This window comes from Anguilla rostrata, chromosome 15 (genome assembly GCF_018555375.3).
Source record: "Anguilla rostrata isolate EN2019 chromosome 15, ASM1855537v3, whole genome shotgun sequence".
NCBI lineage: Eukaryota > Metazoa > Chordata > Actinopteri > Anguilliformes > Anguillidae > Anguilla > Anguilla rostrata.
Genome location: NC_057947.1, coordinates 18,830,576 through 18,891,523, shown reverse-complemented (window position 1 = coordinate 18,891,523; position 60,948 = coordinate 18,830,576). Strand labels below are relative to the sequence as shown.

At 43.7% G+C, this 60,948-nt stretch overlaps 1 protein-coding gene across 1 annotated transcript; it reads right to left on the bottom strand.

Moving 5' to 3' along the window:
- Positions 1-1,851: 1,851 nt before the first annotated feature.
- Positions 1,852-53,550, bottom strand: prkx (protein kinase X-linked). Its single transcript, XM_064310063.1, has 9 exons — positions 52,753-53,550; positions 26,832-27,000; positions 25,161-25,424; positions 22,396-22,515; positions 13,692-13,787; positions 9,781-9,838; positions 5,371-5,448; positions 3,948-4,098; positions 1,852-3,328 (listed from the first exon to the last, which is right to left on the bottom strand). Exons 1-8 carry the CDS (start codon positions 52,925-52,927, stop codon positions 3,973-3,975), a joined length of 1,086 nt encoding a protein of 361 aa, XP_064166133.1. The 5' UTR covers positions 52,928-53,550; the 3' UTR covers positions 1,852-3,328; positions 3,948-3,972.
- Positions 53,551-60,948: the final 7,398 nt, after the last annotated feature.

The following is a 60,948-nucleotide window of genomic DNA, read 5'->3' as shown; positions in this document are numbered from 1 at the left end:
ATTAAACCAGAACATGCTATTTTAGACTTCTGTGAAATTCTGTGATTAAAATTTCAGGACATCTCTTCTCAGACGGATCATAAACCAACTTTTGTTTGAAGAAACAACCGCAAAGCCACAAAACCACTCACTTAAATCCACTCCTCAATGTCAAAGAAAAAACCAAATGGCATTAAGATACAATCTAGGTTTAGTCAACACTGAGACACAGATTAGGGATTAGAGATTAGCAATTTATCTGATGGATTTCCAGGGTATGACAGACATTGTGTACTTATCATTGTAACAAAAATAGCATTGAAAAGCATGCTTGAATTAACCATCTTGCTGGTGATTTTTTGCACATATTGCTGAAATAATCAATGGAAAATGCTAAATAAACACATCATGGTTTAAAGAGATAAACACACCTGCATAAAACAGTTTCATAAAACATAACTGGGGTCTTTAGTATTGGGAGGGAGCTGGGGTTAGACCTCCTCTGGAGGAGCCCATTTCCTTTTTACTACACTCTGAGGGGGGGAAATTGGACTACAGCCAGCTCTTATGGGAGCATAGTAATTAAGGCATGTTCATGCAGAGAGTCGAGACTCACCAGCTTCTGGATACAGCTTCTGCTTATATATACAGAATTTTTATGCTACTTTCATACTACTCATTTGTACTAATGAAAACATGCAACGCAAACAGGCAGGCACACACACACACACACACACACACACACTAAAGCATTTCATGTTAGGAACCCTGCTGGAAGATACAATGGTACATTGCATGGTCAAAAGTATGTGGACACCTTACATCAAACATCGCATCCAAAATCAATCCACATTTTGCTGCTACAACAACCTCTACTTTTCTGGGAAGGCTTTACACTAGATGTTGGAGCATTGCTGCAGGGATTTACTTCCATTCAGTCTGAAGAAAATTAATTGAGGTCGGGTACTGACTGGCCGATTAGGCTTGGCGTGCAGTTGGCTTTCCAACTGATTCCAAAGGTGTTGGACGGGGTTGAGGTCGGGGCACTGTGCAGGCCGGTCAAGTTATTCCACACTGATCTCGACAAAATCATTTCTATGTGGACCTCACTGTATGCCCGGGGACACTGTCATGCTGAAACAGGAAAGGACCTTCCCCAAACTGTTTCCACAAAGTTGTAAGCACATAATTGTCTAGAATGTCACTGCATTAAGATTTGCCTTCACTGGAACTAAGGGGCCCAGGCCAAACCATGAAAAACAGCCTCAGACCAAGGGGTGTCCAAATACTTTAGGTCATACAGTGTAGCTTCACCATTGCACTTCCATCTGTAACTTGAAAGTGTGTAAAAAGGGTGTAGGGCATGGGACTGTGGCAGATTACTCTGTTATGATTAATTTCTTATGACAAAAAGGACAGAGTGTGAACATGGCCACAAACTCCAGTTTGACAGAAAGGCATCTGTGTAGGAAATGATGGCTGCATCTCAGGGCCTTTAAAAAAATATTGCATTGCGCAATTAACAGAAGTAAATCGGGAAATCAAGATTGGTGAGTCAATACAATACTATGGGTATAAAGGCCCAACATGGATTTCATGTTTTATCAATTATTAAAATTCTGCACAGCGCTAATTATTAAACATACAACATGATTTACAACTACTGGGACAAGAAAACCTAAAGCCTTAAGTAATACATATTAAAATGCACAAATGTGCTGTTACAAGTAATACAATGTATAGGGCTGAATATAAGCAGAAACTCCTTTTAGTGTGATCCCCGCTTTTACAAAGCTGCTGTATTTTCTATTTTGTTCTTTTTGTGGCAAGAACAACAACTCAAAAACAGGAGACCAGGAATGGCAACACGCCTTCAGAGGATATGTCTTTAATGCTATTGTCAGGCCATTTTCCTAACAGTCATACGTGATCAATACTGAATGCTTCACACAACATAATTCAACAAGAATTAAAAACAATGAAAACGATAATAAAATAACTAAAAATAAGGCATTGGTAAAAGTGGATACAAAAAAATGTCCCCATGGTTCATAACAACAAAGAATTCAGTACAAAGAATGTTTTTTCTTTTCTTTTTTTTAAATTAAACATAAATAAAAGAACTTTGCTTTACAGAATAGTCAAGGTTGAATAAAAGAAAATGGGAGCACCAGAATAAATGTGCTTATAATTTCATCAAAATATATCACAAACAAAAAAAATATATATTAAAAAAAAAAAAAAAAAAATCTGTGGCGTAAATGATTTGACCTAAGGATAAAGCCAGCCTGTTCGGGAGGGAAATTGTGCTTGTCCTGATGTGTGTCTCCTCTGAAAGACGAGGCTTTAAAGCCTCTTTACTGGGTACTGAGATACGAGCAGCGGATGCATCTTCACCTTGATCCTGCGAAGGGTGCTTTGATGGCCTCTGCCCCGCAGCGGGCCCTTGTTCATAAATGAGTAACACCTGCTTAGCTGTTTATTGGACCTCATTGCCAACAATTAGCCAATGATAGCCTTATTAAACCTAAAGAACCGAAAGCCTAAAGAGACAATTCAGCTAAACGGTTACAGATACAGTAACACAGCACTGAACCGGAGATACTGCAGAGATAAGTGCAAGTCGAATAACAACAATAAATAAAAAAGGGAAGAACTGGATATCACATACTCCCAGAAAATGTTACTTTCTTTCATATCACTGTCCACATGTCACCTTATATATAGCCTTTATTAGCTGTGATATTGTCAAGTGTACCGTTCGACTATCCCCGTTTGCTTGTGTCCTCTTAGCGCACGTTCCCGTATGACGCGAGGCCACCTTTCGCTGTGAATCTGTGAAACTGGCTGGCTAAACGTGTGCGTGATGTAAACGCGTGCGGCCGGCGTGGCAATAATTTGACACCCTGTTTTCGCGTTGGCTCTGCCTTCAATTTAGCGCAAAGCACAAAGGCTCGTTGTGCTGGTAAACATTCCCCCTCCTGCAAAAGTTCAAGTACGAACAGTTAATAAGCCATCGTCTGGGTACCTACATACCACTCCACCGCCCCCAGTATATACACACCGTCGTAATGTTCAAAGCGATCTCAGAGGTAATGTTAATTTTTTTTTTTTTTTCCAACAGTGTGTGAAATTATCAGAAAAAGTCATTTAAGCTCTTTTTTTTTTTGTTCAACAAGGTAATAAAGAAATGACCTGATTATTGTGCTTTCACGCACACTGAAAGCAAAAAGGTCTTCAGTTTTTCCAGAGGGATCGTTGAAGAGGATGCTTGCATAATGAAAACAGGCTTGGAAGTATAAGACAGGCAGAGAACTCCTCACTCGCTCATCCGTAGGATGCTCTGTGACTGGAAATAAAGATACAAAATCAAAAACAGAAGTTAGAGCTCCTTTTAAAACCAGAATAAAATATTTATTTGATTTCTTTTTTCCACTACACGCCTTGCACAAACCCAAATGTACTCCAACAGGGGGTGACTAGTATTAAATCAAATCTGTCTAGCGTTTTAAATCAAACACATTTGAAAACTCAAGGACACAAAATTATTACTGGATCAGGCCTGATGTTCAGCCACAGTCTCGCTATAGAGACAAAACCACATGCATGGGCTATGATTCTAACCAGAAGTCTATTTGAAATGCATTTTCATGGATGGAAAAAAAACTTTCACAGATGACATTAAAGAAAACACACATCAACATAACTGCTATCTCAGTGCAAATTCAAGAAACTTCAGAGAAGGATTCTCCATGAAAAGGCCAGCACTAATTATTTGACATAGTTTACAGAGTGAGAGGTCCTGTACCAGCGATGAAGCCTGGCTGTGTGAGTGAGCCACAGAGTGGGAAAATGTATGGAAATTTACTTCTTGATGTCAGTGCCAAACTAACCTTCAATCAATTTCCACCTATCACACTCTTTATTTGGTCTGTCCCCTTACCAGCCAATCAGAGATTCAAACTTACCAGGGGCTTTGCTAACCAAGCCTCCTCAGAAATTCTTGAAGATCTCCAAGTCCTTAGCGGGCACAGGCGGCTCCTTCTTCCAGTCATCTTCGGGGTAAGCGTCAAAGTTGGACGTGTCCCCCTCGTGAGACACTTTGGGAACTATGGGAGGCTGGGGGTAACAGCCAAAAGAGGACAGGTAAAACAAAGAACGAGGAGACTCACAGTTATCAAACATCTCACTGTCCCATGCAGGGACATTCAAATCTGTCCCCTGATGGCAAATATTTTGTATCTGCTTCAGAATTTGCCACATTCTACCCATCAACAATGGGAAATAGCATCAGAGACAAAAAAACAAAGAACAAATAAAAATGTAACTTAAAAAGGTCGAGGTTGAGGTTGGGTCAACCTAGCATTGGTGCAGTCCTTACATTTGTTTCTTCCCCATTCCAACAGTCCAATCCAATATTAATTAAAATATGCATGTACAATTACAAGTTGCCAGTATCTTTTCCCCATATTGACTGAGACTAGGCGGGTGACAATATAAAATGTAGATTGTATGATTATCTTACAATCCAATATCATGATTTGGATCATGATATTTGATGATATTTCTGGTGTCATGATCATATTTCATATTTCAAAATCACAGTATACTCTCATACCAGTATACTAACACACCCCTACTTCAGATTGAGTTTAATAAATTACCTCTGCAAAACTCTTCAGCGTTTAGACACGAACCCATGTGATCACTTGCATTTAACTTTCAATGCCTGGTAAAACTGCTGCATTATTCTAAATCCTCTTGCCCGATTGGCTTCTCCACCAGGCACATTAAAAGCAGTGACTGAGAAAAAATACCCAGGGGACAAATGACCCAACTGAGACTTAACCCCACAGCCCAGGACTATGTGCGGATATAAATTTGTTTAACGGTCACCAGTAGCTTTAATTGGATGAGGTACTTATCTAGAGCGCGTACTCATTTAAATTTGTGAATGTAGCATTAACTTGATACAGTTTAAGGGGGGCACTGGGGACGATTAAAAGAAAATTTGATTCCCGACTACAGTATAAAGTATTATAATGAGGTGTACCATTAAGGGTGAAATAAAAGGCGCGAGCGCTTGCTTATCAAGCTGTTCTACTGCGAGTGCAGGAATAAAAGAACATGGTTAATGGCTCTGCACTGCCAAAAGTAACAAGGCCATGTTTCCAGTATACTGTGAGCCCGTGTTGAGCAACAGTAGCACAGATAAAATGAAAGAAAAGAAGGTCACGCAGAGAGCTCGTTTGTTTTTAAGGGCGGTGGGGAACACACGCCGGCCCGGGGCCAGGTGGCGGCCGGCGGTTAACAGCGAGAGCGCGGGGGGTAGCCGCAGGGCTCCGGGGGGGCGGATTCGCATCTGGGCGTGTGCGGTACGGCACCACTCACCTTCAGCTTCCTGAGAGGTACGCCGTCCCAGTCCACGGTCTTGAACCACCGGTGCTTTTTCACGTCGTCCGCTCCGTTCTGAAAGAGAACGGCGTCGCTGCTGGTGACTTTGGGCTCGTGCGCTCAGACGCCATTGCGTTTCCTGATGCTGCCCTGCTCGTCCGTGCCAGACGCCTCCTCAAAGCCCAACCATTCCCATCCGGCAGCACCCATCTATTTGAGGCCATCTCCTGCAAAGCTTGTCCTTTCACATTTTACCTTCAGTGCGGTTTGCACTATCTTATAACTTTTCATGCTGTAACATTTACCTCAAAAAAAATGCAGGAATTGGCTGGATTCCTGGTGTGAGGACATGACCGCAATATCGATAGCAGACTGTCCTCTGAAGGTCAGTCCAGCAGCCTCACAAAAGAGGCGCTGTTCCTCTCTCAGACCAAACCCTTTGTTCCCCTTATGCGACTCCTGAGGAAAGCTCAGAGGAAAGGGCCTGACCCAAACCATCGGAACTAGCCATCATCCCCCAGTGGTCCCTTTGCTTCAGCGCTTGATGGTCTGAAATCTTAGCCCCCGGCCCCGCCGGCCCCCCCAGCCCTGAGTACTGGGTACTAAGCTCCGGTCCGAGAAATTCATTTCAAAATTATGAATTTACAGAACCACTCAACACACTGCATTCTCAGTTAGAACAGGAGACTTATATATAAAGGACCATCTCCACGGAGAGTGGAGCCAATTGTTTAGGTAAGTTTGCACAGTAATACACAAGCGAAATAACCACAGTGACACATGGGTTAAACTATGCCCCACCATTACATTCTAAAGCACAGGTTGAACTGTCAACACACCATTTGAAATCTACTCAGTTTTGTTCTGTTTCTGCCTGAACAGGCACTGCTGAGGTCTACCCGTCTCCGCTGGAGGGGAAGTGGACGCAGAGCTGAATAAAACCGCCCGTTTGCCTGGCTGGCAGGGGCGGTCCTGCTCACTCCACAGCGCTCCTAAGAATTACGCTACGAGGGCTCCCCAAATTTCCACCTCTCCGAAAGTCTTGTCCGGACCGCGCCGGGGACCCGCAGAGCTTGGCGCAGCACCCTGACGCGGCGGCCTGCGGGCTATCTGGCCTGTCCGAATGAGCGATGCTGAATTAAAAGAGCCGGGCCCCTGATTAGCCAGCGCCGCGCTAGCTGTGCTGCAGAGCCTTGGCACGCTGACACCAAGGAGAAACCGCGCCGCTGGGATTACAAATTACACTCGTTATGAGAGCGGTAAAACACAGGGGTCTCGCTGCTCTTAACACAGAGGCACATTAATGTGGAAACAAAGCAGCCAGTCAGACCTGGGCTACTTACAAAACAAAGCCTTCCTGATGCAAGCAAATCCTGATTAAGAGTACACTGACTTTTTCCAGGCTGTGGCAGCTGTGGCTCTGGCCTGCCCTTCATGTTCGCCCATAACCCCGCACGCTAGGCGTGGATGCGGAGACACCCCGCGCGAGGATGGGGGAGGCTGAACAGGCTTGAGGGGGTGATCTGAAAGGCCGCACGAGTTCCGAAACTGGCGTGGGGACAGGACTGTCCAGAGTGTAGGCCCACCTTTGTGAAAGCCTCTTAATGTGGCTGCTAATTCAAAACAAATGCTCATGTCCTGAAGCCTGACACTGTCAGGAGGGTCCCAGCCAGGGACTGCAGTCCAGAGCAGACTCTCCGTACTAAAGAGTCCTTCTATACCATGGCTGCCCAACCCTGCTCCTGGAGATCTTCCATCCTGCAGGTCTTCAGTCCAACCCTAATAAAGCACAGCTCATTCAACGCCTACAGATCTCATTCAGCTGCTAATAAGTAGAATAAGGTGTGTTAAACTAGGGTGGGAATTAAAACCTACAGGACTGCAGATCTCCAGGAACAGGGCTGGGGCAGCCCTGCTGCTCTAAACAGAACAGACTGTCGCTCTCCTGGGCTCTCCGCACTGCTCTGTGACACGCTCTGTGACACGCTCTGTGACACGCTCTGTGACACGCGCGTTAAACACGCGGCTCTGCACCGCCGCCCCGGGCCCCAGAGCGGAGCAGCCCGCGCGGCGTCCGCCACGCTCCGCTAGCCTCCTGAAACACTGCGTCCTCCCAGAATCACAGACCGAGGCGTTCCGGCCGGGCCGGAAATCCAGACGGGTGAACCGAAGAGGGGCAGCGCACGGTTTACATGCCGAAAGTCATCATCTGAAGATCCGGTCCCACACGCCGTCGCCGTTGGGATGAATGGACGCTGCTTTAGATGAGCTCTGGCACATCTCTGCTAAACGGCACATGATGCCAAACTCATCACTCCATTGAACATTTTTCATTTTTAGAATGCTTCCAGGGAAAACTACCAAGATTTAAAACGTGCTAACGGCTACTGGAGTAAACAGGGAGACAGACCTGCTCAGCTAGCTGTGGACTGTACAATCCTTACCCTCCGATATTTTTAATCATTTGTGTATTATCTGCTCTGCCAGTTTTGGTGTGAACTGGGTGTAAGGTTGGGAGAAATCACTGGACTCAGCATTCTGTAGCCTTATCGAAGCTGAACAACACTGCAACTACACAAACTTTATAAAAACTGCACTGTATAACACTGCAACAACACAAACTTTATACAAACTGCACTGTATAACACTGCAACTACACAAACTTTACATAAACTGCACTGTATAACACTGCAACTACACAAAATTTACATAAACTGCACTATATAGGCTTAACACCATCTACACAAACTTTATAAAAACTGCACTGTATAACACTGCAACTGTATAAACCTCACAGAAACAGCACGGCACAAGAAACACTGCACACAGTTTTGACTCAAGGGGTGTAATTACACAAAACATTTATATATGAAAAATTTCTGGTTAATTTCAAAATGATATAAAACACTCAAAGCAAATAAATGTCCAATTTTTTTCCTGCAGAATCACTTGGCCAATAATCTGCATTGCAAAAAATCCATTTAGAAGGATAAAGAGCATTTAATGCGCACTGAATACAACTGGTGTACGAGTACTGGCGCAAGCACATAAAATACCCTGGCATTCATATTCAAAACATTCTCCAGGGAAAAAGCCCCACAAAAGGAAAAAAATAATAATTCTACAACACATTCATTTACTGTAAACCAATATCAATGTAATCTGCAATAAATTCATTAAAACTAGCCATGAAAAATGCTGCCTCGAGTCTGGAAATGGCATATTTCCACTTAGATGACGTACTGTTTCTTTTTAATACCACCCAAGGGCTGTTTGGAATGGCTGTCACTCAATTTGTAAGACCAAATGCTACATGGCAGGTTCTGTACAGCAGCCAAAATAATAGAGCTTACAAGAGCCACAAAGGCACAATAAGAGAATTGAATCAAAAGGATTTGAAGTGGAAACTGGCAGATAAAATATCTTCTGTACACTTTCATGCAATGTTTTTCACCGCAACTTAAAGAAAATAAAATATTTAAATGTATTATGTATGCATAATAAAACAGATACAACCAATGTAGCGCACATTTTTTTTGCAGAATTGCACCATTGCGTGTGAATGGGAAACACGCTTTTAAATGGCGCTAATGTCAAATAAGGAAGAATTAGACTGCTATATAATTTACACAAACACACACAGAACATTCCTATATGCTAGCCTGGTGTTTTTCCTCAAGTTGCCTTACAGACACTACCCTGTGACAGACGAGAATCCTGTGACCTCTGACCTCTGACCCAAGGTCACTGAAACAGCTTTCTAATGGGGCACTGTGCCCGAGGCCGCTTCTGGGAAGTGCTTACGGATGTAACACTCAGTTAAAAAAAAGAAAAAAAAAGAAAGGGCAGAATATTTTTGAAGTGGCTGTGCTTTAAGCCCGCTCAGAAGCCATGAACCACCTCCAGCGGTGAGTTTTGTGATCTCCCCTCTGTAAAAACACAGAGGACGCATGCTTCTCTGTAAAAGGTTATCTGCGCTCTGGAGCTCGTTAAGGGTCGCAGCAGAGAACACAAGACCTCCGGGCCTGCGGAGGCAGGCCTCAACTCATAAACTCAATAAAGCCTTCACAAAACAACAGCTTTGTACTGACACACAGCAGGTCTCACGCTTTTTTACTGAACTACTGGGGACACGTACACCACACCACCACGTTTGGTGTTGCAGAACTAGCAGTTTTGTGTCTTTTTAATGCACTGACCTTCAATGCAGACATTCTGAGCGTGGGCAGGACTGAAATGGATTAAGCCTTTTTGTGCTTGCGCAGAGAATGAGGCAGACCAAGACAACAACGTTAAGGAAAAGCACACAAAACGTGCCGTGGGAGGAAGGACTCTTCGTTTCGGGGCTGTCCATGCAAAACAACACAAGAAAATGTAATAAAAGCCCGCTCCCTCTTCTTCGCTCACCTTCATGTTCCCCAGCCTCCGTGCCCTGTCAATGACCAGGAACTTCTTGATGAGGTCCCTGGAGAAACAGAGTGGAAGGGTTCACATTCAGCCAAACGCCTCTTATTTTCTCAGCATTTACCCTGCAGTCCGCGGGTCAATAACAAACCGAGACGGCCTGTTCCTGTCCTTTTTCATGTTCCCATTTCACCCTATGGTTACATGACATGAATGCATAACACAGAGTCCAGGCTATTCAGGTTAAATATGTCCTTTCTTGAACATAAGGACACTTCATCATATGGGTTGCCCCATTATAAAAGGACATTTCATACAGCCATTTCATTTTCCGGAACATTTCCCATACATCACCAGTGTCATTATTATTATTATTATTGTTATTATTGTTGAAAGTGTTTTATCTATGAAAGCAAGAGCGATCCCAGCGGATGGCATTTTCAGACCCCAACATGTTATGTGGCCTCGTAATTTCACTGAGAAACCAGAAGTGCTGTTCAGAGCTCACCAAACACAGCTCAAAAGTTCACAAGTATTAATATCTCCTTCTTGAGCACACGCAGTACAAACGAGCATCATCATCATCATCCTCATCCTCTGCGGCAGGAGCTGTGCGACGCTCGTCGCTGATGACTCTCAGCCGTCCCGCGGGGCGGTGGAGCCTCCGTCACAGGTGCAGAGGTCCCAGGACGCACCCTGTAGACGTGAGCCGTGTCTCATCTCCATGGTGACGCAGCGAGCTGGCTGAGCGCGGGCCTCGGAGACGCAGCGGCAAACCCGAGAGCCCGCGCCAGACCGCTGTCGTCGCGCTGGGCTGACGGGCCCGGGGGCCGGGAGGATATGAAAGCTGCCGGCGTACATATTTACTCCGCGGTTATGACATCAGGCGCCTTCTTCAGGAATCTCCTTACACAGCGCGGCCCCCTCTCCAGATGTCTGTGAGAGCCTATACATTCTGCTCTCTGAACTTGGAGAGTCAGCATTCAGTAATACTGCTATGGCAGAGCCTACATTTACCCTCAGTTATAAGCGTTTCATTTAATATGGGGGAGGGGTTTATGGTGGCCTTGAAAGCAACAGAGTCAAATGAGATTTTAGCGACGATGCTGACTTTGCATTTATTGAAGATCACGGAATACGCTTCTCACAGATTAGTGCATTAAAGAGGCAGACTAGCGCAGCTGCTTTGCGCTAGGCTCCTCTCTCTGAATGTCAGTACAGGGCAGGGCTGGAAGCTGTGTCCCCCCCTGCCTGTTAGGCCTCGCACCACCACCCCCCCCCCCAGGCGTCCCAGGCCTGCCTGCAAACGGAGAGCTGCAAATGACTTTCCCTCCTTTTTCCCTCCTTCCCCTGCGTCGGCGCTGAGGGAAAAGCCGTGGTGCACTAACCTAAACCAAAACGGAGACTGTGGTGGACCAGCAGCGACCCGCCCGGCGGCAGACGCCGGGCTGCGATCGGGCCACCCGAGCAGCGGCAGGAGCGAGGCGCGGCCCTCGTACGGTTTCGTCCGGGACGCTGCCGAGCGCTGCGTGTATAAACACTGTGGAACAGGCTCTCTGTTAGGTCTCTACATGGAGCTAGGAAACAGAGTGCTGCTACAGGGGTGAGCCGTGCACACTGAGCCTGTCGGTACATTATACAGTACGTGACATCAGAGGCGCGATGCAGCCGCGGCAGCTGCAGGTCTGTACGCCGGGAGAAGCACTGCTGTCCCGCCGGTGAGAAAAGCCTCACCCTGACCCTGAACTTCTTCAGTAAATATCCACAGACTGCGATTCGCTGTGCGTAAATCTGGGCGGGTACAGGCATCTGCAAAGCACACAGGCTGCACATGGCCCCGACACCTACGAGGCGGAGGGAGAAATGAATTGGCTCGTCTCCATCTGACGACCTGGCATGAAAATCTAGCGTTGCACCCGGCGGGCCTGGCCGCGTAATCCCCGCCATCGCTCGGGCTGTCAGAGCGCTGGGGGTTATTTACGGCGGGGATTCCCCCGGAGCGCCGCGCGGGGGCCGTTTCGGCCGCGGGGCCCGGTCGCCGTAATCTCTCGCTGCCGTAATATACGAGCGCGCCCGCCTGCCCGTCCTCAGCGCCGCCGCCGCCGCCGCCTCCCCGGACCGGAGGGCGGCTCTGAAGTCTGAGACGTCTGCGCGTCTGGCTCGTAAACGCCATGGCTGCCGGCGTCTTAACCTCCGGGGCGCTCGCGCTGCCGTCGGCGACCGGGGCCTGTAATCTGTGCGCATTCCGCTCGTGCCTGGGACGCCCCCCTAACGCGCTCACGCTTACGCTGCTCCCTCCTGTAAAACAGCAGAGCTGCAGCAGGCTGGCCTGTCCCGCAGGAAACCGTAACAGGGAGTGTGTGTGTGTGCTACCATACCGGCAGAACAGCACACAGCAAAGTCACCTGCGTGCCTGTCAATCACATTTTCAGTTCAGTCAGTTCACAAAAATGAACTGGATAAAGAAATTAATTTCTGTGATAAAATAAGCAGGATTGTCTGATGATTAGATATCTGCACATTTTTTTTGTATGCTCCCATGCATAAAACAATCAATTTTTTCAAATAGCGAGTGTGCAAAAGCAGCACTGGAGAGGTTTGACTGATGGCTTAAAAAGGCACTCCATTAGTGATGCGTGTATGTGATTGGTTGAGTCTGAGAACATGTAGTTGCTGAGGCCGACCAATGGTTGCAGCAAGAGTTTCTTGACCGATCTAGCTTTGCGCATTTCATGCCCGAAGCTCATTATTGCAAGTTAACTGAAAGCTAATGTGGCAGTCAACAGACATGGGTTGTCTTTTTTCATTAATTGTACGCTTGGTGATTAGAACAGATTTTTCTAAATTTAATTTATCGTTTAATCTGCTTGACATGATGTGAAGAAAGAAGCTGTGTGTTTAACTGCCAAAAGCTTATTTGGATTGTTGGCACACTTGTTAATGAAGGAAATGAATGAAAACAGATAGAAACCAATCATGAGTTTAAAGGGAAGTTTTCCAGCTGGCCTATTTTCAGCTCACCAGCCACCACTGATTAAAAGTCATTTCAATGCTGTCTGCTACCAATTGTTTGGGTCACAGGCATAATTTAATTAGCTACGTTTTAAGTGTGACTAAAATTTCCAGATTCAGTGACCGGTATTTATTTGATAACTCATTATCAGCCTACAGCAGGCTACAAAGCCCAGCACCCCCTGCCCACGCCAGTGCACTTGACATCCCACACGCAGAGAAGCTGTTTGGATTGGCCGAATGAGAGATCACCAGTCCCGCACTTCAGCGTGAATATCGACCAATGCGCATCGGCAGCTGGTACATCCTTACATGAAATGAAAAATCCTCAATAGGATGTTAAACGTAATTTTACAATCAAATTTATTAATTTTGTGTACTGACTGGAAGTGGAACCGACCCCAAGCCCCGCCGTAAAGCTTGTCCGTTGAACCTGGCGCCGTAAATCAATATGAAAAAAATCAATGGACAACGGGACGAATTCTCAAGGTTTCGTGAATATTAAAGGGTTGGTATGAACGATGTGCAAAAGCAGAAAAATTCAATGGTGTCTTTGACGGCAAAGTCAAAGTGATATAGCGTAGGGTCAGGAATGTAGCATAAGGTTCTGAATGTCAGCCCCAAGCGCCCACAGACACACACTCTCTGTTCCTATGGGGTCATGATAAGGCAACGGATCACGTGGGTCCTTCGCATGGAAAAATCATCACAACAGAGTCAGATCAGGGCGCCGGTGATTCTGCCGCTCTGCAGACTCTGCTGAATAAAGCATGCAATCAGGTCTCCAGATACAATAATAATAACAGTAACTATAATCTGTACCCTAACAGGGTGCGCGTTCTGGACAAACCGCTTTCCCAAAACAAAGCCGCCTTAGTCTCAGGCGTTCCAGGTCTCCTTACTTGACATAGAAATCCAGATGGCGAGGGAAGTCAAGCTTTCCAGCGAGGATCTTCTGATAGATGCCAAATGGATTGTCATCAAAAAACGGAGGATACCTGGGAGGAGAAAAACAAAGGAAAAGATGAAAAAAAGAGCAAGTGATTCATCATTCCATCTGAGGAGAGAGATTATGAAGGCTTTGGCGCATTTTGAGTTGGGTTCTGTGAGAAGAGTCAAAACAATCGAGTTTCAGACGACGGCTCTCACATGAAGCGCTTTTTGAACGCTTTAACGAAACGCAATTTGGATCCCCGTCAGCTGGAAACGACGGCTTTTCAGAGGAATCCGCGAAGAGGGCTTAAAATAAAGTCCCCTTTCAAACAACCCTGAAGGAGAGAGAGCTTTATGAAAAGGTAATGCACGTTAAATAAGAGTGCACAGGATGCTGAGGCACCAAGGTACTATCCCCCCACCCCTGTGCCCTCATTCCAAACTCCCCCATCAGACCCCCCACGCACAGTCACCTTTTCTCCCGGTAACTCGCTCAGAAGAACACATCTGTACCCTGTCTGAAGGCAGGGACGCTGGCGCCGAGCGATTTCTCAGCGCCAACCAATTACCTTCAGGTTGCGTAACACGCCAAACTGCGGGGGTGATGCAAGTCTGCGGACGGCAGGCCGATAAAGCCAGGTGTCCTCTGGTCTGACCGCATTCAGCACAAAGGTCTCAGAAACCCTTCGGGTCTTAAAGTGCTGGACGTACCTCAATCCAGCTTTTTTCTTTTTTTTTAAGGCATAATTTAAAATAATTGTCAGAGATTTGCCTGCGGAACAAGCCAATGCGAAACTTGGAAAAAGGAAATGGGTTTTCTGGATGTTCTTAGTCTCTCCAAACTAAAACGTGGTGTTGAGAAATAATCTCATCTTTGGACAGATGAGAACTCTGCAAAAGTACGTATTACTCTTGGCAACAAAAAAAAAATCTACAAAACAAAAAAACACACATTTCTTGGGAGTTTCGTGTGTTGAAGCGATATAAATAAGTGACCAAAACAGACATTCCATACACTGTACTTTTTTCCTTGACGATTTTGCATGTTGAAACTGGCGGTCTGGAAAACTTACAGAAAATTGTCAAAATGTCACGACATTCTCCGGCCGTGTTGGGAACGTTGCCAGCGCTCAACGTTCCAAAGGTGTGTGAAAATCTCATTACAAGTTTTAGAGCAGCACTGAACAGAAAAAATAAATAATCGACAAAAGGCCAATGTGCGATTAGTGTCACAAGCTGAACGCATTAGAGGTAAGTGTTGCAGTGGGAAAAGCAGGACAGGCTAACTTGTGAACTTGAAAAAGCAAGGATCCCTCAAAGGAATCCCCTTCATTCCCGTTCATTCTATGTTGGGAGGTCACTATAGAAAGAGCAGAGGGGCAACGTGATTTAAAGTGGGGAAAGCATGGATATCGGTACTCCTGCTGTAAGTGCCGGGCCAGAAACGAGCGTGGCCATTAAATTATACTATAGGCGTTTAGCAGATGCTCGTATCCAGAGCAACTTACACACATTTTTTACATAGCATTTACACTGCATCCATTTACACAGCTGCATACTGAAGCAATGCAGGTTAAGTACCTTGCTCAAGGGTACAATGGTAGTGTTCAACCAGGGAATTGAACCTGTGACCTTTAGGTTACAAGACCAGCTCCTTACCCATAATACTACACTGCCGCCACCCTACCCGGCTGCTTAGTCCGGGCACCGCTGCTCTTGCCTGCTGGATGAAGACAGCGTGTGCAGAGGCGAGGTTGCCCTGGTAACTGCTAATGGGCGGCCGTGCGGCGACTCGTAACAGATGGGGTAACGGCGCTCTGGCATTACACAGCTGTGGCTCAGGGTTTATGTAACGCCTGAGGCACGGCCAAGATTCCACTCAGAGGAGCCAGGAGACAGGGAAATAACAGCTGCCTGCCCGGGGTCTCTACCATTGGGAGCAAAACGGGCTCGTGGGATCAAAGGCTCCCGAAAAGCTGAAGCCAATCTCTGTCACAGTCGCTAACTTCAGTCAAAGGAAACGGCGAGTGGTAACCAGTGCTTAAAGCATCGAGGAGGAACGTCTTACCTTTCACAATAAAATATGCAGCCGAGTTCATAAAATTTTCACTTGGCTCCATACATTAGCTAAAGGAGCTGAACCCGGGCTGCAGCTCCCAGGTTGCAGGGTTACGGGCAGGTGGAGCATTCCGGCAATGCCCAGCAGTCCTCTGAACCCGGGCTCTTTCAGGTCTTGCTGGTAACCTTGTGTGGAGCCCGTTGCGTAACTCGGGTGGGTTCGCGACCATCGCTGAGGATTCGTGTTGCTTCACAGACCTAAGGAGAGGTCTTTTTCGGAAGCCCTGGTTACATTTTTTTTTTCCCCCAAAGGAAAGCACGAGACCTTTGGCTAAACCAGCATGCAATCATAAAGCTGCAAAGGATGTCCAGACTCAAAGGAACATTTGCTTTGGCTCCTGAGCACTTCCCTCGCTGGTTGAGACCACAGGAACGGAGGACAGTCACTTTGGGGGTTTGACACTTCAAAGGACTCCAGATTTACAGGAGTGCATCTGAGGCGGCAGGATGCTGTAAATATCCTTATCTGGGGCTAAAGGGGGACGAGCCGCTGTATCTGGCCTCGGGCCGACAACCAGCCAGCCAGCCCCCATCGCGCCGCGCGGTGTCACTCACTCACGAGGATGACCAGGCCGTGCCAGACGAGGAAACAGGAGATAAGCGGCGGAGGAACAAAGCCAAACGGCGAACAGCGAAATCTTTCGAAGGAGGCTTTTCGTTGGGCGCCTCAAACAAGCCGAGGTGTACTTTCACACGAGTGCGTCCTCGGGGTTCATAGTTCTCACAGGGGTGCAGAAGCGGCCCCCTTCCCAGACGGGACGTCCTATTTGCTTGCGCCACAGAGCAAACCGTGGAAAGCCGAGCTTCCTTCCCGTTTCAGCGTTTGCCGAGCGGAAGGGCAGGCCAACCATAACACCCCCCACCCCCACCTCCCAACCCCCGCCTGCACTCATGGCCCGCGTTCGGGCGGAGAGGGGTCAGGGGGACCCTCAGGCCCTGTGAAAGGTACACACAGAAGCAGGGTAGGAAAGGGGACGTGACCCCAGTCCCAGCCATCCCGCTGGGACACAGGTCATCAGTGTGCTGCCGTGGGGAAGGGGGGCAGAGGGCCAGACCTCATGGGTAATGACTTCAAATCCCGAGGACGGGGTTGACACTGCTGCTGCATTCAAAGTCAAGGTGCCGGACTGCAATTGCCCCTGTCACTACGCCAACAGTGTCACGCTGCTGACAGAATCTGTACAGCTAGTCTTTAGCCCATCAGCTAGCTACCAGAGCTCAAATCCAACCTGCACAGAGAGGAAGGAAGGCTAAATGCTGCCAAAATAACATGCTTCCCAAAAGCGTTCTTGGCTGGTACAGAGGCAGTGACACTGAACATGTCGTCGCTCTGAGAGATATCGACTAAAAATATTTAGACAATCTGTAAGCCATCAACTTTCTCAGAAGGACAACCACTCTGCTGGACAAGTCAAAGGTAACAGATGGGTATATAGACACACTGTACTTCCTGGTTAAAATACCTCAGAGCCTGTGGCTCAGATCTCTCCAGACTGAAAAAAAAAAACATGATGGATGCGTTCCGGCGTTTAGCCGCAGGTAGGAAAGCAGAGCAGTTTGCGAATTTTCCTCCACAGCCTCAATTACCCCTTCACTGCTACCGCACAGACACACAAGCGCTTCAGACTGCACGGGTGGTTAAAGTGCAGCACTGCTAATTAAAAGCTGATTAACTGCGCCAGCATATTAACTACACAGCTGGACTTCTACATTCCAGGCTCTGACAATCAATCTCACCGCTGCTCAACACTGCCCCTGCTGGCCAGACTTTTACGCCTTCCAGAACATACAACCTTGGGGCACGTTTTAATCAAAAGGCAAACCTGCAATGGTTTCAGAGCCCTGGGCTTGCCAGTTCAAAGAGTGGATGGCAGGACAGGGGTAGCCTAACTTTGCTGTAATATGTTCAGCCATTTATGTCTTAAAGAATGTGCTCATTCTTTTTTTTTAATGATTGTAAACCAAAAGATAAAGATGTATACAGTTTTAAAATTTATGATAGCTTTTAAATTTCCTTTCGATTTAAAATTTATGTCACGCCAAAATGTAAGAACTGGATATTTCACTCAGTATGTTAGTTCTGCATGGATATTTAGTTCAAGGTGTTGCTTGATTGAACACACCTTTCACAGATTAAAATGTAAATGCCATGTTACTCACAAAGAACAAGAACAATATCAAATCCTTCTTGTGTAGTGAGCAGCATAAAAACTGCTCATTTCTGCTGCAATGATTGAAAATAACACCTTCGGGGATTTCAAGTGAATGCAATAGGCTTCATATCATGACATCTATTTTCAATGATTCTTTATGGATAGTACACGAGTATTAAAAATGTGATTGTGACTGTACAAGGTGTTTAACTGCCGGGCTTGTGTAAGGCTGCTGTCTGTCAGAGCCCGCAGGGGAAGGCTAAACGTGACTCTGTCTTTAGAGGAGCAGAGTGAGCCCAACACAGAGTTTCCCTGAGCAAGCACTCCTTTCCCAAAGCAATTACTGCCCGCGTCCCGACAAACGGCTTCATCTGAGCACCCCGCGTCCATTTGGAGAAAATAAAGATCATTTATTATACGCCCAAACTTTATTTTGGACTGAATTTATCCGGAGTATAGCCGCTTCTAACAATTATAGGGAAATACAATAACGCTACAATTCTTTTCACAATCACAGAGAGCGGTGCTGCGAGTAGACCCACAACTGGAGCGCGCGGAAGGTGCGGGTACACCTCTAACGGCCTGGTAATGGCGGTATCCGTCACGCGCTGGGCAGCGCTAGCACGCTCGCGGCCGTTTAGCGAATGTGGGACACACAGCACGGGGAATGGCACACTAACTCAGGCCTGATTTGCGGTACCACAAAACTGCCCTGCTGTAGACTTAGACTCCTCAAACCACTGGTGGGTCGCAATTACTGGAACCTCTACTGCTCCCTAGTGGTGATCAGGAACAGCTGCACCTCTCCCCCTGACCCCTCTCTGACCTCACTGCTGCTCATTCTGTGTGCCCACCACAGTGCCTGCTATTGTGTCCAAGTACAGTATTCAGCATTCACTGCATTTGATTGTTTTGGACAGATTACAACAATCACCTTGAAACCAAACACGCATGCAAGGATGTGCCGCACACACACACACACACACACATGCCTTAAATGTTTAGGTGCGCGACTTCTAAATGCTTAAAGGATGAATATTAAGACAAATGCTAAACAATTAGGAAAATCTCTAAATGATTAAAAAACTTTGTGCCAACATTATTAAAATAATTCATAATTTTTTTAAGTGTCCTGTTCTCGTTGTGATTGTCATAGGTTTGTGTCTGACAGTATTAGTGCCGAGCCGGTGTCGGTTTTGACAATTGGGAAATCTATTCCTTGATCAGCTCTGAAGTGATAACGTCGGCGTATGCTTTCACGCGTGGTGAAAATCAACTGGCATTCCTCGAAATGCTTCGCAAAGAATGGGGGAGAAAAGTGAGAAAGACATTTGGTCTCAATTTCAGCAGATTTCATTTTTTTTTTTTTTTTTAAAGTCAAAAGTAAACTTTGCGACACTGAGCTCACATACTCCCAACAGCACTGGAGCGATGAAAAATCACGTAAGACACAAACACTCGACAGTGACTGTGAGCATCGAGCCGCGTAGCAACCGCACTATCCTCTCAACACATTTGAAGCTGTCCGCTCTGTACTGCCCATCACATGACACTTTTCAGTGATTTGCGCTCTTATACAGGCACGTTAGTGTTACTTATTGGAATTCCGTCTGAGTGCAGCCTTAGATGTAATTGGTTCTATCAGGCGCCCAATCAAAAAAAAGGAGGAGGAGGGGTCATTATTCACTGTGCCTCGTATGCCAGTGGCAGCCTTAGCACTCTGCTGATTTAGTGCGGTTAGCGTGATACTCCCTCCTGCTGGAGCCTTCGCTTCCAGGCTCACCAGATCCTTTCCATTACTCTTAATTTCGCTGAGTTTAAAAAAATAATAAATTATACAGTAACCCACAAAGATCTTCATTTCTCTGTTAGTCATTTTTGATGACGATGATGATGGAGCTTTGCCACCCCTAACACACACACACACACACACACACACAAATCAAAAAAAATAAACAAATAATGAAATAAGCCGACTGCCTGAATGAGGCTGAACTCACTCGGTTCTGACGAACCCCGAACGTGCAAAGCCTCAGTATCTTAACAACCACGACAGCAATCATTCATTCTTCATACACCCCGCTCCGCTCGGGCCAGCGTAAAAACAGAGTGAGAGGCATGCGCTGCACACTGGAGAGCCCATCACGCACAGGCATTGAGCAGTGAGCAGAACATCCAGCGCCAGAGCATTCCCAGGGAAGTCCTCGCGCGGCTCTGGGATTTCAGCGGCCTGCCGGCTCGGCTCCGCCTCCAGCCCGCGGGTCGTGAGACGGGAGGAGCGCCACACGGTGGAGATGTTGTTCCAGCTTTCGGCGCGGTGGAGCAGCGAGAACAGAGGAGCTCGGACGCGTAGCTTTGGGGGAAACAGAGGGCCCGTGCGCTTCCGTCTGTTCCCCTGAGAGGAGGTTGGCTTCGCTAGACAAAAACAAGGCCAAACAAATATATGCTACCACTTCCCTAATATAAAAAAACGCTTTCAAGTGCTTATTGGGAATCAGTCCTCAAAGAGCCAGTGATATTGTGTAAGTTTTCTTATTTTTTTTAACTCTGTTGACTGGCTGGTTGGTTACGCTAGTCTCATTTGCAAGTGCATAATTTATTGCACCTTTGATCCAGACTGAGCACACAAAATTCTTTGTGCTCTACACTACCTTAGCTTCGGCCAACAAAGCTCATTTTGCTATAGTTAATGTGATCTTGAAGGATTATCACTCATTTTCCTACACATTTTTCCTGAGCGTGTCAATGTCAGCCGCACTTGTTTATTGGCCGGTGGTCGTGGCTGTCGAGGCCAGACGGCCGGTCCCGGCCCCGGCCTGGCGCGTCCTGGCGGCGAGGTCTGAGCGTGTGACGGGAACGCCCCGCGGGGACAGCTGCTAAACAGACCCCGTCAGCGCGGCCGTCCGCGTCGGGCCTGCTCGGAAGCGAGAGCGGACCGCTGAAGCAGCACACCCTCTCTGGCTCACCCACGCTCGCTGGAAACTTGGAAACCCACCGAGAGAAATTCCGCACTGCTGAAGGAAGGCAGGGGGATGGCTTATTTCAGAGTGAGGAAGGGGTGAAGCCAGGCTGCGCTCAGACTCACGCGGAGGCCGAGAGGCAGGGAGAGACAGAGCAAGGAGCGCAGAGGCACAGAGAGAGGAGAGGAGAGTCACAGAAAGAGGAGTGCGGAGCAGTAGAGGGAGAGAAGAGAACTGACAGAGAGAGAGAGCAGAGAGGATGAAGCACGCAGAGGTTCATCTCGGGGAAGGCTGCTGCAGCTTTGCTCCCAGACACATGGGAAGAACAAAACGCTCTCCTCAGACGCAAACATCAGAGGAGAGCATCCGAGAGCTCCACAGCAGGCACCCACATGCCGTCTCCAACGGCAACATCAGTCTCAGTTCTCTATGAGCTTCGCCGTTTCATCTGGAGGTACCTGTCTGATGGGGCAACCTGACACACCGTTCCACATCTAACTGTGCACTCTGTCTGTTCTTTAAAGCCCTGCTTGAATATGACCATGGCAATAAATAACATCAGAGTATGGATTTGTGGTGGAGTGTGACAAAGCTTTGTTCTACTCTTGGCAGGAGGTAATCCTTCTGGCCAAGTTAGGAGCGTCTGTGAGCACTCAGTCGAGTTAAGAGAGTCTGAGTGCTCAGTTGAGTTAGGAGAGTCTGTGAGCGCTCAGTGGAGTTAGGAGCGTCTGTGAGCGCTCAGTGGAGTTAGGAGCGTCTGTGAGCGCTCAGTGGAGTTAGGAGCGTCTGTGAGCGCTCAGTGGAGTTAGGAGTGTCTGTGAGCGCTCAGTCAAGTTAGGAGAGTCTGTGAGCGCTCAGTCGAATTCGGAGAGTCTGTGAGCGCTCAGTCGAATTCGGAGAGTTTGTGAGCGCTCAGTCGAGTTAGGAGAGTCTGTGAGGATTCAGGGTTCAGTAGTGTTAGGAGAGTCTGTGAGGATTCAGGGTTCAGTACTGTTAGGAGCGTCTGTGAGGATTCAGGGTTCAGTAGTGTTAGGAGCGTCTGTGAGGATTCAGGGTACAGTAGAGTCAGGAGTGTCTATGAGGGTTCAGGGTACAGTAGAGTCAGGAGTGTCTGTGAGGGTTCCGAATTCAGTAGAGTTAAGAGTGTCTATGAGGGTTCAGGGTTCAGTAGTGTTAGGAGCGTCTGTGAGGATTCAGGGTTCAGTAGTGTTAGGAGCGTCTGTGAGGATTCAGGGTACAGTAGAGTCAGGAGTGTCTGTGAGGGTTCCAAATTCAGTAGAGTTAGGAGTGTCTATGAGGGTTCAGGGTTCAGTAGTGTTAGGAGTGTCTGTGAGGGTTCAGGGTTCAGTAGTGTTAGGAGTGTCTGTGAGGGTTCAGGGTCACTGGTGTGCTGGGTACGTAAGATGCCTGAGAGAGGAGGGACAGGGGAAGAGGCAGCTTACCCAGCCAGCATCTCGAAGATCAGCACCCCCAGGGCCCACCAGTCCACGGCCCGGCCGTGCCCCTTGCTCTGGATCACCTCCGGGGCCAGGTACTCCGGGGTCCCGCACAGAGTCCAGGTCCTGCGCAGGGAACAGGGGAGCCGTCACCACCGTGCAGCGGGGGGACAGCCTAGTTACAACTAGCATCCGCCGTGCCACACGATACGGCGCGGTGTCGCGACGCGGAGCCCCGTCGCAGCGCGGGCATCTGTCACGACGGCTCCTCTTAACGACTACTTGTATCTTTATTATTTATTTCATAGATGCGTGTTGCCGTTCGTTGTTAGTGTAATCAGTTTACACCAGGGTCGGTGACTATGCGGTTGTTCCTGACTTGGACCGGACTTCTCTCAGGGGTTCGCATATTGTCTGGTTAGGTTATACACTTTGTGTACGTCGCTCTGGATAGAGCGTCTGCCAAATGCCTGTAATGTATGTAATGTAATGTAATGTAATGGAAGCGCGGTGACGCGAGGCCCCGCGTACAGAGCGGACGGAACGCGGCGTGGTGCGCGCGGAACTCTCAGCTCATTAAGCCGCACAGCCACCCCTGCCGACCCTAATTACTTCACTCTAATTACCATCGCGCGTCTTCAGCCGCCGATAACTCCGATAAGACTCCTCTCCCTGCAGACCCGCGCGCTGCCACCCGGCTGCCCGTCACGCCGGTCTCAGCTTAGCGTAGGCGCGCAGCGGGGCATGCTGGGACAGCCTCCGCAGGCCCGCCGCCGCCACGCTGGGCCCGGGGCGCTCCAGTAATTGGCGACAGTGTCGGTCGTGACCGTCACCATGGCAATGGCGGTTCCTCGCGCACGCCAGCAGTGGGAGGGATGGCGGGAGTATGCGCTACCAGGGCGGTTCTCGGCCAAGCGTCTCCTTTTCATCACAATTCACTCATGGCAAACATCGTGTTTCGCTTTGTTTACCTTTCGGTTCGCTACGCGGAGAAGCATCATGAGATTTAGGGTTGTGTGAAACAAACAAACTCAATCAAAGCTGTGATTCCATTTCCATACATTTAGGACTGAAAGAGCCTGGAATGTGCCGCACTGCCGGAGGGAGAGCAGTGTCTGTGCAGTGCCCTGCAGGGCTGCAGCTCACATTCACAGCAGATACCTGTAAAACCTGCATCGCGGCCACCAGCAGGGGGAGCCACAGCAGCTCAGTCTTTCGGAACGACCAGCTCCCTGGGGTGACTGGGCGGATCGACGCGCCGCTCGCTGCGGAAACGGGCCGCCCCCCCACCCCCGCGGGTCCCCGCCGTCGTCGCCCGCGGAGCCCCTTAACGAGCGAGCCGGGGGACGCGTTCGAGCTCCGCGCCCGCCCCTCCGCCCCCCCCTCCTCTCAGCGATCGCCTTCGATCACTCCCAGATCGTTAGCGCCGTTAGCATTCAGCTCAGAGAGCCGAGCCGTGCGAGCGTCGGCTGGACCTGCTGTTCGTGTTTCTCTGTGATGCTGTGGCTTTCTGTGGAGAAAACAGGCACCCCCCCTCCTTCCTCTTTCGCTTCCCTCTCCTTCTGCTTCCATCATTTATGAGGAACAACGGGCAGCTCTTTACTGCCGAATAAACCTCATGCCTCATGCAATTCTCAGAGCACTACAAGCCCTTCTCACTAACCCATTTTATGCCTTGTAAACGTCCTTCCTTTGCCCGTTTAATCTACACGTCCCTTGGAAATTCAGATGATAAGAGTTTGCCAATGCGATCCCTCCGAGTGATCTCGCTTGGGGGAACGGCGTCCCGGCAGAGCTTTAACCCCTTAACGCCCCGGATCAATACCGCTGTGCCTTAGGCTTCCTGCCAACGCAAACACTTTCGCCAGCAACACCCTGGTACTCGTAAACAACCTGCTCCCAAAAATTTTGATGAACACCTATGAACAGCTGAACGGTTAACAATCTGGCCACTAGATGGCACTGTGAATCCACAGCTGTAGATGGGAGTGGTTTTTTTTTTTCCTTCTTGAAACTGCAGCCAAAGGACCATTAAAGTCTGAGTTGTTGTCTTCCAACTGCATTTGATGCAATTTCCCCTCCTTCCATTTATATAAGTGGGTCACTTGCGCATCAGAGAGATATCTACAACAATTGTATTTTCCCTATGCAACGCAGGGGAACTATAAATGTGAGCCATTATGTTTACATTCCAGGGTGGTCAGACTGATTGCTTTCTGTGTTTAAAAAAAGTGTCTGCAGTACGCAGCACACAGATTTCTTACCTCAGACAAGGTTTCTATTTTTTGAATTTTCCTTCTCCTTCAAACAGAAAAATAATGATAGCCAAGGGCTATACTCTGTAAACCGGACTGGAATGTTGACTAGTTTTTTTTTTGGTTTGTTCTCAAACAGCATTTTCTATAAAGCTGGGTGTTAAAGGGAGGCAGACACGAGGCGATGGAGGGGCGAAGTCTCGTGGTTTTTTGGGGATCTCTCTCGGGTCCTCCAGCGTTGCCGTGGCCGTCGGCACGCGGACGGGAGGCCGCGGCGCCTCGTTTTGGCGCGGCCCGCGGTCAGAAGGCTGATGCTCAGCCAGGCCGACTCAGCGCTCGCCAAGCAGGGCACTGACAGAGACACGACCACGCTGAGCACTGCTTCAACAGAAGGGTCCTCTGCATCACCTCCAACGACACCATAATAACCCTGCGCTACCACCACCTCCCCGGCGAGAGCTTTCACGCGGAACGCGCCGGAGGGCGTCTGAGGGAGGAGCTGAGGGCGGCTCGTACCTGTCGGCCAGCTTTTTGGCGAAGCCGAAGTCGGTGAGCTTGATGTGGCCCTCGCTGTCCAGCAGGATGTTCTCGGGCTTCAGGTCGCGGTACACGATCTCCCTGGAGTGCAGGTACTCGATGGCGCACACGATCTCGGCCGAGAAGAAGAGCCCCGTGGCGTTGTTGAAGCGGCCCCGGCTGCGCAGGTAGCTGAAGAGCTCGCCGCCCGGCACGTAGTCCATCAGCATGTACAGGAAGAGCTCGTCGTGGTGCGTCCAGAACCTGAGCGGCCCAAACAAAGCGTCATCTGCACGCATGCAACAGCGCCAGACGCCAACGGCCTTAACTTCCTCTGTCCAGGAAGCCATTCATGAGAAGGTACACTTCCTGACCGCCAGCCCTGATTAAAATACAGTGTGACATACAGTATGTTCACATACGGAACTGTAGTATTTTAAGTATTTATTCTGAAACAACTGCAACTACAATGCATGGGATGGTAGCGGTGAGGATTCTGGGGTTAAGGGGGTTTTTTCATATCCCGACCCACATGAGCCCTCCTCATATCTCACCAGTAGAGACTGACACTGGCGCTGAAGATTTACTCGGGCTCAGTAAATCTCAGTCTCTCAGTCCGCAGTCCCATCCACCCAGTCATCACGTGCTCTCACCCCAGCCTGCCTCTGACCAGAGGCCTCTCAAACAGGGTTCCCTGTGTGATCCGGACCTTTTTTAAGCTATCCTACCGGTCAATTAAGGCTGCTGAGAACGTGTCTTAGGTTCCCCCGTAATTTACTCCCCTCCCTGTAACACAGAACAGATTTCACCACCTGCCCTCTGCTTCGTCTTGGTGTCCAAACTTTCAGCAAATACCAGGCCCTGATTTCACCTGTCATTTGCTCAAAATGTAATCCCTGGGTAAAGGAATCACTTAGATTACGTTACATTACATTATATAACAGTATATTAAGGTATTAGTTGATCTGACTGATTAAAAGTGCTAGGATGTTAATATGGTATATTTACTCTACATGGAAAATATAGCCATTTCTGACAAAATATAGTATAAAAGGGTAAATCCACAGAGAGGGTAAACGTGTGCAATAAAGAACAAATAACAGGGTTTTGCAACGGTGACTGGATTAAAAAGCAGCACACATAGGTGCCCTCCAAACAGGGGACGAGAGGTCGCCACGGCCCTCCGGGGCCGAGCAGCCAGGTGCTCAGCAAACAGACACGGGCTGAAGAGCAGTGCTCTCCTCTGAGTGACTGCACCGTAGCCATTGTGTTCTACTGACATGCTCCCTGGCAGAGCTGAGGGAAGCTAGCACTGACAAAAGGTACACTCGGCCTTAAAAACACGCTGTAGGGCGGGGACTCAAAAGCCCAGGGGTTGGGACCTGCCGGTGGGTCAGGGGATGGCCTGGGAGGGGGGGGGGGCATTCCATTGGACATTCCTGCAGTCCAATGGAACACTGAAACTGTACCAGACCCTTCACTAGCTACAGTCTACCTGCGGTTGGGTTGAAAAATAAACCTGTCTATTTTTCAAACCCATCTCAGCTGTGCTTTTGAAACATACGTGAGGCTGTGTTTTAGTAAGGGGGCGGGTCACGGTACAGGTATTCCGGTAAGTGGGTCACGGGCAGGGAATGTTTGGGGCGGGAGACGGGCGGAGGCCACACTCACAGCCGTATGATGAAGGGGTGGCAGACCTCCAGCAGCACCGCCTTCTCGTTGTGGACGTGCTGCTCCTGCTTCAGCCGGATCACGTCCGGGATCTTCATGGCCTTGAGAGCGAAGTAGCCCCGGGCCTTCTTGTCCTTCACCAGGAAGACCCGGCCGAAGGTCCCCGTCCCTGCAACAGAGGGCACACGCAGAGCTCAGGAACCTGAGAGAGGCCCCTCCTAAAGACCGGCGCAAGAAGGGCGGACGGGCGCGGCCTGACACCGCACAAACCTCCACGAGCCGTTCTGGTGTTGAAGTAACGAACGGGAACTCCTGGTCCGGTCTGACCAGGGAGGAACGCAGTCAGAGTGCATCTCCCCTGAGCGTTTAAGAGCCTCAGTGCACACCCTCACTTAGGTATTCATCTGCTTTCCAATGTGACTGCCAAACCTGATCGCTCGGTTTGGCTAGGAGCGCCCTGAGCGTCGGCACAGCTTCACTGCTGCTGTGTTTGTTTGTCCTGCGGTTAAAACCAAGCGCAGACTCCGCACGCTGGCCCTCTCCTCCCTGCTGCACAATGTGTGACAATGGCCGGACTGTCTCTATGGGACCTCCAGCTGTCCTTAAGCCCCTGTCTCTACAGCACGTGGACTCCAGAATGAGACCAGGCTGAAGCCAATTTATTTCCAAACACAATAGCAGTCATGTGTAAGACGTATCAGTGGATTTGAAAACACATACAGAATCTATTAGATTAGGAACACATGACATCACATGTAAGAAATACAATCTATATTAATGCATTGTGACAAATTAGCACATTTCATGGGGGGGAAATTACTGGAAAAAATAAAAATATTTCAACCACAGATCGCCTCGTATGCTAAACCTATTGCTTTTAGACAATCTGTAATAATAATGATAATAATAATAGTTGTTATTATTATTATTATTGTTCCCTGTCTCGCACAACAGCATTAGCCTATCTTTATTCAAGTAAAATTACTTTCACAAAAGTTAGAGTTCAGCTTAGTACAATCATTTTCATCATCACAAAGATTTCAACTTGACTGGATAAATCACCCCATTAACATTAAAAGCTTTAAACAGAAAGTTCAATGCAGGCTATTTCATCAGTGGTCAGAACGTGCTCTTTTAATGTTGTGCCCATTATCCTGTACAGTCCATAAGCCCCGAGTACAGACATATCTGAGAAATCACACAGGCTGAGAGAAACAGTCTTTTAAAGTTTTCAGTTCGGCCTGCTGTACTGCCAGCACACAAACTGAGGCTCAACACATCCATCTCCATGCCGTTTGAGAAGCATTCCTGTCGCGTATTTTAAAGATCACCTGGATTGTTGCTCAGATCACACTGGGAAACATTCATCTGCCTTTTCTCTGAAAACTGCGCTGCATCTAGCCTATTTTCTGCCAGGTGTGTTCATACTTATTTTAATTGCTTATTAAAGTATCTGCTGGTCTCCACCGGTACAGGAGAGGACTAAGGACACACCCATAGTAGCACAATGATCCAATATGAAATACACTTGCCAGTATTTCAGAGCAACTTTACATGCATGCTTTCTGCTTCACTGTGCCAAGCAGAAAACTGAAGGAAAGACTGCAGGCATGCTGCAAATCTGGAAATGCAGCAGGACTGCACTCCGTCTGTGCTGCAGCCCACACCATCATCATGCGATTTTAACAACAGAGACGTGCCGTAGCTTGTTGTTTACACGCGGCCACTAAGAGAGTAGGCTATATTCGCCTTTGCACACAGTGATCCTTCTGGTGTATGGTTAATGAGCCCAGTTTCACTTTTTGAAAATGACAAAAGCGTGCTTGGCCACTGCCCAACACCAGAAACGCAACCCTCTGTTGCCATCTCAACAAAGACGCGTAAAAGACGGTCAAGTGTGCAGCTACAATACAAGTATCAGATTCGCCAGGTGCTTCTACTAATTCTTTAATATCATGTCATACGATATACAGGTATTGTGGCAGAAGTGTATGAGTCACATTTTATGTACTCTAATCTTAAAACATTCCCCAGATAGACCAATATTTTTGCTGATAGGCTGATAATGATACCTTATACAGGCTGTAGTCAGTGTCATGTAGACACAACAAAACTAACCATAACATATTGTGATATAACAGAGCAATTAACCTACGTGTTCAAGTACAAATGACACAGCTGGTAGATTTAATCAAATTTCACATGCAAGTCGACACTAAACTAACTGGAGAGATAAAGGAATTTATTCAGTTATTGTTATACAAAGAGTTAATCACACATAGTAATAGAGAACGGTTGATAAGAACCAAACACACACACACACACAATGTAATGCTGCCAGATTAATCTTTCTACAAGGACAGCATAGGGGTAAATCAGCAGCTACCTAGCTAAAGGTTAGATTAATGGAATCCAAGATAGAGGAATATAAATTGGGAATTCTAGCCTACATTCTGCCAACCGGAAGTGCAGAATATAAAGTTCATGAATCCCGCGATTTTCCTCATGCGAGCCAAGTACAAACTCACTGCCCGAGTTACAAGCTAAAGGAAAGGAGGTTGGCGGGGAATTAAAGGAAGAAGACTCCTCTATTGTGCGGGAGATAAAGCAACAGTCCATCAAAGTCTAGGGAGCGCATTTAAGTCTGCGCTCTTCCATGCTGAACTAAACTGGGTTGCGTTTTACGATTCCAGTTAGCTGAATTATGAAAGTGAAGATCAGTGCACTTTCAGACTGCAGCCCCTGCACGCCCTGGTCTGCAGCAGCCAGGTTACCTCAGGACAGCACGGCGTGCAGCAGCTACACTCAGAGGCAAGTCAAATCACCCACAAACCTGCACAAATGATAAAACGCATCTTTAAAAGATGAAATGCAATTAAAGCTCGCATTTCAGCCAAAACCTCGTTTTATGATTCACGATGCTTGGGAAATGAACAACACCTTTCCGACTTGCAAATGCGCTTCGCATCTGAATCAATCAGCCGGATATTTTATGGGCCAGCTAATGTGGTGGCCAAACAGGGCGTGCACAACAGGCAGGGTGGGGTGTGCAGTGAAAGAACATGTCCTTCAGGTGAACTGACAGGTTACCATAGCATTGTACATGTAAACCACTAAACGGTGAAACCTGACACACTGAACTGACCTCGGAGTGAGAGACTCAGCGTGAAGCCATTAGAATTTCATGGGGTGTTTACAGAAAACACAAGCAAACCACCAAGGCTATTATGGTGAGCCAACATCTTATTATTTTTTTATTTTAAAAAATTATATTAATTTCACTTCCCGCACTTTGTGGACCACTCGACTCTCTGATGGCATATATTGACTTTAATGAGCTATTTTGACTAAATGACCCCACAGGAGCTGCAGTCTTTGGTCTGGCTCAGTCTGTTAGGCTGTACCATGAGAAAGCAGCCAAACGATTTCAGACACAATCACTCCCAGAGCACCCCAGAGTAAGCTTACAGTCCAACAGTGAAGCGGGGCAAGGGTGAGGGATCACCCAGATGTTCTACATCACTGCACCAAATCACCATGTAGTGCTGCATCACTGAACCAAATCACCATTCATTGTTGCATCACTGCACTAAATCACCATGCAGTGCTGCATCACTGCACCAAATCACCATGCAGTGCAGCATCACTGCACAAAATCACCAAGTATTGCTGCATCACCGCACCAAATCACCATGCAGTGCTACATCACTACCTCAAATCACCAAGTAGTGCTGCATCACTGCACCAAATCACCATGCAGTGATGCATCACTGCACCAAATCACCATGCAGTGATACATCACTGCACCAAATCACTTTGCGGTGCTGCATCACAGCACCAAATTACCGTGCAGTGCTGCATCAATGCACCAAATCACCATGCAGTGCTGTATCACTGCACCAAATCACCATGCAGTGCTATATCACCGTACCAAATCACCATGCACATGCAGTGCTGTATCACTGTACCAAATCACCACGTTGGTATTTTTTACATACCGACATGTAGGTGTGTGTGATATGACGATCTTACATCATGGACGATTTAAAATACTCCACGATCTGCCTTTACAGAGAGATTGGGAGTATCATGCTTCAGAGCTACTGTACGTTCCATTAGAACAGTTGCGCTGACAATGCTCGCTAATGCTGCTTCCAGCCTGTCCCACCAAGGATAATCAAATGCAATAACAGTCATAGCTACCGTGTGGCGTATTGCCTTGCTTTTAGTTTTTTCTCTTTAATTATACCTGAAGTGGTAGTAATCAACCAAGCTTCAGAGTGTAGATTAAATGCTTACAGAAAAAAAATGTCACAACTTATCTATTTGGTGTTGATAAGATAGCCATTCAGCCGCCAGACCTTGCAACTTCATTGTGATATACAAAAACACATCGCTTGATCACATGGAAGCTGTACGACCTTGCAGCTAATTGGCTGTCTTATCAACACCCAATTGATAACAGTCGTCGCGTTATTTTTCTTCGTAAGCATTTCTTGAGGCCCCTGAAGCGTGGCTGTTTACTACCACATCAGGAATAATTAGAGGAAAAGAAAAGTAATACACCATATGGTGGCGAAGACCGTTGTTGCATTTGATAATTATCGTTGTGTTACATCACCCAACCACATGCACAAATACCTCATACTTTGTATATTAAAACCAAAAATGCGTTTCCAAATTCCGTGGGTATTTTTTGTAATAAGACCGTCTCAAATGTAAAATTGGCTTGTGTAGTGTTGAATCTGCATTTGCGAATTGAGAGACAACCGTACATTCAGTGACACAAGTTTGAGTTTCCTTTTTTATTTTTTTTGATTTTGAGACCTATCTCTTGCAGTTTGTGCGCTCTGATTCACACACAAATAGCTAACGATCCACACACAAATAGCTGCCTGTCATTTAAATGAGAGTTGACAAGACACAAGTTGAAAGATTTGAAATACCACTACTCTACAGTACGTCTGTACTTGGAATGTCGCAAAGTGATAGAAAGGAAAATTCCAAACTTATTTTTGTTACGACAAGTGATTTATGGTCTAGTCATACTTCAGAGCCCTGTTTGAGTCTCACTATTCCTTTCATTCTCCACTGGAAGCTGCACTTAATAAACTGGTTTATTAAAATCCCTGACTCATTTTAAACTCATTTTCATTTTTATTGTGCAGAAATGCAAGTGTGTGTTGTTCACATTTTAAAACAGATGCAGTATTTACTAAAATATTTTTCAAAAAGTACTTTGGCCGCAGAGGTATTTCTGTTATTCTTTACCTGTATTTTCTATACTTTGTTATAAACAGTGTTTGTTTTCTTTTAGGTCTAGATTTTCTTAAAATGGTGCAAATGTATTTTATTGAGTATGCATTGTAAATGCATTGTATGGCATTGAGTATTGCATAGTAACCACTTTGGTTGTACTGCTCAGAAACCCGCAAAATAGCCTTATAAAAGCAGCATGAAAGAAAGTGTGATCCACATCGTGAATCGTAATATCCTTTTTTTTGGCCGTATCACCAACGCCTACCAATACGTCGGTTATGTCAGCAACTACACGCACATCGTCACCAGTGCAGTGACCAGTCAATGTGAACGGACGGTTGTGTGAGCAGGTTTTTTCACACCCCACGTCACGTCACGGCACGTCGCAAAGGCCGAGGAACAGGAGAGCGTGCTTCAGAGCGGAGCGGAGAGGCGACTCGGCGGAGAGTCCCGCCCGTCTGCTCTCAGCCCGAGCGCACGCGGGGCCCGAGCCCATTCCCGCCACGGAAACAAGGACACCTTCAGCATTAGGAGAGCCTCCAGCGCGGCTGCACCAATTACACGGCGTTCTGCGCGGCTGCCGCGCGCTCTCCTGCAGAGGAGGCGCTAACACCGGGAGATAAGGCTCGAGCGAGAGCCAGCTGGTCCTCCCTGCTATTAAAGCAAGCCACGCACGTTTGCCACAGTAAGTCATCCCTAACCTTCACCCCATGCAGTAGCACACAAGACATCACACAAGGAACTTTAATCTAAGAAAGAGGTTCCCAACATCTCCTAATCCAAACTCCCAAATCCTGTAAAAAAAAAAAAAAATTTTATGAAAGCGCACTAGTTTGATCATGCCCTTTCACAAATTAGGTGACCTTTTTTGCCAGTTTGTCATTTGTTACAAATATAATTAACCAGTGGAACTACATGCTGAACTTAACCGGTATCAAGTTAGGCTGATATCTTGGCCTTTGGTGACACAGCTTAGGTTGATATCCTGGTCTTTGGTGACACAGCTTGTGCTGATATATTGCACATGTCCTGGAGTACAGCGTGGCTATGCCCCTCCACTGCTCCCTGGATCACTCCTTATCTGCTTAAGAGTCCTATCGAGTCAATTAGCCAGGCTGATATGCGACGGAGATACCTTATCCCTCCCTCGCCCCTTCAACACCTCGCATGATTCATTATCCCTGTGTGGAGCGGAGGCTATTGTTCACATTTATATGGGCAAAGTCAAATCAGCAAAGACACTCACCATAAATACGCTAAACAATATTCAGCGCCAGCCCTCTCTAATGAAAGGGTGGCGTGCCGCCGTACTGATGTACGAGCGCGACCCCGCTGCGTTCATGTGAAATGAAACTGAAAAAGTACACTTTGGGCGACGGCCGACTGCAGGAATGCTCTGTCTCCTCCTGCAGCAGGGTAGGAGGAGTAAGTAATGAAATCACAAAGCCTGCACACCCACACCCCCGCAAACAACGTTCTTCAGGCTCACAGTTCAGTGCAGGCAGAACTCCTGGCTTTATGGCCACCACGTATTCTATTTATTTATTTCAATTTTATATCATTCCACAAGGTCAACCAAGCATGTTGCTAAGATTTCTTTTAAAGAAAAAAATAATAAAGTAAAAAAACATTGAGATTCTCTCCCTTCAAGCTGAACAGGCTGTTTTGGATGGGTGTTGCACTTTTTATTGCACATGCTCTGCCTTGATTGGTTATCTGACTGACAATGACAGGGGCAGCCCTCCCATCTCTGGCCCATATTACTCCTGCTCTAAAAATGAACATGCCATCCAAAAGCTATCCAGCAGGGATTACACCCCATGGAACTAAGGAACACCCCCCCTCCCCAATAAGAAAATTAGGATAGAAATGTTTGAAAGGTTATGGTATAGGCTAAATAATAAACAACAACACTTAACATTTGTGCCTGACATGAACTGACAAACACACACACACGTGCATACTCACACGTACGCGCGCACACACACACACACACACACACACACACACTCACATGCACACGCACAGTGGTCTGCTCCCATTCTGCATCTCAATTTAAAACTGGTTTGCAGGATTATGTTACTCTCACTATTGTGAAAGACTGTGTGTGTATGGACCTCTGTGTAGAAAATACAGAACAAGCATTGAATAATACTTGAAACAAATAAGTGGGGGCCTTCATTTATGTTAAATTAATGGGAAAACAAGCATCGCCACATGGACCTTTTAAAATGTCCCAAATACATTTAATATTAAAAATGAAGATGTATTCAATGTGCTCGTTTCCTCATACCCTCCCCACACATTCTGATAATTCATAAAACCGAAACAATCTGCTTGCTGAGGCAATCAATTCTTAAACAATGACACTGCTTCACGACGTACACTTAATATGATTCTAACCAGCGTTACAAGGAGCAGCTTAATGAATGTAATGTGACATTCATGGGAGAGCAAAGACGATTACAGCAGGGAAAACAGAGATGAGTAATAAAGACGCGGATGGGAACTTGGGCATATATACAGAAGTGCGTCATGAACAGAGCTCCTTAGCGACAGCAGCTAACGTCCGTACAGAGCGCCCACTTCTCTAGTGACCCCAGGCTATAACCTGCATCACAGAAACATGATACTGCAGCTATTCACACCAGTACTAACCCCAGGGCGAAAGAGGGTCGGGTGTATTTACGAAGGCTGTCAATCAATGCGCACATTTTAGAACAGACGTTCCCAAACATTCTGAGCCCAAGACCAACGTAACGAGCAAACAGCTTTTCTGCGACAGGCACATGTTCAGAACCATAGCCGCAATGCTATTAACATTAGGGATGCACGAACGGTGTTGATGCTTCAAATTGCAGCCGTTCCCCGTTTAGCATACGCGACAAATCGCCTCGTCAACTTTTTTTAGACTGGACTTTTTCCATTTGGAATAAAACCAAAATGCGCTCCACATGTAAAGTACTTTTACACTCCTTCATTTAAAAAGAACACTACCACAGTGCAGACATGTTATGATAAACCATTAGACTTTATATTTTAGCCAATGGCAATTTAAATGAGTTGAATACAAAAAAGTTAAATCAACTTTACAAATGAAATACACATAGGCCTATATTATTAGATATGGTTTAATAATGGTGAATGCAAGACTAATAGATGACAACACTCATGCAATATTTTGAATGTTTAAATAAGTTGTTATATCAGCACCAGTCCCCCAGTCTGAACCCGCTACTCCCCGCCCCTGCCCCCATTCTCTCTGGCGCACTGTGTGGTGCTGCGATGACAACCAGCAATTGAGCTTCAAAGAGACACGTGAGGCGAGAGTGTCAAATTGTGTAGAGCCCACTCACTTCATCCTCTGATGTATCTGGCCAGGGCATTTGGCTGTAACTTCAATCAGTATAATGGTAGAAACAAATTATCATCGTATTACCCTGCTAATTCATTCATCAACCCGGTGTCAATTTGTTACCACAGTAACCGGTAATGCCAAATACCGGCATAGTCCTACGTACAAGAAGTAAAAACACTCTATTACGTTGCTCGCCTATTGATGGCCTCAGTAGTTTCTTACAAGAAACCTTATGGCAAAGCTATGGTTTGTTGGCCTGGTCTAAATGCTGGGAAACAGAGAATTTCCCCCTTATGATGTTTTGATGACTCATCATCTACTGTATGTCAAATTCTAGATGAACATACTTGTTATACAAACCCAATTAACTGAAACAAAATACTGCCGATTATCTATTGGTCATCAGCCACAACAGGGAAATGATTATCGTGTATCAGCATCAGCTAAAATGTTGACATCGGTGCATCCCTAATTAACCAGTCAACAAAACTACCCGTGATAATCGCAGTGCAAGCTTTGATTGGTGTTACCAAGGATGGTCAGTGTATTTTATGCAGGGAGCTATTTCTGCAATGTAGCCCATAGCTAGTGTCCTGCTGCAACCCACTGGCAGGTCCCAACCTACAGTTGACTGCCGCTACACTGGACACAGTTAAGCTGCCAAATCCTAGCTCATGCCGAGTCTCTGTGCACAAGTGTTCAGATTACACTGTGTAATTTGTGGGCAAAGGACTGATTAGAATAAACCATTTCCACCTGACTAACTCCTTTGCCTTTGCTACATTTCAAGGACACATACAGCGGGGAACAGCTAAAATGTGTCGGGCTCAGGGCTTTGAGAATGTACAGCTAAATGGCGGCTGTCCACTGTACTCAGTATAACTGTGCCCACATAATCTTGCAAACAAAGAGTAATGCGCTTCAGACAAATGAAAGGCAATCGTACTTTAAGCACCAGGTGCTGCAATGCAGCCTAGATCACTTGTTCAAGCCCATTTTCTCCACATATCAGACAAAGTGGAATTGATCGGGGTTAAACAAAAGAAAAAACTGAACGGAATGCTAATTACATTTCGCTCATTCACAGCACAACCTTACGGTTGTTTCCATACTGCACAGAAGAAAAAAAAACAGTGAGACAATCAGCTGACAAACCGTCAAAAAATTTCGAACACACCCAGGAAATGACTCACGCACTCCTGCTCCAGCTGTATCAGCTGGCAGGCGAGAGAGAGGAAGCCGCAGTGCAATCTTACACAACTCCAGCCTACAGAATTCCTCAGCAGAAAAACCTGACAGCACCACGGCTTTCCAGACAAACTAAACTCCGTAATGAACAGTTCCAGCTCAAAGCGGACCATCCCAAACCCCAGCACAGTGACGGGGACAGGGCGCTGTTGGAGGTACCATCGCATTCTGGATGAGACATCAGGCCTAAATCCATTCAGTGTGGTCATTAAAGGTCCTGGCAATCAATTACAGCTGTTGGTTTAGAACTGGCCAAATCAATCCCTCCATCCCCGCTTCAGGTGATGTGTAGAAGGTGTTCTGGTGCAAAAGGGCTTCCATGAAACACCCAGGGAGCATCGTGACAGCGCAGACTGAGGCGCGTCTCTCCTCTTCTCTGCAAAGGGTTGAAAGGCCCCATATAAAGTCAATTTATTTAGATGACATTTAATTTTAAGTCAAAACCTTTTTGTTTGTTTCAAAATCAATTTCATGTAGGCTAATGCCTTGACTTTTAGAGAAGCCAACACAAATGCGAATATGGCTAACTTGTTACACATTAGCCACATATTCAAAATGGGATGCTTCTGTGACACCAATAAGGACCAACACCTTTATTTTATTTTTGTCATCTGTTCACTCAGTTTTGCAAAGGGCTTGTGGTCCAGCTAATCCTAGTGTCTCAGGAGACCGTAAAATCAATAAACAATCCTGAATATTCCGGAAAACTCTCCTCTTGTTTCTGAAACCAAGATAATGTACAATGAACAGGAAAGGACTTATCAATACAAAAGCGAAAAATATTTGAACAGTCCATGATACTTTTTATTTTCCCAACAGACATTTGCATTTTTAAGTTTACTTCAGATCAGTTCAGGTTAAGCATGCAGAGGAAGGGTTTGCTATTGGGAATCTGGGACACAAACCAGTTGGACTACACTACGGCTGTCATGTCTTAGAACACTATGGCAACACTTCTCTTTTGTTACAAACAGATGTAAGAGCTAGAGGCACTGGCATGGCCAAAACATGGAAAGTCACAAGAAATCCTCCTGTATGATACTGTGTAAAATACTGATCAATTTTATGTGTGTAATTCAGTTTCTTCTCATTTTTTCTACCATCAGCTTTGAAGAACCATAATTTCCTCAAAAGAATCTTCATTTGGCAAAACACCACAAGAGCGATCCCAAATGAATATTCTATACTGGATTTATTTAAATTCATGTGTTCTACTACTTTTAACATGGATTTAAATAAATCCAACAAATACAGATTCACCTACCACAAATAGTATGGACTAACGGACTTCCTTTCCCAGAATGCATGTGCTTGTTTGCCAGCCTACGTCTCAGGGAGAAGGCTAGAATTCCATTACATCTAGGCCTAATTTGCACAATGCTGATGTCATAGGCCCATGCAATATAGCATGCAATCTTCGCTGATCCTCCACTTCCTCACCGCCTCTTAGGGTAGGACAGAGAGGCGGCTGACGTACATGGAGGTTTTGCTGTCCACAGAAGACTTCTTAGCTATTTTTTTCCATTTCCCAGGAGGCTGTGCCACACCCACACTCCCTGCCCCTCTCCCCAATTCTTAGACTGTATTAAAGCAGATCCCTGAAGAGTTTTCATCAGGACCTTCAAATCCTGTTACTGCAATTCCCATAACTGTAAGAAGCTTTAGAAGTTATACAATGATTCCAAATAACATTTGGCACCCAATAATCCTGGGATAACTAGTTTTAAGCCAGCTACTTTGGTTATTCATCCAACAGAAGATATTGTAAACAAATTCCAATAGAATGGCGCTTGCAACCTGTATGCAAACTGATAATGTTCCATTGTACATGCAGCAAAAAAATATTTCTTTCCATTCATAAATTGTAACAACCAAAAGTGGGGAAAAAATGACAAATTCCAAAGGGGGACAATCAACCAATGACCCAATCAAGAAATTAATCACTGGACACAATTAACTAATAAACCAATCAAGTACTTAACCCATGGCTATGGTAACTTAACAAAAGACTTGTTCTTGTGTAACTGTTTTTTTTAAACATAGCATTTAAAATGCATTTTAAATGCATCCCAAGATTTGTTGGCCTCATATTAGACCACTGAACCCTTTTTAAATGAATACTTCTGACAACAGTTTTGAAAATGACATAACACACTGCACAGATATGCTGCTACCAGACACATTGCTTTGCCAGATGCATTAGGATCCATCCCCTCTCATAAACCGTGCAGCTTGAGGAGCAGTGAGGTGCTTCAGCTGGACAACTGGCAGCATGTTAATTCATTCATTTAGCTAGGTCACTTTATCAGACCTGTTTACCAGTCCATCACCGTAGTTCTCATACCAACGTAAGCGAGTGTGCGAGCGCCAGTGTGTGTGCATGTGCCAGTGTGCATGCGCACACCAGTGTGTGCACGTGAGCGCTCAGCTCGCGGTAATCGCTCTCTGGGGGTGCTCTTCTTTCTGTCATCAATCGCACGAGCATTGGGGTAGCCTCAGGTGGCTCTGAAGTGCAAAGCACAAATACAAAAAGAAAATGCAAAAACAGAATTTTTCAGTCCTGCCGAGCACAAACATACAAAAAGGAAAACAAAAACAAACTCATGGCCTTGAAGGCAACGCACAAACACACATTCTAACAGGCCTGAGGTGTAGATACCTCACACAAAAAAAGAGGTGGTGCAATTATGGGAATCAGTCAAACTGGTCCCAGTACCACAGAATTGTTGGCATAGCCTGTACTGGTTCGTAACTGTAAATCAGCCTGCTAAGCAATGTTATGAATAGGTTGTATGTATATAACCCAATTATTCTTAAAAAAAAAAAAAAGAAGTTTATTATTGTTTTCAGGTTGGAACCATTTCCTACGGTGCATTCAACCTGAGACCTTTGTGCTCAGGGAAAGAAGTACACGCAATATGAAAGCAACACATTTCTCTCAGATTCAAAGCATAGCCTAATTTCAGTCACAGCGCAGAATTCTTGCAAAAACGCTGAACAATGGAGGAATTCTGTGCTATAGCAGAAACCATATTATAAAGCTAACATTCTGGTATAGATGAATTTATTGACTGCACAGGGTTTATGAAAATGACACATTGTATTTTTTTTGATATGTGTATGTCAAGATTTAAAGGGGGCAGGACCACCAAAAACGTACATGATAACAAGCCTACTCCCCTACTTCTTCAGCCTATTCAAGCACCTGAACTCCTCCTGTCTCTGTGTGTCCAGCTGAAAATGCCAATTTAAAAAAACAAAACAAAACAATGCATGAACACACATAAAAAAGCAAGGTTTTATAACAATGCAATCCTGGGTATGCTGAAGGACCCTAGCTGTTAGTTCAGGCGCTACAGACTTGGCAAAGCTAAATTTAAATTGAACAGCATTACCGTACATAATTCATGGCCCCAGCATGTAGGAGTAAACAGCAGCGAGCGCAATCGGAGGCAGCGATGTGTGTTATGGGATCGGATGGGGCTGTGGGATTGGACGGTCCTGTGGCCATGGTCCAGACTAACCCAGCTGGGACAGGAGCGGGCGGAGAGGGAGGCGTTCTGCGCGCGGTCGGATTGGCGGAAGAGGCCGGCGGGTGGTGGGCGGGGCTCACAGGCGCGGGGCAGATTTGCTCTGCAGTGGCCTGCGAGCAGGCAGAGAAGCACAAGGCAGAACAAGCGGGATGCAGAGGGTCGAGCACGTCCACTACAGGAGGGACTAGAATGCCTCACAACCCAAACTGAAACACACCTTCAAACAGCCCAGTTCTGTCCATTCAAGTGTTAGTTAAAAATATGAACATCGACAACAGTAGCTTATCATATGAACTGTTGAATTCTAGAAAATAAATAGAGATGAAACTAAACCTGGAGTAAAATATAAGCACATCTGATAGTCATTAGGGGTCAGGTAAAATTACTATCAAATACTTGAAAGAGATTTTTACCTGAGTGATTTATTACTCGTCTAATGCATCAAATTTTTTTTAAATGAAAAAAGGTTAACTTGAGGACGGCTTATTGGAATTGGTATTAAAAGAATAACTTCTAGTCTGCAGAAGGGGAACTAGTATAAATACATGAATAAAGAATATTAATAAGCACTGAGCGAAATTTAACAGTTATAACCCCCATTTCAGGACCAATTTTTTATTTATTTTTTTAACTGCATTTCATTAAAATATGAGGAATGTAGCAAATCTAACAGCACTGCCAGGGGGAAAGCTTCACATCGTCTCGTCACAAATCATTAAGTTCCATATACAGTCAACTGAACAACCTATCCGGGCACTATTATCTCTATGACAACACTCAGAACCTGGACAGCTAGTGGCAATCTTAATAAAATAAAGAAAAATTCCCAGGCATTATTATGTCTATGAGAATATTCAAAACCTGGAAGGTTTGAGGGAGTCTCAATAAAATGAAATAGACTTAAATTAAATACTGACCATTTAAAATAATAGTCTGCCTGAAAGGGACAGAAGCAGCTATCACCTAATATAAAGGGAGCTTTACATCAACCTACATACTCAGCCAGTCCTTTGTCACCCACCACTATCCAGCAACAATCTCATTTCGTACAACTTACTGGCTAGAGACTGAACAACAGAAAAATTACAAGCAAAAGCCAGACTGTGACGGCCCGCGTTAAGATCTGTATACACAAAGCCGATGATCCCACAACAGCCAGAACTGGCTACTCGTTTTACCGCAGCACAAGCTGTTCCAGGGCAGGCATTGACATGATGTTTTATCATCTCTGCTGTGTGCTTGCACCGACCGGGATGACAACAAGGAAACTTCGGAAGAGTCTGTGTTGGTGAATCAGTTCTTTTTTTGCAATCCATTTTCAGCCATCACAGCAAACAGCAACGGCAGGCACAGAGAATTCTAAAAACCGCTACAAGAACACTTTCAACACGATACCGTCGGCTAGCAGAAGAGACGCTAGTAATACAACCAGTGCTGATGTGGTAACCACTGTAATGAGATAAGCAATAGAAAATAACTGGATGGAAAAAGATGGCTCAGCAATACCATTCAAAAGTGATGTCATAATGGTGACACATCACACTTAAAAATCTTGCCTAGGCACAAGTATGACATGGGGGAATTTCCACACACAATTCTAAAAAGAAATCTCAGTCAGAGAACTTGCTTTAAGCAGCAGCTGCAATGACCCACCCAAATTGATGACATTAAATTGGCTCAATTTGTTTTCTCTGAATGGCAGTTATAAGAGCCAAGTGAAGATAATGTAAAGATAACGATCCATTAAGATGCTATCTCACCAGCTATGTCAGTATAAACCATAACAATGGAAACAAAGTGACCAGCCAAGTGAGACAGGGCCACCTAACCTGATAAGTCACCTCTCTGTGGCCATCTGACCATCCACAGGCTGAAAATACAAATGAAAACTCATAAATAGATCAAAGTGAAAAACATAGAGGATGATCCAGTGCTGAAAAAAATCAGTATTCTTGTTTTACTTTTGGTGCACTTTTTATTTGGACACTGTAGATTGTAATTAATTAATTAATTAATTAAGAAACTTTATACATTTCTTTTTGGCCTTTTGATATTTTTGGAAGTATTCTTCTTGTGGATACTTCATGTCTTGCCTTCTGCTATAACGTTCTGCAGCATTTGCACACCAATATAAGTCACTTAAGACAATGTTTCAAGGCACAGTCTTCTTTAAGTTTTGGGGTTATACAGTCCGGGTAAAACCTCTGAGACATTAAAACATTACACAGAAAAATGTACTTTTGAAATTCCCAACCTGCCCACAGCTCTGTATCCTCAAAAACATTTGAAACACATCTTTCTGCAGACCTACTTCCACAAAGCAGTATTCAGGAGCATGAGAGTGGGCACCAGGGAGATGAGCACCAGCCATGGGAACATTAGCATGTGGATAATCGGGCTAGAAGACTGCTGCGGGTGAAACCGCACAATCCATAATTCACCATAAGCGGCTAACGTACGCTAAAGCGGGCAAATTCATAAAAATCACACCAGCTTAATGCGACAAAGAAAAAACTACATGACTGGTTCATCCGGTTTTTGTAAGTACAGTAAAATACCTTTGCAGAGATGCCAGAGGGTTTTCTTACCGCTGGTGGTGACAAAGATTTCAAAACTCGCATTAAATACAGCATGCAAAAAGACATGATTAATTCATGTCCATTTCACAATATACTACCATAAATTAATAAGCAGGGCCTACAATTCCAGATCATGCAGTTATGGGTTATGCAGGCAGGCTGTACCTTAGCGTTCATGACCTACACATATGGCAGGGCTGTTTATAATCTGGTGCTGTGATAAGCTATTGATATAAAGCTACACAACTTAAACTTGATATGAAATTAAAGAGAGGTGAGATGAACCATCATTGTGGAAAGCAAATGCATTGTTACAGACCTGCTGCCTATTTTTGGCTGGACCGCAACAGCGGGGCCAGCCCTACAAATGTGAATGTCTGTGACTGAGTCACTGAGTGATGAAGTTACACCATTGGTCGGCCGAGTTATGAAGTTACACCATTGGTTGGCCGGTCCAGCCATATACTAGGTTTTGACCTGGTCTTGTTGAAAGTGTAAAGGCTAATTCTTTTCTACAAATTCCACCAGCAGCATAAAACAAATGAGAAGTAACCTTACACTGTATTCAAAAATATTGAGGAACCTTAATGTCACTGCAAGCAGCCAGAAAAAGTAATGACAAGTACAGCAATCACATAGATATGAAACAGCTAAAAACCTTTCAGTAATCAACCGTGGGTGCTCACCAGTTCTCAAACCAGTCGCAATCTGGCTATGAAGAGTTCCCTACTGTTTTCAGTTCAAAGACAATATAAAACGCGGATCTAGTATGGGAAAAAGCAATCTGTCATTTTAACTTTCCATCTGTCCTTTCATTTGGCAGCAATAACATGCATGCACTGGGTGTACCTTAAGGCTGTAGCAGTGCCTGTGATTTCAATAGCAGATTTAAAATGTAGGATCCTGCATCAAATACTTTGAGAGACTCCATTTCACATTTACCAGCATTAATCACTGCTTGATATCATTGTCTTTATCTCCCAACAGACCGGTGTTCTCTTCCATTAGAACACAGCTCACATTTATATAACAGCAAGCCACTGTTCATTTTTTTCCATTCCTTATCATTTTAGGGACAATTAAAATAATAAAAGCATCCAGATAAGAGCTTAACTGATTTGTAATCCCTTCCATTCCAGAAAAGATGCAGCAAATTGGATTTCCATGCCAGGCCTATAATAGCTCATCCATTCAGTGGTGGAATGGCACGAAATGTCACTTTCTACAAGGAAAATGGTCTTTTCCCCAAAAACACAAAAAAGGAAATTAATGTAAATATATTACCAGGACAGAATCTGAAACATATTAAAGATCAGAGACGGCTGGGGAGACGTTTGGCATGGTCTGTAAAATGGCCGATTCTCATGTCATATGCAAGCCCCTCCCACCCAACTCGGAACAATCCCAGCCATGGCAGGTTTCTCAGCAGTCATCCCTTCTCTGTTCTGTGACTAGGGTTGTCACAATATCCCACTTCCATATTGTTCATATGCCTTTAAGAAATATCATAATATTCAATGTTATCTTTTTTTATATTATAGCTAAGGCTCATTGTTCTCGGTGATCATAGATTTTCACCAAAAGACGCCCAGTTTTTTTTTATTTAAAAGGAGCCGATTGGTTTAAACTGATTTTCACAAGGATTTTATGTTTATACGTATTCAAAAAAGTGATTCCCGTTTGTGAGATCAGATAAACGACCTCCTCTTGCGATGAACCTGACACTTTGCCAAAGCCCACCCAAGACCTGCTTTCCTTAGTTACTGTTACCAGTTCTGTCAAGCTTTCACTTCGGAAAGCAAGTTTCCACAGAAAACCCATTGAGAGGACCCGTCAGTTACATTCACTTGTATTTGTCCAGACTATCAGATTGAACACAGACCAACCCCTTGTTAATCAAACGATTCCCAGGTACATTTAAGTAATTTAATTATAATCTTGAAAGAACCGTTTTATTTATATAGCCTGTCGGAGGCTACGGGTATCGTATTTGACAAATGAATGTTTACTGTGACCAGTGACCAGTTGAAACTGTGTATGCACAGTGCTTCCTGGTAACTGAATCAAATAAGTTGTCATCTTTTTTCCCTTCTCGTTGTGCTCCCACACCTCCCTAGAGGTCAGAGTTCTGTAGGCTACCTTCATCCTGACGTCACTTGCCAGCCTAATGTCAATGGTACTCTATACTCAAGGTTGCCAGATGCCTCTTTCATTCTCCAATCATTGAGTCATTGAGATATAAATGGCAACGATCCATAGTTGACGTTAAAATTAATATGTAACAGGAAAAGTGCTTATGCTAGCTAACAATAGCAATTGTCAGCATCCCTCCCACCGAGTTACCACTGGCTATTACTGACTAATTTTGGAGCCTCTTATCTCATCCAGATGTCAACAGCAAGGACCCCAGTATACAGTCCAGGGTTATAGTAAAGATACAAGGAATAATAAGGAAAATATTAGAGCATAATGATATCGCTCTCAGCGTAAATGAGAGAAGCCTCATCTGCTGCCAGTGGAAGTAAGCACCACTGTCATTACGGGGCAGGACTATTAGTGCATTGCTGAGTAACTAGCTAACAATTTTACTGATCATAATATTAATATTCATTATTACTGATCATAATATTAATATTCATTATTTACCTAATTTATGTGACATGGAAAACTGATTTGCTACTCTTTGCTCACTGTGCACACCGTTTAAAGGTTTTTTATTTTTGAAATAGGGATAGGCTATAACACCTCATTTTAGTTACAATCCTCACAGAAGGTAATGATTTCAAATGAAAGCTTGAAAGACTTCATTGAGGTTAGCAACACTTGCTAGCCGCAGGACTTACAGTAAGAAAAAGTGGAGAGAAAAAAAGGGAGAAAGCGCAAATGAAATCAAATCAAATAAAGCTACACTTTCAAATTAGAGTTTTTCTTCAAGCAAGACACTAACTGCTTTGATGACTAAATAACCAACATACATATAATAGTAACCAAATATTAGAAAAACAAGACGGATATTATTGTGAGCAGCAAAACGTCAGCAGAAAAGGTCGTGGAGAAAGGACGTCTCTAAAATAAGCAGGCGGGCCTCAGCACACACGGTAATGCAGATTTAGAGTTACAGATTGCAAAATATTAACTCACATGTTTAATTATAGCAAGTATTATCATTTAAAAGCACTTATGTATATCATATTCTTAAAATAATAACAAGGATGATAATAATATTTAAAAATACTGTAGTTATAGACAATGATATCGGCGATGTCGTCAAATACCATGGTATACAATATTATCAGTATTATCTGTTACTCTCTTTCCTTTCTACCTGTCAGAAAAAAATATTCTAAATGAATTACAAATTTAGAGACGGTAGAATTATTTAGGGATATAACATTGGTAGAAACCTTTAATATTAAGTGCAACTTAGAATTAAATTTAAATTGAATAGGTAAATTCTTAACCATTAATATAAAGAGAAGCAGGAATACCTATAAGTTATTAGTCTTATTTGCACTGCACAATTGTACGGATCCTCTCGAGTCTGTGTAGCATAAGAATAGTTTCACACCAGTTTCAAGTCTCAAATCTCAATGTGCGTTGATTTTCATGCAAGATTAAATCCATGCAAATGTATGCATTTAAGAAGGCTAACTACAGACTGACAGACAGAAGTATTTATACCATACCACTGGGAAGACTGACTCAGAATTTTCCCATAAATCAAAAGCTTCCAGTTAGAAACATGCTGTATCACGTGGCTTACTTAATTAATTTCAGCACATTATTAGTGTTTATGGAGTGACCAAATAAATGCTTGGCCCCCTGCCAATGTGTATGCAGCTGTGCTGTGTGGTACAGCTGAACTAACAGCATTAAATATTTACATGCAGAGCTGACAGAAAATACCACTCAGTCAAGATACTTCATCACAAGTGATTTGCGGCAACGTGTTGTCTTCAATTTACAAATTTGATGTGACAGCTGAAGCCCAAGGACAGATGCTCCTTCCACCACTTGATCCTTGGACACACTCTGAATCCCAATTCCAGCCAATCAGATATGCAAATACATGGCTCATCGAATCAGGTGTTTGACACTGCGTAGAGCTGTCCGATAAAGTCATTATTTTTCAGTAGTGCTGCGAGATTTCATGTCCAGAAGACACATCCGTCCTCTTTCTTGCATGATAACCCTGAGAACCGGAACCTCCACGTAAATCAAACAGTCTACCTGCCAACATTCCAAGACCGGATTTAGTGCAGGTTCTAAATAGGCCAAGTGCTAAACTTTACAGCAAAGGTGCACCAGAACCAGTTTAGGCCTACTTAACCAGTTGTAGCCTACAGTGATGAAAAGGAACGTTGGGAATGATCACTGCATTTCTATTCACCAAACTGTTAAAAAAAACATAAGCAGAGTTTAAGCTCAAGTGCTAGGAACCAACTGAAGTGGTACTTTTTGGTTTAAAAAAAGAAAAAAAAAATGGGATTACAGAGAATATGCTAGCTAATAAACCAAACTAGAGCTTGTATGCAACATTAATATTTTGAGGGGGCAAACGGAAAAAAGATAATAATAATAAGTATTATTATTATTATAACTATTTTTTTTTTTTTTTTTAATTAAACTTGGCTACAATTGAAAAAAAAAAACCTGAAGGACAAAAACAAATAAGCATGTTTTAATAAAAGAAAACTTCAGGATTACACAGTCACACTGAACAATTACTGAAATAAACTGAATAATGAAAAATAAGAAAGTTGCCCACTCAGGTTCCTCTTTGCTGTGTTGATTTAACCAACGTTTCAGCAAAAGATGCCTTCCTAATTACCAATGAGTAGGCATAGACCTATTATAGGACTAATTGAAAACAGGTGAGACAAAACTGTATGACACAACAACACATTCAATATTTATAGAAGTATGCACATGTATAACAGATCTCTCTTATGTACTCAAGATGGCAAAATACTAATACACATACACTATACATGTAAAATAACAAAAATTATGCACAGTAGTGCTGTTGACTATAAGTAGGCTAGGTCTAGATATTGAAGCATATCAATATAAAAACAAATTGTACAAGTGTGCATCTAAGTTACATTGTATATCTGTATATTATATAGGCCTAAGTATTAATCTATATTGTTGAAAACATAATATAGTGAATAACAACACTCTGCATTACTTTTGTTATTTTACATTAATAGCGTTTAATTAGAGATTTTGCCATCTTGTTGTGTACATACTAGAGATCAGTTGTACACGTGCATACTTCATTAAATTTGAAGATGTCGTCGTGTCACATGGTTTTGTTTCACCTGTCTTCAATTAGTCCAATAATAGGGCTATGCTTGCTCACTGCTAATCACCCTAACAAAGGCATCTTTTGCCAAAACGTGGGTTAAATAAACACAGCAAATAGAAACTGAGCGTGCAATTTTCAGATTTTTCATTATTTACACTCTGTTAGTCTGCACATCTTTAACTTTTGGGAGTGTGCCATTTTTGTGCATGAAATAAATAGAATACTGAATATACAGTGTAAAGTCACATTGCTGGAGAGTTTTTTATATTGCCTATTGTTCCATAATGGAAATATCAATAGAGATGTATAAATGTTAGTTTATTATGTTACAGCATTATATGTTCTTATTTAAACCAGTAGGGTGACCTATTAATCTCATCCCTAAATCACCCCACAGCCCTCTAGTTAACTATCCAGGATAATTTTGCTTTTTGTAGTGAAGCTGTCAGCCTAGTAAGAACAAGAATTACGGGGAATGCTATACAAACATGCTGAACAACAGTAAAACAAACCAACAAAAAAAAGATCAAGAGTCATTCCATGGGAAATAGACAAGGCTGTCAGGCCAGTTCCTCAGAACCCCTTCGTTTATAATAAATATTCCTTACCTATCTGTAAAGACAAAAACTGAAGCTAGAGCTCCATATTCCAAATAGTTATTGAGAAATAAATAAATTGTGCAGAAAGAGTGTATTGCATCATGATAAGTGAATAATCAGGATGATTTTTACCATGAGGGAATTCCATAAGGCTGATTACCTCACCTGAGGCCCATATTAAATAATATCACAATACTGTATTTGTGAATGTGTCATACGCGTATGAATATGCCCATATATGACTTTTCATCATTAAATATTTTGATTGATTTAATCTTGATTCAAGCGACATTCATATTTGGGACAAAACTGAACTCATTTTGTGTTCTTTGCATTCTGGATAGTTGATATAAATTAACTATTATTATTTTTTTTTTTAATTTTAATTCAAATCCTTACATACAATCAGATAAGCGTTAACCCCCCAAACTTGCATACATTTTGGAACATCTCCAGACCTATGTATCTGTTAAACTATGCATGATACCACATCTAAAATTCAGGTCATTTCAATGTACAAAGACTGCCTGAAAGAAGTATGATGGACATTTGAAACACATAAACACATAAAACGCCTAAATCCTGGTTTAATTTTGATGGAGAGCCGACCGTCATTTATCTTGCCTGTATGCTTGATGATTTTGATTGCTGGAAGGGAGGTCGAACATTCGGCCTGCAATGTAATCACAATGGGTGTTCCATACACAAACATAAAACAAAACTGGCAGCTGGGCTCACTTCAACAGATTATTTATCAAGGAAATATACAAAATCAGACTGGATATTGATATTAAATCATTTCAAAAGTATACTGACAGTTAAGCAATATTACTTTTCTACTTTAGAATTCAGAAATTATTTTGCTAATTTGACTGGTTATGAGCATTTGTGCCTGCACTTAACACTTCACTAAAACCAGTGGGATCATTATAAAAATTCTAACCACATTGAAGGCATTATTACACATTTCATCACAAGAAAAACTCACTGTGAAATGTTTTAGATGTTAATTGGTTATAATTTATTCATTGGTTCATATATTTAGGTGTCGTAAAAACGTTACAGCTGCCAGCGTCATGAGGGACTAATAGCCTAATTCTAGTCATTTCTGAAGCGAAATGGCACCAAAACAAAAAACAAAAAAACGGTGCTCGCTATCTTATTCAAAACAACCCCAGAAGGATTTTGTATTGCTGAAATGAAATATTATTCAAATTGTAGCCAACCCGTCTTGACATAATCCTGATTGTTCAATTCTGATTCGTCCAAGTTATGCTAGAAAGAAGAGGTCCTATAAAATGTTTTCTGACATGGCCAGACAGCTAAACAATATTTTTTAAAGTATATATTTGTCTTGTCTACAGCGTGGTAGAAAGCATTTCAGTTTTACGAATGGGTGTTTTTTTGTAATTATGGTGAAAAAGAAAACTGGCCACATTGTGGATTCCAAATCCCTAGCAGCTAGAATGCCACAACCAGCCAAGCTGCTGCCAATGTACATGTATTCTGGTGGCTAATTCACCAGAAAAACTTGTTTGAACAACAACATTTTTACATGCATTTCCAAGATCTTGTCTACTGTGTGGTATAAAGAATGTTAGTTTTACGAATGAGTGTTTTTTTATTACGGTGAAAAAGGGGAGGTGAGCCTGGTCGATTTGAGTCCCCCAGCTGCAATTAAATTTTGAAGCCACAGGGCCACTATACATTTTGGCGTGTTTTGAGAGTACACATTTCATTAAATGTTGCATCCCATAACAATACATACAAGTAAATTAATACAATATATTAGTTTTACTGTAGGAATACCACTAAATATTGGTTCATGTTGTTGAAGAAAAAAGATAACCCCACACTAAAAGTCGCATAGGTGATGATGCATTTCCCTCCAACAATAGTGATTACATACCAAGGGAAGTGGCTAATTTTTAACATTGTATTAAAGCAAACAACTGTTATATTCTGAAAAGTTACCAATTTATATGTAGTCATGTAGCTGTCTGAGCCATGGTCCCATACGACCGGCACCAACTGGACCAAACTGCAGATTTTGGTGCTTTATTTCAGTACTAACGTTACACTTGCTCTGTTGACTCAGTCAGCAACAGCAGGTACCGTTAGAACTCCAAAAGCAAAACAGTCCAATGTGTGGCTGTATTTTACCCAATAGGATTCAAACAATGGGACTTGCCTTTACAATAAAAAATGTTTTTTAATGTAGTAGTTCAGTCTTTATTTGAAAGAACTTTGGCTGTGTCCGAAATCGCATACTATGTACTACATATACCATCATGCAGCACATTTAGTATGTGAGTAAAACGTACAATGGCTTTTTGGACATACTACATCGTCTTAGAAAAGCTCCACTTCCTTCCAGCACTCTGTACATTGATGATGGTGTGTGACAGGAGTGAAATATTTTGCACAACACCGCCCTATGCCATTACTGGTTGCTTGAATTGTTAACCATTGCAATGCAATGGTTAACGCAATGGTTAATGCAAGTGGGATACTCATGCCAACATAGTGTGCAGTGCATTTCATAGAAAGTAGTATGACATCATGGTATTTTTCACATATTTCAGTCATGCTGTTGTTTTGGATGTGCTACAAATGATATGTAGTAGGCTATGCAGTACATAGTTTGCAATTCTGGACGCAGCCTTTGACCACATGAGTTTTTCCAGTGAATCAGAGTATCCTGCAATTGCCAACTTTGATCAGATGTTGTTACTGGTAGATGTAGCCAAATGTCCAATGGTGAGAATGATTTAGTCTGGGACGTATAAATAGGCAGGAAAGGAGGAAAATGAGAAATAACCAAAGTGGGGACATGTGAAGTTGTACAGTATCTAAATTATGTGTGTTTACATGAGGTCAGAAGGTACAGAAGATAATGTTCTTAAGGGCTGAGTCTGTGGTCATTGGGGTTATTTCTGTAGGAAACCCTGAAAAGTGAAAAACTCTCGATGCTGTATAGGTATGGGGCATGCCACGCCAGGCCGTAACTTGGCAAATGGCATAGGTGCCATCCAAATTTACGTCTGGGGGTTGCGTTAGCTAATTACAGATTACTCATGTCACACAATTCTGAAGACTCTGTACTTGTCCTCCATTCCCTACAACTTTTCTCTTCGCCTAAAAGTACTGCATTTCATCCGCAAATACTCCTTTCTCACACATCCAACACAGTCTCACCTTTAGGAAGACTAATTAAAAGGTGTTAGAATTTTAAGCAGCGCGAGTTTGCATTCCGTCCAAAAAAAGCATGACGTTATGTGACAACTTCAATTAAAGACCTGCGTGGATCTTAGCTGGAGAAAATATTGCAATATTGTTTTTTTAATTACCCCATAATCACAATGCGATGAACATCCTTATATAAGGTCGCTTAGTGATGCCAGAGAACTATATCTATTCACATCATTTTAAGTTGGTTGGGTCTTAATTTTTATTTTATCTGTTAGGCTACTTACTTGTTACTATTATGTGTAGCGCGTGATGATTTTAGTTAAAGCTACAGTAGCAAGCTGGCTATGTTTGTTTAGCTATTAGCTGGACAACGACTGCAGCTACCGCTTTGTCCGGGTAACGGTAAAAGTTAGTCTAGCAGCTATTCTAAGATACTTAGTAATACTGAAGGCGAAGCTAGAGATAACAAAAAACAGACTATCTTTAATTGAGAAAGGGACCGCAATAACGTTAAACATACGGCAAGGCTCATATTGACCGCGTTAGCCAACTTAAGTATGCAAATGTCAGTCTGGCACTGGCAAGCGCCACAGAAGCTAAACTTACTGTGAATGCAACTACTAAGCTAGCCAAGTTAGAAACTTGACAGGCTATGTTGGTGGAAATTCACGTGAATAAGGGAAACGTATCGACACGAAAGAACAAGTTTCTGCAATTACAGTTCGGTATCATTAGCTAGTCAGCAAACGTTATGTCAGCCGGTTAACGTTATTTCTGCTTTAACTTCAGCTAACCATCACACATGCTGACAGTTCGCTTTCTAGCTATCGATAAATACTCACCAACTGTAGCGACCGTGTCCCAGTCATCCAGCGAATAGGTCCTGCTGTTGGCAAGTGACAGCGATGCCGCCGCAGCGAGTGTGGGACTGGCTGTGTCACTGGCAGTGTTGTTGGCACCCTCCCGAAAAGAACTGCTTTCATTGTTCACTCCACTCTTAGCTCTAGATGATGCCATGTTCCGCCCGGGCGAACGTCAATCTACGTTACTTAGCCAAAATCTCTCTTGCTTGTTATCTGAACACAAGTATTTCCCCTCCGAAAAACGTTATCGATTTAACGCTCATTGATTCCGACCAGCTATCGTCGCCTTTCTTTGTCTGGACCGCAACAGCAACGACTCTTCTCGTTTCCTTCCCCTGCTGAATTGCATTACGTTCGCCTGGCAACTAGCTAGCTAGCTAGCTGCATTCCCGAAAGCGTCGATGTGAACCAATCCACCGATAAGCCCACTAGTTTCTGTCTGCAAACAACCACTAAAGAAATGAAACACAATCTAAAGCCAGGCTGAACTTCCGAATCGGGCTGATCCTCGCACGGTGCACTCTACAAGAGCTGGATGTGGCTAGAGTAATCAGCAGTCACGGAGCAGTAGTATTGTCTCTACAACATTACGCTAATGGTGACAGTCGCGCTATGGTATTTTAAAGGTTTGAATCATTTACTTCACTCCAACGCCCCGCTCAACGTAACATAAACCCGTGCTACCCATCAGTTAGCAGCAGTTTCAAACAGCTTTACACGTAACTAGCTGACGGGCTAACGCGCCAGACAAGGAAGGGAGACACAAAAGTTCAACTGTGATTGACAGGAAAGTAAACCAATACTAAAGGACAGGAGGCAAAAGATCTGACCAATGAGTTCACAGAAGAGGCGGATCTACTTGCGAGAGGCGCACTCGCTTTTCGCTTTTTCAAGACACTGCTCCCACTGCACCACACCTTGGGAGATGACCACGGGGAAAAAAGGTGGAAACGTATCACGCGTCACGTGTTAATGAATTAAAACGATCGATGCTCATGGAATAGAACAAAAGGAAGCTGTGCTGCAAGATCGTGCTATATACTCTGATGGAATTTGGAAGCTGCTTTAAATTTCAGGGACCAAAACTTTCATGATTTAATTTTGTCACAAGGAGGTTTAGAAATCTCGTTGGTTTTATAAGCTTAAAACAAAATAATAATATAAATACTGACCATGAATTGCAACTCTCCTTAAATTAATCTGAGTTTGTCGAAAGTTGCCACCAGTGTTTAACATAATGTCACCAATGAACAGTATACTAATTTTCCACTGCATTATTTGGGAAGCCACAGTGATTTGTAAGACATGAATTTAGCAGAACATCCTGTTTCCATTGAGAACGGTAAACTCATTGTAGAAGAATTACATTATAATCATGGTCTTGATTGTGTGCTGCCAAAGCAAGCTGAGTCAAGTAATCTCTGCTGTAATTTGTGCAAGACCTTATGGAAAAAGGGAGAACTCAGAGTTATTCAAAGTTCAGAGTGATAACCACAATTAAAGTTGAAAACACATAGAAAATCCAATATCTGTAAGGTAAACAAAAAAAAAAAAAAAAAAAAACAATATGGGTTGCAAGGGTCCTTGTGTGAACAAAACTGTTGTTGCGTAAATGCAATGACTAATCTTTTTTGACACCTATTGGTAATCAAAAAGAATCCTTCACAGGGCAAGTCCCAGATTTGTTGACTGTATTGTGTGTTCTCTCATTCATGCTTTGGAATTACTCTGACTTCTCCACGTTAGTGTGTTAGACTTTTTCCCTGATTAATTAATCATTAAATAATTTTTATATACAAGAAAACAGTCTCTCTTCCTTCATGTTAAAGTGAGATTTCCACTAAATCATCCCTTCAAGCAACACCTCACCCCCAGCTCTAGCACCTGATATGGTCCATCTTAACCTAGTGTATGCACTAGACTTGCTTGCTTGCCCACTGTGGACCTACACTTGGACTCAAGTGTTATATTATTACTTCTTCTGCTTACTTTGTATTAAGTTTGATGTAGGCTCTGTCCCTAGCTTTGTACTAGCTTTGTTCAATTAAATAGAATTAAAAGCCAGAAGGAAGTATAATGATGTATAATGATCTGATCTCTTTGGGCCATGAGGTTTTTCGAATGAAGGTGAAGGACGGGGGCTGACTTAAATAGTAGAACATGAGCAGTTCCACTCTATAAGAGCATCTACAAATAGCACAGGATCCCTAACCCTGTACTCCAACAGGCAGGGTCACACCATCCCCCACAGAACGGACCAAAGCATTAATGGAGTTTACTGTCATAATGGATTTCAGCTATCAGTTCTGTTCAAAAACACAGCCAATGATGCATGTGTAGACACTTTTTCAATTTCTGCTATGTGAGATCTGCCTGGATGACTAAATCCATTAAAATATTTCAGTGTTTTTTCTTTTTTCATTCTTCTGCAAGAATAACACAGAGCACCATGCACAGAACAATCTCAATGGGCTTGCAACCCAAATGCACCACTGCAGTACTATATATTCAATCAGAAAACACAACAGTAGCAGTATAAAACTGTACTTTGCATGCAGGACAGTAATTCTTATGACATAGCTTTTTTATTCACACACACTGCACATAAAAACCTGATGGTTCTGTTCCTAAGTTGTTTTCTTTTTACCGAATTTGCATTAGGGCTGGGAGGTCTTTCCAGGATGTGAAAGATGTTGTCTCCCCTGGGGGAGGTGAAAATGCAGCTCCAAGTTGGAAATATAGTGCTTCCATTTTCTATTCAGCGAGGAGCAGCCTGCACGGCACACACTGAACATAAAAGGTCTGTTCCTCCACAGCCTTTTCAAACATGCTCTTTAAATTGAAAGGCCTCTGATATTTTTGTCTTTTCTGCACTTGTTTTTCTTTCAGAGACAGGCCTGTTATGCAGCTTAACTAGAAATGGCCGATTGAGTAACTTGTTTTGCTCATACAATATTTTACCCCTCCCCCCTCTCTCTGTCTCTCACTCTCTCTCACACACACACACACACATATATATTTTAGTGATATTACATTTGCAATTATATTAATGCTTTGCCCTCAACTTTGAATAATGATATAAAGCATGTTTTCCTTTCCCACTGAAAATGTTGTTTCCTTCCAGTTATAATACAGTGTAAGTATTAACATTAATGATGATTCACTTAATTTTGTTGTTCAATGGGTTATTATTTTTTTGACTGAGTGTATGTAATATTAATTGAATTTGAGCCTCAGTAAGACGATATGACAGCATTGACAGAGTTGTGGTGCTGTGGTAGTGTACCAAACAGAGAATAATTATAGCCATTGCACTCCTAAAATACTCTAGGCTTCACACTTAGCTGTCATCTGTGCCATGTGACCAAGCTGTTTCAGTTTTCTCTGGTTGGCAATGTGACCCTAAAGTCTTTGTAATCCAAGGAAGACACCAAAATTGACCATTTCAAATGATTGTATAACCTAAGCTACTGGCTTTTTCGAGAGCTCCAGTGGTACAGATCGGTAATTTAGAGTGATATAATAATGCCCCTTTCTTTCACGTTTTTAATCATGAAAAAACTATCAGTTATACCTATACAGAAAAAGGACAGCGTCTCCATATGTTTGAACGGAATATTAGCAGTTGCAGCTATAGACGGTTGTCGGTCCATTCAATCTGCTCAAACAATACAAAGAGTGATAAGGCATGCTTTGCATTTGAGATTTGGTTGTGTTTTGCATGTCTGATCGTAGGCAAAGTAAGAAGTGGAGTAGCCCCAGGAGAAAGGTTTTTAAAAAAATTATATATATATATATATATATAGCCTGGAGGATATAGCATCTGGCTGTAAAAACTGTTTGTTTGGTGATAAGCCCTCTCATATGGGAGGGAGCAGCCCTGCTGACCACCTATAGCAAATCATGTCTGGAATAGAGCAATATATTAATGACTGTTATGCCAGTGTGTCTAGCTGAGATATAGTAGATATTGATTATTCAATGGTATTTTTTCAGCACACAAACGTCCCTATGGGAAGAGACTCAAACATGATGTTTTCAAATATGAGGTGCACTGAAATATCATGCAAATCAGAAAAATAGACATTACCACTCAACGCCCTCATATGCTGCACACTAGAACATAACCAAGACAGTATTCTGTAAATTGCCCTGTCATATGTCTAAATGCAATGCCTGCAGCACTTCTCTTTATTGCTTGCTGGTAAGAGGGTGAGCTAAAACAGTGGAGAACTTTCTTGCTCTGATTTTCTCCCCAACATCTTGGGACAGACCAGCGTATGCCGCAGGTACACCTTTTGTGCTCAAATACTTGTTCTTCTATAACTGATAATAATGGTGACACCACCAAAGGCAATTACATTTTCTGATCAATAGCAAATTGGAGGGAACTGACACTGCAAGCCTGTCACAGAGCATAATCAAACAACTCATCTAAGATGAGCATCTTATTTATTGTTATGTAGTGAGAACTCAGCCGATGGCTACATAGACAGGAAACATGGCTCAACTTGGGAAGCGAGACACGAGAGGAGGCATTGTAACAGTCAGCCAGTGAAAGAGCTTCAGAAATCCTGAAGAGGAAATCAAAAGCTGTTACCATTCCTCAGCACATATAATCAGATCCAAGGGTTTAATGGGGAGTAATCATTTCCTGTTTCAACCTTTTGCCTCAAATGTATATAAAAGAGGACACTTGACTTGTAAGAGTATGCATACTTTTAATGCTGTCTGACTATGCCAACTTAAAAAAAAAATTGGTTTAAGTTCAAGAAAGCCAGAAGGTCATGTCAAGGAGAAATATAATCAGGGACTCTGCTGTCTATTAAATCTTTTCCCCTGTCCAGATATTTAATACATTTGCATTTCTTATCAAGTGATGTTTCAGCAGTTTGAATTGATTTTTTCAACTGAAGGTGGAAATGTTGAGTAAATCCCATCCTATTTCATGTCACGGAATGTAACATTCTGACACATTACCGGCAATTGCTAACTGTCCTTTAAATTCAACATGTAAAAGAGAGCAACACCATTGTAGGATTGTTTATGAGAAATCTATCTGCATATAGCCATGTCTGATGCATGGCATTAACCTAAATCCTCACCTACACACAAAGCCATTCAGTTTAATTATGGACAGCTCCATTCCAGACCATCCCTGTGTAAATGCTGTCTCAGAACAAACAAAACTGGTATTATTCACAATCATAACTAAAAGGAGGGATTTAATAACAAGGAGGTTAAATCCCTGGTGTGCACAAGCTTGAAGCAGAGGTGGACTTGAAGACAACCTAGAAGAAAAATGATATACTGTAGTCCATTTGGGCCACATAGTCCAAGGGTTTATAAAAAGGCTTCTGTGGGAAGTGCTGAAATGCTGGAGAGACCTTCCTTAGATATCAGCTGTTAAAGCTTCTGAATTTAGAGAGGCGCATGCTGACACCCCTCAGCAGCTGCAGCACAGGGAACCAGCACCCACCATATCTCTACCACAATGTCCACATGCATTACAAAAGTATTGCAGAACCTCAGTCAATGATAATCCTGTGGCCTAATCTCATACAGCTTTGGTTGTCTGATTATTCAATCAACGGTCTGCCTGCATATTCATATTTATTGAGCCAAATATCTTTTCAAACGGTTGAAGTGGAATGCATTTGGATGTTTGCTTGTAGTTTTTTTTTTTTGAACACTCATACAGGGAGTGTATGTAGTGTATGTAGTGCATTTGAAATGAAGTCTATGATCCATATTGATTTCACAATATTTCAAACATTACATTTTACTGTAATGTGTATTTAGGTTTCTTGTGCTGTTTATTCAGTGCCCTATGCAATTAAGTTACTCTTGCCCCCTAGCAAATACTTTTCAAATTGCAGTATGTTTTTTTCCAACATCCCATGCAATTGTGTCAAAAAAACTGATTTGAATTGGCTATGGGAAGCTAAATTATTCACATGCAGATCAACAATCAAAAAAGGCTAAGTTGCTTTTTTGTAATAATGTATACATCTTATTTTAGTTTTAAAAAAAACTTGACTAACTATTACTGTTGTCTTGCACAGTCTTGAATATTGATATGCAAATGCTTGAATCCCAGACATTCCTGCTTCAAGTGCAGATTTCAGTTATAATTCAGTGGCACTGTCATATAGTGGTTGAGGAGCCATAATTGAGGAGCCAGCAGGCAGCAGGTTTTATTCTCAGGTTAGTCACTGTACTTTTGAGAAAATTTACCTGCAATACATTTTTTTAATAATGAGGAGAAGAAAAAAAAAATATTTCTGCAGATTTTTTATTTTTAAAATATGATTAATCAATAATTGTTTCCTTTGATATTACATAAGATTGTTCTCTTTACATTATCTCACAAAGAAGCCCGTTTGACATAAAATGTTTTGTACACTATATATTAAATGAATCAATGATTCAATGGCATGCTGTAATCCACTGATATTTAACTCAGTTCTCAAAGCAGTAGTGTGAACACCAGCCGGTGCTAATTCCTCAATTAGCACAATCATTTACTCCATTTGGCATTTCTTTAAAATCTTTAAATTTAATTTGCTTGACATTCAAATATCCCAATAGATTTCAGATCTGTGAAAATATATTGAATTAATCAGGGCCATTTATTTAAAACAGAAGCTGCTTCACATGCCAGTTCCCCAGGAAATGAAATGGACTCCCATGCTGCATAATTAGTCAGTTGTCCACTCTGGGGTCCAACATTTCCATTATAAATTACCATGACATTAAAAAAAAGTAAACCTTTTGTCCTATTTGAAAAAACCACACTTTTCCTCCTACCCTGTCTTTAATTGTCCTTCATCCATTCCTATATCATCTCTCTTCCTCTCAGCCTCATGCAACACATGCACACAGTAGACTCATGATGCTCAGTTTCACTGGCACACTACAGCAATAGTCTCAATTAACAGCACATCAATTCATCCTCATAGGATAGTATGCCCTCATGTGATTCCTAAAATGTGACATAACATGACATGACACTGGGCAAAAAATAGTTTTAGTGCCACTGGAATTAAATAGTGAGGAGAATATTTGGTGATGCTGTTCTGCTGACTGAATAATCATATTCCAAAATGTGTACTAGAAGTAAAACATCTGCTGATGTAACAATCTGGTCATGTTTCGGTCTTATTTTCTCTGGACCCATGGGTACGGTAACACACACACACACACACACACACACACACACACACCTGAAGAATGTTCCTCAGGCACAGCTTAACCAAAATAAATGCATTGCTTATTCTGACCTTATATCAGAGCTGTGTCAAACAACAGTGAATACCCCTAAGTGTTTCAATGAAATTTCCCTGAATGACGTTCCCTTGAATGTGAAGAACAGGATTAGGTAAAGGAATAATTTTGGATCCTGCCCATACTCTTCCATCTGCAGCAGTGCAGGCATACACCCCAGACTGGAATTGGCAATAGCCACAATGGCATGCCAGTAAAGGAGCCCATCTTGGTTTTATCTCAAACAGTGGGCTTTTTGCTCTGAACAAAATGCAATGAATATGTTTGTCCTGCTGGTCTGCATCCAATGACATTGGATGTTAAATAGAGGAAGACCAAGCCCCTAACAACAAGCCCAACCTGATGAAAAAAATTAACACAACTTCCCTTTGGGACTCAATTTCCCAAAGAAGCCTGTGTGATCAAGCAAAGCTACGTAGTCTAGCCAAATCTGCACCGGACAGAGTGCATTAAAATTCTGATGTGTTCAAGAGTGTCCCTCCCCCATCCACCCCCTTTCCCCTTACTCTCTCCTGCCCTCCCGAAGACCATCCCTTTGGATCCGGCTTATGATTAGTGTCTGTGTTCCTAGGAAGTGTAGCAAGTGCAGCATAGCAAACTGAGAGCTGCGTTGCCTGTGAATTAAATAAAGAAACCATTGCCATTAGGGGATGGGGTGGGGGTGTGTATTCTGCATGTGTTGTCCAAATGTGCTCCTGCTCTTGTTTATTTGTTTCTGAATATTTATGAGCACTGCACTTATTCATATTTTTTCCCAAAGACTGGAGTTTGTCCCATGGGTGTGTTCCCATTCCCATGGAGGTAATTACATCCCAGGAGGGCCGAGCATGCTTTTCACCATTCCGACTCCCACCTGGTCCTATGAAACCTGCATTGCCCCTGGGAAGG

What these genes read in the sequence shown, in the direction of transcription:
- prkx (XM_064310063.1), bottom strand. Translation starts at nt 52,927, where the DNA reads ATGGCATCATCTAGAGCTAAGAGTGGAGTGAACAATGAAAGCAGTTCT. An exon ending in CACCCCTTCATCATACGGCT is followed by an intron (nt 25,425 to 26,831) that starts GTGAGTGTGGCC and finishes TGGGCCGCTCAG; the next exon opens with GTTCTGGACGCACCACGACG. An exon ending in GGAGGCTGGGGAACATGAAG is followed by an intron (nt 5,449 to 9,780) that starts GTGAGCGAAGAA and finishes GTTCTCTTTCAG; the next exon opens with AACGGAGCGGACGACGTGAA.